We start from the raw sequence: 72089 nt of genomic DNA, 5'->3' as shown, positions 1-72089 counted from the left end.
TCAATAAAATCAATACATTATTGTAAAATATTTTTGGCTTAAGTATTTTTTGCCCTTGTAATATATCTATTTTTTTCTTTAATTCTTAAATTTTTTGCTTAAATTTTGGTCCTTGCAATTTTAATTTTTTTTACCTTTGTAGTTACTTTTTCACCATTTTTTTTATGAAATATATGTTAAATAAATATTATTTCAAGTGAATTTAAATCTCTTGATATTTGATATGTCATGCAAAAATAATGAAAAAGTAATGATAAAGACAAACAATATTTTATAAGGATCCAAAGTTAAACAAAAAAAATTTAGTGATCAAAAGTGGAAAACAAGTATACTACATGGACTAACAAGATATTTAAGTCAATATTTTTTTTATTTTAAAATTCTTAACATGTTCTAGTTATTAGAGACATTTAAAAAATAATAAATAAATAAATAAATAAAACCCAAAGGAATAATGGAACTCACTTGGATCTAGATCATCACTCACAAGCTCTAAAACAAGTGTTTTCCCTACCAACTCTTTGATCCCATCAACCGCTGGTTTAAGAAGATTCCCTACAAACCCACCATCACTTTGACCAATAGTCACAACAGCTTTCACATTCACATTCTGAGATTTTGTGTTGGTTTTGCCACTGCTTGTTCCCATAACAGCTTTCATTTACTGAGACACACACCATGCACATATAAAAACCTAGCTTGTCTCTTGAGTTTAGGATGCTACACTTAAACACACAAAAACCAAATATTACTATGGACATTATGAGTATCATCTTTCCTATGTATATATAGGGGGAAATATGCACTGTTAGAGATTCAAGATTGATAAACATGTGAGTTCTCCAACATTATGGTGTTCTTCATGCTAATCGCAATATTAGCTGCATTTTGCCGTAACTTGTTAATCTTTCTTTGGTACCATTTGAGGAAAAACCGTTAAATTGCTTCAAACGTTTTTGCCAAATCAGAGAAGGTCTTAAAATTTGTTTCGACTTTGGAGACCCCTTATAGGATAAAATGTTTCGCAAAGAATAGGGTCAATGTATAACTCAAACAAATTGACATTTCATGAAAAAAAATTCCCATACGCAGGGGTTTGTAGGGCCCCTGAACAATCAAAATGACTTTTAAACTTTATTATTAACGTATACATTTTTGTTTAAAATTAAAATGGTCTTTCCCGTTTTGAACTTCTAATAAATGGCTTCCGTCTTGGCTAAGCCATTTTTATAACTACCAGTCAATACACATGCTTTGAAAGGTATTTAATAATGAAAATATTAATTTACATGTCATTTAATATTTTTATAATATATATTAATCATTATATAAATGAGAATTTTGCTATAAAAAAAAAAGAGACTCTAATTAAGAAAATAAAGCCTTTTCAGAAGAAAAAGAAATGGAAGATATTAAATGTGATAAAAAAAATAATGAAAGAAAAGGAAACAAAATAGATATCAGTCTTCATTATTTAAATTATTTTATATAAGATAAAATAAAACAAAATATAATGGGATACATTTTAATTTGTTCAATTAAATATCTATTTTTTCTACCCAATTATAACAATATGAAATGAAATCAATTTATTATTAATTTATTTATTATTATGTTTCTTTTGTGATAATAATGAAAAGATTAGTTCTTTTCGTTATAAAATTTACATGAATTTTATCTTATTTAAATTTTTACTGTATAGAATTTTGTTAACGTGACAAATAATACCAGGTAGATTTTGATATTTACTTTGTTGCCGCTACAGTACACAAAGAAAAATATATTATACTTTTTTAATTACTTCTCACGAATAAACAAAATAGGCATTATTATAATAAAATTGATTTTATTTTTGAAGTAAATATATAGTGTATGCATAATGCATTGACAATGTAAAAGATTTTTACACTCTCATTCAATTACCTCAATAATCATACTAATAATGTTTTATGATAAGATGGTAGTGTAATTTCATTTACAGATAGAAATCAAACTCTTATTTTTGTTTCTTATTTAAGTTTTAGTTTTCAATCATGTATTACCCAATTATTTATTTATTTTCATCATCACAATACTATTTTTAATGATTTTTGTAATGTTGCGATTGTTGGATCCAAATATATGCGAGTCTTATATTTCATTAGGTTTTGATGAAAATGAACGTTTTTGATGAAAAACATCAAGGCGCTCAATAACGTTTTTCATAAACCGTCCAATGGCTTTTTACACACAAGCATCCGGGATTTCAGTTTCATTCAGTTTTCAATCATGTAATACACATTCTTTAAAGAAAAGAGTAATAATTTTTATTGTCTTATGAAAAGAATATGGATTAAGTGTTAGTCATACTTGTATAAGAAAGAACAAAAGGCATTTTGTAAATGCCTAACGATAAATGTTTTTGTGCACGCTTCTAACACCATATTTTTTAATTATATATATATATATATATATATATATATATATATATATTTAATATAAGTAATTAAGATTGATGTTTTATGTTGTATTAAGTTGTTTTGAGTTGTTTTTATGTTATTTTGTCAGTGTTGGAGTGAGAATTAGAGTCAAAATGATCCTAAGTTTAAATTATATAGGATATAACAAGTGTCTAAGAGTAGACTCGAGGAAAGTTGATGTATATAAGGAAGATTTTGAAAAATAAACTTCATACGTTTATAACTCAAGATGTGAAGCGATAAGTTAGATAGAAATTGGAAAGTCCTTGAGAACTCCGAGCTTTAGTTTGTAACACCCTAAAATTATTAAAATTATATTTTAATTAATTAAATAAAATTTAAAAAATAATTCAAAGACTTTTAAAATAATTATAAGTATTTTAAATTAATAAAATATTTTGAAATTCTTTTTGTTATAGTAATTACTTTGAGAAAATATGCGTTCTAATTAATTTTTTAATTAAGTGTATTTTGGAGAAAAAAAATGTGTTTTATGTTGTGGGTTATTTAGTTATATTTTTATTTATGTTGTGGGTTATTCATCTATGATTGCTCATCGAGCTAAGAGAGAAATGGGTAGTCTCGCTTTGGGATGTGGGTTATACGTTAAGTAATGAGATTGCTCCTTAATCTCTTTCCAATTCTTGTATGTGGTGAGGGAGGAATCTGAATTCTGCTATATAATTTGTGAATTTGTATTTCATACTCTTATATTATGTGCATTATTTGTGATGATTAAGATATATGTGTAATCAATTTCATGTGAATTGAAGTATGTGTGAATCTGTGAGTACTTGTAGTTTTTGTAGGAAACCCTTGATTTATAAAATAAAGTAAAGATCGATGTTAATTGCATGAATAGGTAAAATTGATGTTGAACATGAGTAATTAATGCTATAATAGAGTAGTTTTAGGTCTTAATCTATGTTTTTACTGATTTGATGGAGACTTTGTGTTTTGAGGCTTGACTTGTGTGATTTTCGCACATTCTACTAGGTTTTCACGAACTAGGGTCGTGTTTGACACAAATATATGGCACTGGGCATGATAATTCAGTGTTGTTTGTTCCTTTGGCATTGGGTGTCAAATACACCTCGTTAGATGTTGTTTGATCCTTTTTCTATTGAAGTTTCTCCTTAGGCACAACCTCAACCACACTAGGCGCAAGTGATGTAGAGAGGGTGTGTCCTCTATGCACCAAGCGCAAACAATGCCATGTCAAACATGATAATATTAGAATTAAGTTTTATGATCTTCAAAATAATTATAATATTGGATGTTAATTTTTTAATGTCCTTGGAATCATCCAAAATGGAGGTTTAGAATTCAAGTTATGATCAAATTAGTGAGTGAAGATCAAGTTGTTAGATTTAATTTAAAATATAGTGGTTTTGTAATTTTTAAAAATAGTAGGTGGCAAAATTAACTCTTGATGTAAATATAGAAGTTTTAGACAATTATCTTAGTTTTCTAACAAAATCAAGATCAACTTGATAAGATGAATATAGCTCTAGATATTATGTTTGGACCATGAAAGGTCATAGAAGATTAAGTTACAGAATGATAGATTGTGAGAGGTGATAGTGAATTGTTTTATCATTTATGTGTTTGATCTTAGTAGGCATGGCAATGGGGCAGGGCGAGGGCAGGTTTTACATTCCCCGCCCCCGCCCCTAATACCTACCGGGGGTAAAATCTAGGTCCCTATCCCCGCCCTCGGCGGGGTTCGGGTTTCCCCGCCCCGCCCCCGCCCCCGCTCCTATTTTTTTTTTCTTTTTTTCTTTTAAATAAATATGAACAATTTTAAAAAAATAAAAGAAAAGAAAAATAATATAAATTTTTACTTATAAATATTTCTAATTTTGGTTTATATATATATATAAATAATTTTTTAATTATATTATTAAGCAGGGCGGGGGCGGGGGCGGGGGGCGGGTATGGGGGTGGGGGCGGGGGTGGGGTGGGTATTAACATCCCTGTCCCCGACTCCGCCCCCGATTTTATCAATTGGAGAAAACTCGAACTCGAACCCGAACCCGAACCTGATAAACACGGGTTTTTCCCATCCAAATCGGGGAAGGTTACCCACGGGGACGGGTTAGATTGCCATGCCTATATCTTAGGAATGGTTTGAGGTACCTATATCAATGTTAGGAAAAATAAATTATGTGTGATAACAATTGTGAATAAGTTATGGTGTGAGTTGATTATGAGCGACTTGAGATATTTTGGTGATAGTGATGCCTAAAGAATTAATGTGTGATATCAATAACTTTGCGAGACTAGTTAAGTTATTAATTTAGATGCTTAGTTTGATGTTGATCTCATAGTGACTATGGTTGAGTTATTGACATGATTAGATGATTTCATAATGATTCTAATTGAGGTGTTTTCAGACGATATTTTGGACATTGTTGTGATTAAACTGTGAATATATCACTCTTGTGTGTTATACATGTTGCGTTTGTTTATGGATCATATGATGCTCATGCAACATGAAATCTAAGTTGAGGCTTAGCAAGGACAAAGTTTGGGCATGTTGGCCTTACAGTGATATGAGTAATGTGTATAATGTGTACTTGCGATATTGTCACTAGTGGAAAATTAGGATACTATGTCACCCATTTTACGTCAGACATACAAACACCTGACGTAATAAAAACACGGTGGCATGTGTTGAGCTTAGGGGAGCTGAAGACTTTAAGAGTTTTGATGATCACAACAACTTGGAGACAACAAGTGTACAACAACAACATTAAACACAAAAACAAAGTCAAGGAAGAGTCAAGAAAAATACCTTGAAGTATAGCTATGTAATAGAGCTTAGGAAGCAAATTGTTATAAATGAATTGTTATATTTGTGTCTGTGTGTGCTTTGTGCATTGAGCAAATCTTGTCTAGAATCAAGTAGGAAGTAGATGATGATGAGTTAAACATTGGAAAATTATTTTGAGACTTAAAATGAAGTTTTAAGAACTGACTCAAAATAATCGATTATTGTTAAATATAATCGATTATTTCAGCAAGTGGGCTAAGTGGAATGCCTTGCTGTAATAATCGATTATTTGCCAAAATAATCGATTATTTCAGGAACAACTCTCTGGAATAATCGATTATCCAGCTAAATAATCGATTAAATTGTTCTTGATTGATTTCTAGAAATCTGAAGAACAAAATAATCAATTATTCTTTAAAATAATCGATTATCTGGGTTTGAATTTTTATAAATAGTTTGAACTCTTTTGAAACTTCATAACATGGAGTAAGAACTGATAATCAACTGGTAAAAACGTTTTAGAGAGTCTGTGTGACATCTTGGAGAGTTTTCTTTGTGAAATCCAAGAAAAAAACGTTTGTGAAAAGCTTGTGAGGAAATCATCATCATCATCATACTCTTGAAAGAGGAAGACAAAGATTTGTTCAAGAATTCCAGGTGAATTCGTTTCATTTTATTCTTTGTGAATCTTTGTGAAAAATCTTGAGAAGGGTTTCTCAAGTGGTGAAGTTTCTTGTAGTGGGTTCTACAAGGGTTACTTTCTTGGGGTCAAGAAAGTGGTTATCTTTTTGTAGTGAAGTATATGCATGTGTGTGTGCTTGTAAACCTTCTTGCTAAAAGATAGTGGATCAAATCTTAATCAGGTGGTGATTAAGGACTGGATGTAGGTCACATGTGGAGTGGCTGAACCAGTATAAAAGACTTGTGCAATCTTCTTCAACCTTATCTCTTATTTTGTAATTTCTTGGTTGTGCTTTAAAGAAGATAAAACTTGATTAACATGTGTATGTGAATTTTGATGGTTTAAATCTATAATTGGATATTATATTTGAACCTCATTGTCTTGTAATCAAGTTGCACATTGCATTCATATCATTGTAACAAGTCTTTAAGAGTGCTTCATTTGAAAATTCTGTCATAGAAAAGTTTTGATTGAATTTAAGATCCAAAAACTCTGATAAATTTTTTAAGGGTCATTGAATCCAATTCACCCCCCCTCTTGGATTGGGCCATTCTTTTCTAACAGCATGTTTCATAATTTTAGTTAAACTATTTACGTCGGACCTCCTAGGGTCTGATGTAAATTTTAACATCTACGTCGGCTATGCATTGTGTCCGACGTGGATGTTAAAATTTACGTCGGACCCTACTAGGGCCGACGTAAATAATCCACGCCCATTAAAAGAAGGTTTATCCGGAATGGATATTTCAAAAACTTCCTTCTCCCACGCGTTGTGCAATAGAGGCCACACGCGAGAAATCCCTTCGCCTCCTCCTCAAATCGTGGCTGCCCTCGCAGTCGGAGCCACCATGTGCCGCGAGTGGTCCGGCATCAACGCCCTCCGCCTTGACAAGTTCTACCTCCTCTGGAGCTTAGGAAGGTTGGGGAAGAGGTTGATTCGCGTGATGATGTTCTTTTTCTTCGGACGGTTGCGTTGGTCATGGGTTTTTCTGGGAGGTTCTATGAGGTGGCATCTTATGCTGAGTGTGTTCACGGGAATAAGAAGGTAATGTTTGCATTGCATTCTGAGTTTTTGAAGCTAGAGAAGGAAGTGGCCAAGTCCGGGTTGCAGAACGGGCCGCTCTCCATTCATAACGGGTCGTTCTCCATGCAAAACGGCCCGTTCTGCTTGGACAACGGGCCATTCTCCAACTAGAACAACCCGTTTGCTTGCAATCATTTTTCTTTTTTTTTTTTTTTTAATTTTTTTACAACTTTTTACGTCGAACCTTGTAATGTCCAATGTAAATTTTCGTCAATTTTCACACCCGACGTAAATTTATGTCTCCCGCTTCGACGTTGGAGGTTTTTTCGACGTAAAACCCCTAAAATAACCGACGTAGAATGTATATTCTGTACTAGTGTGTGATAATGTGATAACGTTATATATTGCACCAGGTCTTGTGTGACATGCATCATAAGCCTAAAATATTTTGTGACGGTAGGATACAGACTATGTTGCCAAGGAAGATCCCTTTAGTGTAAAATGTAATGCCCTTCCTATGCTAAATAAAAACCATTAAATATTACAAAACATTTTTCTATACAAATATCATGACTTAATAAACTAAGTCCCCATCCTATGCTATGGATTTTTGCATTTAAACTTCTAATTGCACATCCAATTTTTCTCCATCATGAGATCTCTAGTATCTAAGTTTAAAAATATTTATGGGGTTAGACATTTAATTTCATCCACGTCTCTCACAAACTAATCATACAATCACATAAAAGTTTATAGAATTAATTATTAATACACATGCACCAACATAATTATATATTTCACCAATAACAATCCAAATAATGTAATGTGCTTATGATATGCAAATTTTGACTTAAATATGCTTTTTAAAATCATTTTGGCTCAATACTCCATGAAGATTTTCCCCCGAGTGTTTAATGAAGCTAGAGCTTAACATCAATCTATCCAGTGATTCGACAATGTCCTACTAAACACGAACAAGTAGACAATATTCAAAGTATTAGTGCACCTAACAAGCTATCACGACACAAAATCAAATAAAGATTGGTCATTTATGAGATTGCCAATGCCTAGACTCTCCATATACCAAAGGTTTATCCCCAAACCAGAGGTCCCATCTTACTCATTCTACTCAAACCCTATTTATTATCTTCTAACATAGGTAGCATAAAACAAATACTTCAATCAAACTTTCATAACCATATCAAGCTCTTTCTCTATATATTTTTTATTTCCATCTTGTACTGCCAACCGTCCTTAACAGTACCCACTATCAAAATCAAACTCTTGCCACCAATGTCTCGGATAGTAAATGTCAAGAAAAGAATTTCAGGAAAAAGCATCATTTTCAAAACTCATTCTTTTTCTATCAACTATCCTTGATATAAAGTTATTTCTCAAATATTTTCATAGACTTTTTTCTTTACCCCCTAAAACTTTTTTGACTTAAAAACCACTTTATGCAATATGCAACATGCATTCCTATTTATCTACCACTTCAAAAATCATTCTCAATCAAACTTTTTAAATACAATTTAAAAAATTTCAATAATAACATCAATTCATAAACAATAAACCACTTCAAAATTCAACCTTAAAACAACAAAATTATTTCGGCTCTTCTAGACATGATGTAATCAACAATGGAAGCATAAGTATTCTACAAGGAAATATGTACAAGATTTACAATAGAATGTTTCCTTGTAGTTTTTCAACTTTGTGTATTTCTATATGTATCTCTATACAAATTTCTTGATGTGTATTGCTTTTATTGCTTCTATTTTTTATATGTGTCACCCTTTTTTTTTTTTTTTAGTTTTCTGAAAGCTTGATTCTTTTATTGTAGCTACAAAGATGATGGTCATTACAACAACTTTGAGTCGAACTTACAATTTGCTTCACGAGCTGCTTCGTCTGGCTTCTTTGTTGATCCTAAAGATTAACCATGATGCATTTAATGCGAGCATTCAATGTCTTTCAACAAAATGTGTATCTCTTATATGACCTAATAGACTACTTATCATCATTTCCTTTTAAGTTGAGCATGGCAAAAGCTATGTCAGCACAAAGTAGTTGAAGTTAGTGTAGAACAGTCTTTTGTAGAGCCTTTTTTGTGATATTTAGGATTTTGTTTTTTGTTTTTGACAAATATTTTTTCTTTTTCTCTTATAACAGATTTTGAGAGTTCTAAAGCTTCTTTCTTGTTTGATTTGTTAAGGAATAAAATATTTAATGAAACTTAATGTTAATTTCATTTGGAAGTATACATTTAATGCATAGGGATGGACTGTATGTTTCATTTGATTTTCTTCATCTTACAAATAATATATATTTTTCACATTTTTTCTGACATAGTATATCTTTATAGATATTTGACTTTGCTTAAAAAGAAAATCTTTTGTTTATTATCATTAAAATTTGAGAGATTCAAGATCGTCTTTTGACTTAATATACCTCAATATAGTTTCTCATAAGTTAAAATTAAGAAAAGAAAGGAAGAACAACAAAACCCTCAAGGGTAACCTTCTTTCCTCATATCCTTGCTCCATAGTTGTTGGATTTGTTTCTAAGAGTCGACCTCAACTTGAAGAGAGAGTGAAGATGCTTCTAAAAGGATTCGATGTAGAAAAGGCTCAGTTCCTCAATCCAATTTCCCATTTGACTTCCTGACATTTTCAAGAGCTTGAATAAAAGAAAGGCCTGCTTACCCACTTCAACTTCAAAGAGGATTTCTCACGGGATTGGTGTAACTATCTTTCTCCCACTCGATGGATTGCTCCTACTGACCTAGCTATCTTACTCACTGTCTAGCCCGCTCTCCCTTACTTTTTTCTCCCTAGCTTGAGGAGGGAGAGGCTAGATGGAAGAAGAGAAGGCAATGCCTCATCGTTCTTCGTTTTTGATTTGCTTGTCCATGTTTTCATTTTCACGTGAAGGAAGCAAAACAACCTTAGTCTTAGTCTGCCCTATCTTTTTTTTCGAATATCCCTTTTTGAAGCTTCAAGCCAAGGCAATCCGAGACCAGTATGGAAAGCCCAAGCCTAGAGTTCAATAGTCAAGTTTGTAGCAACTCTAACTCTAGCTACATAACCTCGAAGCTAGACGCCCTATCTTCCTCGATCCCACTCATGTTCGGACTCACTAACCATTCCCTTTCTCTTTTTGCATGTATGATTTCTTGGTCGGTCATTTCCTTTCGCTTTCATGCAGAAGGCCGCCAAAAAGAATTGTTTTAGATAATATAGAGCGGTTATGGTGCCATTTGCGAAGAAATGAGTTCGCTTTCTTTACTACTATGCTCTTTCTCCCGTCTCGGACGTGATTTGTATTGGATGCTTGATTCCTTAGTAGAGCTATTAATTTTAGATGCGGAACCAGAGCAAAGCTAATGGCTTACTTCATTACCTTAAGCCCAAGCTGGGACATTCTCTTAAGCTTAAAAAGAGTATTTCTTTCCTGGGATAAGTGGAACTGTTTACTTATATTTGAACTACTCCGAATTCTTTTCACTCTTTATGACACTAGTTCAGGAGCATATATCTTGCTCAGTTGTCTATCTTTGATCTGTTGATACTATCTTTCTCCCTTGAAAAACCAGAACTTGTAAGTAGAGTTATTCCCCAACTAGGACTTGCGGGCGAGCTACCCTTGGTTTAAAGCCCTGGTTGAGAAAGACTTTTCTTTACTAGCCGTTCCCTCTACCTGTCTATCGAGCTTATTAGTTCCGTTCATTCCCTACTGTAACTATAAGAGCTCAGTCGACTACCTAGCTAAGCACCCTTCGTCCAAGTATTCTACCGGTATCCTCTTGGTCAAGAATGGCTAGTTGCATGGACTTTCATCTAACATAACATGTTCAAGCCTAGCATGGGTAATCTCTAATAGCTGGGAGCAGAACCTTCCCCCTGAAACTTGTTGGACTCGAACCAGCACCTCTGCGCAAAAGACAAACTAGATGAACTACCTTTACTCAACTCGTGGCTTTACCCGGTTCGTTGTGCGACCTAAATCCGGGGGGTCCTTTACTTAAATATGGGTGTGATTTTGACCCTGTTCCAACCTAGCTAAAAATCCAATTGGAAGCCCCAATTGTTCCAAATGACTAAGCACACAAGGAATGTGTGATAGGTAGTATAGAGCATCAGGAACACAAATACATATTTTTTGAGCACGCGCAAAAAGTCAAGGACAATTTTATTTGATTTTGCACCTTCTAACATCTCGAATTGAGAAAGTCTCGTCATGCTCTTCCATTCATGATTTTATGTTCTCGTGGCTTCTTCCCCTCGTTCCTTTTCTCTTGGACATCTCACTTGAAATGCATTCATTCTTTTTGAACTTGTACTCAGGTACACTAAACACCAAAAAAAAAACCTCAATGAAGACAAGGAACGCAACTAAACCTTTGAACTCGGGTATCCTTTTAGCATAGCTTTCATCAGAACTAGGCAACTTTCTTTTCTTCTCTATCTGTACACGGTTAGGAACCTTATTTATATTTTATAAGAACTGACTAAATAGAAAGATTAAAGTTAGCCCAAGCCCATAAGCAATCAAGCCTTGGAAACTAGTTAAAATAGAACTCAAAACTAGGCAATCCTATAACGTAGTTAGTAGACTAGAACGAGGCGATCCCAGATTGGAACGGGCCGTTCCAAACTACTAAAACAAGGGTGATTTAGTAGCCTAGAACGGGCGTTCCCAAACTGGAACTGATCGTTCCAAACTACTAAATAGGCCTATGAATCTTGGACTAGAACGGGCTGTTCCAAAGTGGTCATTGTGAGTTAAATTCAACTCCAGAATGAGCCGTTCTGGTTTTAGAACGGGCCGTTCTAGACGTACCAAAATGGGCCATTTCAGTTTCAGAACAAGTCTTTCTGCATGTGAATTTTACACATGATGAAGGAGCCCAAAACAAGCCGTTCTGGATTTGGAACGGGCCGTTCTGGCCAGTTTAGACTTCTATAAATAGAGGTTGTGCAGTTGAGGAGAAGGAAAGGTTTTTACAGAGAAGTTTTAGAGAGAAGGACTCTGGACTAGGAAGCTTGCTTTGGGTGGATTGAAGTCCCGGGTTTAGCTTCGGAAAGGAAATTCCACTTCTTCTCAGTTCTTGGCTATTCTGAGCCAATCTTCAGGTAAGGGAAGCTAGATTGTATGTTGTTTGGTTGTATGAGTTTAGGAACTCATATGGAGTTGTATAATTATATTGAGATGTATGATGAGTAGAAAGTGAAATGAAGAGATGCAAGTTGAGTATAGTGAAGTTGTTTACAAGTTGTGTGTTGATCTATGTTATTGTTGAAGCATGATGAAATTAATTTGATAAAGTTTCTATATGTTATGTTGTGAAACATGATGAGATGATATAGTTGAAAGTTGTGAAGTGCATGATGATAATATTGTGAGTTGTGAGAAGCATGATGTGAAGTGTGTAGATGTGTGTGATTTATATAGATGTTATTAGTAGACTATGTTGTTAAGTTGTTAGAGAAAAGTTGTATGTTGCTATAAAGTTGTATGTTGTGCCATGTGTTGAAAAGATATTATTTTATGATGACTGTGTTGTTTAAAGTTGAAATGAGACGTTGTGTTGTTAAAATGTGTTGTTAAACAATGTTGATGAGTTGTTGTGCTGATAAACTATGTTGTTCAAGTTGAATGTTGATTGAGATGATGAGTTGAAAAGTTGTATGTTGTTTAAGTTGTTAAGTTGATTAAGCTGTGATGATGAGTTGTTGATCACTAGGACTAGGGGAGTTGTTTTCGAAGTTGCTCATCCCATTGTGTGGATTGAGATAGTTGTGGTGCTCTGAGGGTCCAATTTGTTGAAAAACCCTCATTGGGAAGTTGTCCCTTGGAGTGGACGTTGTGTTGTTCTCCTCTAGGACTTAGTTGATCTCGTGTGTGGGCAAGGTCGAGGCACACATGTACAAAGCGACCACGGTATAGGGGTCAGGCCAAGCTATACCGATTACAAGCGACCAGATGTTTATTGTCGTAAAGTTGTTATGGTGTCTATTGTTGTAAAGTTGAAAAGTTGGGGACATATGGTGAAGATATATGTCCTATGTTGAGATACATAGTATTAAGGAGATAAGTTGAAAGTTATTTTAAAGTTGAATCCCTTAGTACTATGTGGGCGACATGGAAGTAGTTGATCCATGTCATGGTTGAATGACCAATTTGAGTAAGGTATCTAGTTAAAGATGTAGTCTTTGACTAGGTACTGGAGGGTGCGTGGTACTTGGGAGACAGTGGGCGGGCTAACTCCATATGTTGATTGGTGATGCTAGCCAAGGCCGTGGTAGGCTCATACCCAAACCCTTCTATCCTAACAGTAGTACTGGACCTCCGAGTCTAAGTGGAACACTTGAGCAATCACCTATTGTTATCTATACCTAGTTCTCTTTGGAGTTCCTAACGTTATTCTATACCTGACCTGGTTGAGATAGGTCAAACACTGGATTCGGTAGGGTTTATGCCACCTAGACTACTCAACCTCAGTTGTTGGAGATCTTTGAGTTGAAATGCGTGATGACGCATAAGTTGTTGATGAGTTGATTTGTTGTTGATAAGAGTTGTATTTATGTTGTTATGTTGTTAATCTGTGATTGTGTTGTATGTTGATCCTGTTGAGGATGATGATAGTGTTATTATGTTGTAAGTTGCGTTGAGGTGTTGATACAACGTTGATATGTGGAATCAAGTTGAAATGATGTTAATATGTATAATATATGTGTTGTTTATCTTTTGTGTCGGATGTGAAGATGATTATATAGTTGTGTTTCATATTTGATATTTATGAGTTGTTTATTGTCTCTAGCTTACCCTTGCATGTTTCCATGTGGTTTGGACTACGATGATCATACGTTATATGGGAGCAGGGCAGGGATAAGCTGGGAGATAGCTGCTAGAGGCCACAAGAGGTGCCTCGAGATGAATTTTTTTTTGTAGGCTACCTTATAGTAGCATACTTTGTTGTATATAATTGATTGTTGTTGGTTGCTTGATTAGCAACTTGTGTTGTAAATATTTTATTGTACTATTTTAGTATATATATTCCAGTAGTGTGTAGTGTTGTTTCGTAGTGTTAAGGTCACGGCGGGTCATTACACTTTTATGGTATCAGAGTAGTTCGAGTCTAGTGGACAATCTATGGGGGTGGTCCCTTTAGGATTTTGTTGTGTTGAACTCTGTGTTGTGTTAAATGTTGTGCTAATTTGTGTTGAGTAGTTGAGATGTGTTGTGTTGAATGAGTTGTTCATTTTGTAGAAGATGCTTAGAGCAAATGAGCAAATAACCCATGCCATGGAGATGATGGCTATGGCTATGCAACAACAGAATTCCTACTTTGCTAGGATCGATGTTGAGAGAGCTACAACTAGTGCCGCAAGACCAGTTGGGTCATAGGAGAGTCGGGTTTTGGCTGAGTTTAGGAAGTGTATCCCTTCTTAGTTCAGAGGTGATGCAGATCTGGAGGTGGCTAACCACTGGAATTGCGAGTTAGAGAAGATATTTTCAGTTCTAGGTTGTCTAGAGGAGCGAAAGCTAAACTATGCAATGTATATGTTGACAGGGGTGGCAGAGTATTTTTGGAGAGGTACTAGTCAGATGCTGAATTGACCGTGAAGTGGTTGTGGACTGGGTGTGCTTCAAGAGGGCCTTCCTTGAGAAATACTTCCCAAAGACTGTTAGGCATGCTCGGTAGGCAAAGTTTATGAGATTACAATAGGGGGGAATGTCGGTGACCGAGTACGCCATGAGATTCGAGCACTTGGCACACTTCTACACCCAAGCCACCTCTAAGGCTTGGAAGTGTAGGAAGTTTGCTGAAGGCTTGAAGTATGATTTGTGGAGAGTGGTGGTGCTTATGGCCATCACAGAGTTTCCAACCTTGGTAGAGAAGGCGACGGTTGTAGAGCGGCTAGAGAGCTTCGACAAGCTGGCGAAGACTGTTGGTGGGCCAGCTAGGTCCAAGAGTGGTGGTGGTTCTCATTGAAAGCCTTATGATAGGCCCCAATCACAACAAGGGGGTCCTATCACAAGGAAACCTATTGACACAGCTAGGAGTGGGGGTTAGAGTGGAGCTGCTACTCTCAGATGTTACAGATGTGGTGGACCTCACTTTATTCGTGATTTCCCTCATACCGAGAACAAGTGCTTTAGGTGTGGCTAGATGGGTCACATGTCGACTAGTTGTCCTGTAGGTGCCATATAGACTAGGAGAGCCCCAAGGGGTGATAGATCTACTGTAGCTGGGAGGGTGTTTGCGTTGAATGGAGTCGAAGCTTCCACTTTATCTAATCTAGTGAAGGGGAAGGGTAAAGCTACTGGTAAAGATGTGATGATATTATTTGACTCAGGGCCTCCCATTCATTTATTTTATATGCATGTGCTGAAAAGTTGGGTTTTCCTGTATGTAATTTGGGGTTGAGATTGCTTGTGTCTGTGCATGCTTCTGTTTCTATTGTTGCCTCTAAGATGTGTGTTTGTTGTCCCTTGGAGATGTGTGATAGGAAGTATAAGGTGAACTTGATCTGTTTGCCTTTAGTGGATATTGACATAATCTTAGGGATAGATTGGTTATCTATCAATCACATTCTTATAGATTGTCCCAATATGGAGTTGGTTTTTCCCTTAGAGGGAGGATGAATTGTTGATTTCAGCCAGCCAAGTTGAAGTGATGTTGAGAGATGGAGCAGAGTGTTGTATTCTATTTGCTGCTGTGAGTGTGGAAACTGAGAAGGTGATCAATAGGTAGGAGTTGTGAGATAATTTCTGAAGGTGTTTTTGGATGAGGTGTCTAGGTTATCTCCTACTAGTTTAGCATTGATCTGGTCCCTAGTGTAGCGCTAGTGTTGGTTGCTCCCTATATGATGGCTGCAACAGAGTTGGTTAAATTGAAGTGTCAGGTGGAAGAGTTGAAGAGAAAGATTGACTACTTCTCCTATGTTGGTGTTGCCTAATCCTAATGAGCCATTTGAGGTGTGTTGTGATGTTTCTCACCTAGGGTTGGGGTATGTGTTGATGTAGAATAGGAGACTAACTGCATATGCTTTAAGGCAATTGAAGAATCATGAGAGGAATTACCCTACTCATGACTTAGAGTTGGCAGCAGTTGTTTTTGCCTTAAAGGTATGGATGCACTATTTTTATAGTGTAGGATTTAACGTCTTTGATGATTACAAGAGTTGAAGTACTTGCTTGATCAGAAGGATTTGAACATGAGACAGAGACAGTGGATGGAATATTTTAAAAGATTATGAATTTTAGTTGATGTATCACCCTACGAAGGCCAATGTAGTGGCAGACGCTTTGAGTAGGAAGTCCATCCACATGTCTAGTTTGATGGTGAAAGAGTTGGAGCTGGTTGAGAAATTCAGAGATTTGAATCTGTATGTGGAGTTGGCTCAAGACCACATTAGCTGTGGCATGATTACCATTGCTAGTGAGTTCTTGTAGCAAGTTGGTATAAAGTAGTTATAAGATTCGAAAGTTGTGAAGGTTCTTAATTTGTTGGATACAGAGAAAGCAGTTGGCTTTGAGATGGGTGAAGATGGGATTTGAGGTTTAAGGGCAGAATTTTCCTACCTCAAGATTCTAAGTATAGAGAGACATTGTTGAATATATGACGGCCTGTCTGACCTGTCAGAAGGCTAAGGTTGGGAACCAGAAGTCTGGTAGTTTAATTGTAGATGATGGAGATCCTGTAGTGGAAGTTGGATAGTATCACTATGGATTTCATTGATGGATTGCCTAAGTCGACTAGGAATAGTGATGTTATTTGAGTTGTGGTTGACAGATTGACCAAGTGTGCACATTTCTTGCCTGTCAATATCAAGTGATCCTTGGAGAAGTTGACACAATTGTATGTGAAGGAAATAGTACGGTTGCACGGGGTGCCTTCCAGTATTATTTCAGATAGGGATCCGAGGTTCACTTCCAGATTTTTGGCAGAGTCTACACCAAGCCTTAAGCACGAGGTTGAGGTTGAGTTCTGCTTGTCATCCACAGACGGATGGTCAATCAGATAGGACAATTCAGTCCTTGGAGGATTTGTTGAGGGCTTGTGTGCTAGACTACTTGGGGAGTTGGGAGGAAGTCTTACTACTAGTAGAGTTCATTTATAACAATAGGTTTCATGCTAGTATCGGGATGGCACCGTTTGAAGCCCTATATGGTAAGAGGTGTAAGACTCCTCTGTATTGGTACCAAGATAGTGAATTAGTGGTTGTGGGGCCGGAGTTAGTCCTACAGACTAATGAGAAATTAAAGTTGATTCAAGAGAGTATGAAGACTGCCCAGAGTAGACTGAAGTCATATGCTGATAAAAGGTGAAAGCCTTTGGAGTTTGTTGAGGGGGAACATGTGTTTCACGTTTCATAGTTGAGGAAGTATGTCCATGACTCGAGTCATGTAGTTGAGATGGGTGAGATTCAGGTCAAGGAGAACCTAACTTATGAGAAGAGACCGGTAGTTGTAATTGATTACAAGTTGAAGGAGTTGAGGGGCAAGTCCACTGGATTGGTGAAGATCTTGTGGGATGCAACTACTGGTGAGACTACTTGAGAGATTGAGCAGTTGTGTAGAGAGTAGTATTCTTCTTTATTTCCAAGTAAGTTTATTTTCGGGGACAAAAATTCCTATTTGTTGCGAGGTATTATAACGTAGTTAGTAGACTGGAACGGAGCGTTCCCAGATTGGAACGGGCCGTTCCAAACTACTAAAATAAGGGTGATTTAGTAGCCTAGAACGTGTTGTTCCCAAACTGGAACGGGCCGTTCCAAACTACTAAATAGGCCTATGAATCTTGGACAAGAACAGGCAGTTTCAAAGTGATCATTGTGAGTTAAATTCAACTCCAGAACGGGCCGTTCCAATTTTAGAATGGGCCGTTCTAGACGTACCAGAACGGGCCATTTCGATTTTAGAACGGGTCGTTCTGCATATGAATTTTACACATGATGAAGGAGCCTAGAACGGGTCGTTCCGAATTTGGAACGGGCCGTTCTGGCCAGTTTAGACTTCTATAAATAGAGGTTGGGCAGTTGAGGAGAAGGAGAGGTTTTTAGAGAGAATTTTTAGAGAGAATGACTTTGGACTAGGAAGCTTGCTTTCGGTGGATTGAAGTCCCAGGTTGAGCCTCGGAAAGGAAATTCCACTTCTTTTCAGTTCTTGACTATTCTGAGCCAATCTTCAGGTAAGGGAAGCTAGATTGTATGTTGTTTGGTTGTATGAGTTTAGGAACTCATATGGAGTTGTATAATTATATTGAGATGTATGATGAGTAGAAAGTAAAATGAAGAGATGCAAGTTGAGTATATTGAAGTTGTTTTCAAGTTATGTGTTGATCAATGATATTGTTGAAGCATGTTGAAATTAATTTGATAAAGTTTCTATATGTTATGTTGTGAAACATGATGAGATGATATAGTTGAAAGTTGTGAAGTGCATGATGATAATATTGTGAGTTGTGAGAAGCATGATGTGAAGTGTGTAGATGTGTGTGATTTATATAGATGTTATTAGTAGATTATGTAGTTAAGTTGTTAGGGAAGAGTTGTATGTTGCTATAAAGTTGTATGTTGTGCCATGTGTTGAAAAGATATTATTTTATGATGATTGTGTTGTTTAAAGTTGAAATGAGACGTTGTGTTGTTAAAATGTGTTGTTAAACAATGTTGATGAGTTGTTGTGCTGATAAACTATGTTGTTCAAGTTGAATGTTGATTGAGATGATAAGTTGAAAAGTTGTATGTTGTTTAAGTTGTTAAGTTGATTAAGCTGTGATGATGAGTTGTTGATCACTAGGACTAGGGGAGATGTTTTTGAAGTTGCTCATCCCATTGTGTGGATTGAGATAGTTGTGGTGCTCTGAGGGCCCAATTTGTTGAAAAACCCTCCTTGGGAAGTTGTCCCTTGGAGTGGACGTTGTGTTGTTCTCCTCTAGGACTTAGTTGATCTCGTATGTGGGCAAGGTCGAAGCACACGTGTACAAAGCGACCAAGGTATAGGAGCCAGGCCCAGCTATACCGATTACAAGCGGCCAGATGTTTATTGTTGTAAAGTTGTTATGGTGTCTATTGTTGTAAAGTTAAAAGTTGGGGACATATGGTGAAGATATATGTCCTATGTTGAGATACATAGTATTAAGAAGATAAGTTGAAAGTTATTTTAAAGTTGAATCCCTTAGTACTGTGTGGGCGACATGGAAGTAGTCGATCCATGTCATGGTTGAATGACCAATTTGAGTAAGGTATCTAGTTAGAGATGTAGTCTTTGACTAGGTACTGGAGGGTGCGTGGTACTTGGAGGACAGTGGGCGGGTAACTCCATATGTGGATTGGTGATGCTAGCCAAGGCCGTGGTAGGCTCATACCCAAACCCTTCTATCCTGACAGTAGTACTGGACCTCCGAGTCTAAGTGGCACACCTGAGCAATCACCTATTGTTATCTATACTTGGTTCTCTTTGGAGTTCCTAACGCTGTTCTATACCTGACCTGGTTGAGATAGGTCAAACGCTGGATTCGGTAGGGTTTATGCCACCTAGACTGCTCAACCTCAATTGTTAGAGATCTCCGAGTTGAAATGCGTGACGACGCATAAGCTGTTGATGAGTTGATTTGTTGTTGATAAGAGTTATATTTATGTTGTTATGTTGTTAAGCTGTGATTGTGTTGTATGTTGATCCTGTTGAGGATGATGATAGTGCTGTTATGATGTAAGTTGCGTTGAGGTGTTGATACAGCGTTGATATGTGGAATCAAGTTGAAATGATGTTAAGATGTATAATATATGTGTTGTTTATCTTTTGTGTCGGATGTGAAAATGATTATATAGTTGTGTTTCATATTTGATATTTATGAGTTGTTTATTGTCTCTAGCTTACCCTTGCATGTTTCCATGTGGTTTGGACTGCGATGATCATACATTGTATGGGAGCAAGGCAGGGATAGGCTGGGAGATAGCTGCTAGAGGCCATAGGAGGTGCCTGGAGATGATTTTTTTTTTGTAGGCTACCTTATAGTAGCATACTTTGTTGTATATAATTGATTGTTGTTGGTTGCTTGATTAGCAACTTGTGTTGTAAATATTTTATTATACTATTTTAATATATATATTCCAATAGTGTGTGGTGTTGTTTCGTAGTGTGACGGCCACGGCGGGTCGTTACAAATCCAACTTCTATTGACTTCCTTGGAACTAGTTTCCATTTCATCAGTTTCCAGAAGAGTTGTAGGTCTTTGTGCTTTAGTCAGTCCATTGGAAGAAGGAAGAGATCTTAGTTAACCCCTTTCACTAAGTGATGGAAGAACTTTGGAGGAGGCCGGATTGATGTAGCTTCCTTCAAGTCTTTCCCTAGATCTTTGGCTCCTAGAATCCTTCCAATGCTTGTGTAAGGCTCCAATGGAGGGAGGAACCTCACGGCCACCTTAAGATGGTGGGGAAACCTCTCAAGAATGCGCCACTCTTGGTGAAGGGATAAGCATTCTTCAACCCGCCACACTTGTCTTTGGAAAAGTGATAAGAGATTGGTTTTGCACAAAGAGGTTTAGGACCTTTGGGAGGAGAGAAATCTGATCTCTAATCTGAATACTCAATTCTCATTAATGCCAAAAGTGTCATACAAGTGAAAATTTGAGGCTATATAGGCGTGGCCACCTAGGGGTTAAGCTAGACTAGATCATGGTTCACTAGGAACCATGGTTGGGTCCGTCCAACTTAGGGAGCAAGAAAAGGCTAGACCATGGTTCACTAAGAACCATGGTTGAGCCTTCCTAAACCGCCCTTGTGTAGGAGAGAAAAGAGGTCCAAGCATTTGGCCAAGTGTGCACCAATGTGAACACAAGGTGTGAACACAAAGGTGTGGACGGTTTTGATTGGTTTCATTTAACTCCACCCGGTTTAAAAATGGTTCATTTGGTTTAGTTAGGTTCATTCAATGTGAATGGAACCTAGCTAAAGCAAATCTATGAAAAATTAGGAGTTAAATGAGTCCAATATGTAAAACCTTTATCCTAAGACCACATTTGGCTAAAATGCTAGGAGCACACTTTAGTCTACTAATGCCACTCCTATGCCTACTTCTAAAAAGAAAAAGGTGCCTCCAAAATACAAAGGCAAAACAATCCTATACAAAGTCTACTATATACAATATATACAATGGGACTACTCAAGATACTACTAAGGAGAAAAGTACACAATGCTCATGGTGAGCAAGGGTCTAAGAAGCACCTCCTCCTTAGATGTCTCTTCTAGCTTCCTTACCATGGACCTTGTCAAAGGTCCAATGGCCTTCATGTATTCCTCTTCCTTGGATGGTCCTCCATCACTAAGGCTTAAGGCTAGCTCTTCCCGCTTAGCTAGTGTCATTTTCTTCTTTCTATTTACCAAAATGACCTCAAACTCGTGATCCCCTTAGCTTATTATCATGCTTTTGAAGGGCAGTTCATTGACCCCTTCTACGAAGAACCTATTGGCAAGGTTGATGGGTAAGTTGCGATACTGTATTCACCACGCTCGCCATATCGAGGGTCGGATAAGGCATTCGGGGCAAGCTATTGGAGATACTCCAGCTACTTTTATCTTTCACTTATCTTTTTTATCCACAAATGAGGAGTATCTTAGCGGAAGCCATTGCGTCAGCTTAACTAAGAGGCCTGATCCGTGCTAGTAGATTCATTTCATCCTAGGCGACCTACTCTCCTTAACAGTAGTTGCCGCTAGCGATAGTCCCTTATGCCTACAAAACTCTAAAAATCCAATCTATCCAGCTACAGCCCTACTGTTATGAGTTTCGTATCATCAATATAATCAGTTCATTTTAGAGGCTTGTGAGCAATCTCAGTCAGCATCTGCAAGCATGCAAACTTACTCAATTTTTTGGCATAGCAGGTAATGCGTAATCTTTTAGTGAGTCCAGCACATTTGGTATTTGGCTCGCCTATGCCAATCTTCATCAACAAGCTAGGTATTCAATCATTAGCTGTCGTTACGCCGATAAGTAAGGAATGATATAGTCAAAACGCTATGCCTAAGCTTGTTTACCCAACCAGACCTAGGACCTGCAATGCCTGTCAAAGAAAGAAGTACAAGCTTGCTTGACAGTCCACTCATTTTTATCTGATAGCCATTGGAAACCTTCTAACTATTATCATATATAAAGAAATTCGGGGAATCTTTCCAGCGTATCATTGGTGCACACTCTAGACTTGTCGATCGTTATTCTATATGATGAGTGATTGATTGGATTGCTAGTCTGTCAATGAGAGAAGCTGTGATTGATAAAGTCTCGCCCAAAGAGCTTAGCCAAGAGTGGACCAGGCCATATGGAGGTCCCGCAAAGCCGGTCACCGGGAGCTAAGATCCTTCTCAATTTTTTCACTACCATCCAAAACTCAGAAATAGTTTCATCAGTAAGTTCCTTCCCGCCGATAGAGAGGGAAGAAAGTTCAACTAGCGCTTAGAGTTCGGTGCGAGTATCAACTCCGTACCCTTCCTTCAAATAGTTACCACTTTGCACGAGTTGAGACAATCTATATAGATCTGGATAATCAAGCATTCGTTGTAATTAAGACTGGTAATTGCCTCAATGAGGTGGATAAGGCCCAACAACCTAAAAGGATCTTCCAGTCGTCAGTCAAAGCCCGATAGTCTATAACATGTCAGTTGAAAAAATAAAAGAAAGAATCAATCCCCATAGCTTAATATGAAGGTTTACGAAGCAATCAAACTCAATAGCTAACGAGCAAGCTTCCTACCTTGGACTATCTGTTCTGTCGAGTAACCACTTCCTCTCCTTATCAATATCATTTGAGCGACTTCGTACCTTGCTTGTTTCACTTTACTCTCCCTAGGTGAAATAAGAAGGAATTTTCTTCGCCTTTTGACCTAGCTTAAAGTAAAAACGTCATGGGAGGGATAGAAAAAGAAAGAAAGATAGGAAAGAATCTTCCCCCGTATATTAAGCCATCATTCAATAAAGCGTCGTGACATCAAAATGTGAGATTGAAGCCTTCTCCTTCGCATTTGCTTCTTAGCTTAAATAGCTTATAGGCTTCTTTCCTTCCTGCACTCATTCACTCCAGTGGTAAGGGCTTGGAAGCCTTTGATGGAATGGTATAGTTGAACTAGGCTTTTCACCAGCCATTCCTATAGTAGGTCTACCGTGAGTGGAAAGAAGGCAACGATTAATCTTTTATAAGCCCTCACTCTTATAAAAGCCCGAACTCATTGCCTACCACGAATTCAAGAGGGGACTCCTTGTCAAAGAAAGGAATGACAGTGGGTTCCATAGAGCTTCTCATAGAAATACAAAAAGAAAAGAAAGGACTGACTTAAAGCATTCCCCTTCACCCTTTCAATAAAATGCTTATGAAGTAGCTTAGCCGACTCAAGGGTACTGATTTATAGGCGAAGAAGGAGAAGGAAGGTAGTTAGCTTTAGCTTAAGATAAGAAAGAAAAAGCTAGTCAGCGAAGGGAAATGAGCAGAGAAGTCAATGCACCAGATCCCGATCCTTTAGCCACCTAAGAAAATGGAGTTGAAGGAAAGCAGAATCATACAGAACAGGTTGAAGAGAGCTCTAACAGGCCTTGGAGGACCGAACCCACATATGTGGCAAAATACGGGGATGACTTGTGGCTAGGGGTGAAAGGCCAACCAAGATCGAATATAGCTAGTTTTTCGTGAAATCTATTTCAGTAGAGCGTATGATGTCGATGGCCCAAGGTAGAGCACTCAATGGGCTAGGGTGGCCCCATTTCGCCTTACCAACCCCAGGGAAACTTTGAATACAAGCCTAGATCATTTGTACAGACAAACTTTAGGGTGCTAAGATCCAAAGTCGAGAGGAAAACAGCCCAGATCGTATGCTAAGGTCCCAAAGCAATCCCTTAGTGGAAAAGGAAGTGATCGAGCGATGACAACCAGGAGGTGGGCTTTGAAGCAGCCATCCTTTGAAGAAAGCGTAATAGCTCACTAGTCTAGCTCCATGGCACCGAAAATGTATCAGGGCTCAAGTGATTCACCGAAGCTACGACACCTTGAAAGTTGCTTTTTCAAGTGTCAGTAGCGAGACGTTCTACCAATCGGGGAAGGTTTTTAGTGACAAAACTTGGAGATATTAGAAGTGAGAATGCTGACATGAGTAATGAGAAATCCTGTGAAAAACATGATCACCTTCCAGTGGAAGGCTTTCTATGCTCAGTCAATCTATGTAGAGTGAATCGGTCCCTAAGGAAGCCCCAACCTCAAAAGGGATGTCGTCCGATGGGTACACGAAAGTGACGAAGTTTCTTTGACTATAGAACCATGCCTGTCTGTTGGAGTGAATTGGATGATTAGGCCGAGGGCTGCCCCCTTTCCCCTCACTCTCCTTTCCCTAATATGAACCTTGCTTGAGTCATCAAAGCCTTTCTGACTCGGCTTGGCTCGATCGTCCTACGCGACTAGCACTTCAAAAGGTAGTTGACTTGCTTACTCGTTAAAGTAGGGGTCGCGAGAGAGCAGAGCGTACCGCCCTGCCATAGTAGCGAGTCTGTTTATAGTCGCGACTGTTGTCATAGTCAACCAGGTTGAAACTTCCAGGAAAAAACTTTGAATTGGGAGGGCAATCCTCCCGGTGAACTGACCGTACCCCAATCCGACACAGGTGAACAAGTAGAGTATACTAGGGCGCTTGAGAGAACCATGTCGAAGGAACTCGACAAAATGACCCCGTAACTTCGGGAGAAGGGGTGCTCTCCTATCTTTTGATTAGGAAAGCGGCACATACTAGGGGTTAGCGACTGTTTATTAAAAACACAAGACTCTACTAAGTGGTAACACGATGTATAGAGTCTGACACCTGCCCGATGCTGGAAGGTCGAAAGGAGAAGTGTTATAAGCTTTGAGTGGAAGCCCTGATAAACAGTGACAGTAACTCTAACTATCCTAAGGTAGCGAAGTTCCTTGTTGCATAAGTAGCGACCTGCACGGATGGTGTAACAACTGTCCCCCTGTCTCTGACATGGACCCGGTGAAATTGAATTCTCCGTGAAGATGAAGAGTACCAACGGCTAGACGGTAATACCCCGTGCACCTTAACTATAGCTTCGCAGTGACAACCTTGATCGAATGTGTAGGATAGGTGGGAGGTGATGACACAGAACAACCAATCCTGAAAGACCAATCTTTCGTCTAAGGATGCCTAACCGCTGCACCCAAAATTTGGGGGGGGGGGGGGACACTGCGAGGTGGGTAGTTTATTTGGGGCGGATGCCTCCTAAAGAGTAACAGAGGTGTGCGAAGGTAGGCTCAAGCTAAGATTCTACTCGTGAGCGTAATGGTATAAGCCTGCCTGACTGTGAGACCGACTAGTTGAACAGAGATGAAAGTCAGCCATAGTGATCTGGGAGTCCCGTGTAGAAGGGCTCTTGCTCAATGGATCAAAGGTACGCCAGGGATAACAAGCTGATGACTCGCAAGAGCTCTTATCGACGGAGTCATTTGGCACCTCGATGTCAACTCATCACATCCTGGAGTTGAAGAAGGTCCCAAGGGTTCGGTTGTTCGTCGATTCAAGTGGTATGTGAGTTGGGTTTAGAACATCGTGAGACAGTTCGGTTCCTATCTACTGTTGGTGTTAAAGGGAGAACTGCGAGGAGCCAACCCTAGTACGAGAGGACTAGGTTGGGCCAACCTATGGTGTACTGGTTGTTTTGCCGGGCTGTTAAGTTGGTATGGAAGAACTATTGCACCGCGGGAAATCCTTACAAGTTCTCGGACGAGGTTTTTGAACATAACTTCAATAGGCGAGAGGTGTAAGCACCGAGAGGTGTGAAGCAATCTCGTACTAAATGAGACAACTTTCACTTTCCATAATAAATAAAAATGAAAGAAAGTCAACCCTTACTTTAACAAGTAAGTAAGTCAACTACCTTCAATTGCGGTCAATCTCGCTACCTCTTTGTTTGCCACCCCCTACTTGTCGCAATTACTACAAAGTCACCCCTCTCTCTAAGGGGTCTTATGAACTCATAAACTTTTCCTATGTTATGGGGTCGCGAAGAATTTCGCTGCCAACCCCAGTCAGCAAGCTGAAATGAAAAAGTCTTTTCTAATAAATAAGGTAAGCTTCATAGCTCCAACCTAGGGGGTCGTTAGACCACCGCTTACTTACTAAGCTTTGGTTCTATCCCGGCGGAATCGTGAAAGAAAAGAAAGAGAAGGGGACGAAGCGGTGTAGAGGAATTGGTCAACTCATCAGGCTCATGACCTGAAGATTGTAGGTTCGAATCCTGTCCACGCCTAATCATCTGAGGCCATAGTCAGCCTCAATTTTTTTGATTCGTAAGTAACTTAGTGAGTGCTTTCCTTTTCCCATGTCTTTTTTGGTCAACAACCAACCACATCTCTATATAGTCAAAACACTAGTCCTATTGGCTTGATGGAATTCAGTCTGTCTGAAGGGAGTCATTCATTCGAAAACCTTCCATGATGAACTTCAACTTCACTGATAAACAAATTGACAAAATTGGATGCCTTTTCCTATACTTTCTTGGATTCATTGTATTTTATTTACTAAAAAATGACTTGCTGATATACTTCTTAACATGTAACGCAAAAGTACAAAAACTCTCGATCGGGATGCAGGGGGTTGAAATTTGTAAAACCCCGCAAAAAGACAAAGATGATGATGGAGGTGAAGGAGGTAAGAATACGAGATCAAAGCCGGATAAAGGCTAGCAAAGGGAAGACACCCCTGACCTCGACAGATAGGGAAAGGGTAAGCACCTGGATGGTGAGATCGAAGATCACCAGGGTCAGCACCCGGATGGTCTTAAAAGTACCGCACCTAGGGACTCCTTATCAAGCCCTCTTGATCAATTTGAGATAATCCCATTGATTGATATGCAGATAGGTGACTTGTATTTCTCATTCAAAAATCCCTCATTATTTATGCTGCTAACTCTCAGCTTGGTCTTACTACTGGTTTATTTTGTTACTAAAAAAGGAGAAGGAAAACCTTCAAATCAAGAAGCGGGGAAGACCCGTGAATAGAAAGAAAGATAAGAAAAGAGTACTCAACGGGGATAAGGGATCCCTCAGGTAGAGAGACTAGGTAGGTTGAATGACGATATGGCTTTCTTTTGGTAGGTAGACTTGGGCAGCAAGCTATCTGTTCTCGGGAGAAAAAATAGCTCGAGTCAAAGGCGACAGCGAGGCCCGTCCCAGAAATGGGGTGGGGAAGGAGAAGTGGGCATGTGGGTCTCCTTCACTTGACTATTTAGGTTAGTTTATCCCACTACGAACGAAAGACCAATGACACGTCGATCTATATTTTTCATCATCTTAGTGTTAATTTCCCTCAAAATGATGTCTATAAAGGATGGAAAGGCTACTTTCACTTTCAAAGGGTGATGGTGATAGAAGAGAAGGAAGGGGAGGTTATAGGTCCATTCCGGCTATAGGCATTGTAACAGTAGTGGATAGTTACATGGATTGCTTGTTGGGTCTAATTATAGGGCAAAAGCTAAGAAATTCGAAAGCCTTAACAAAAAATCAAGGGTTGTTGTATTCCCCCTATTTAATTAAAGGGGAGGAGTAGTTCCTAGTCGTATTCCGTATAGCGATAGTGGGATTGCCTGTAGTACCAACCTTAGAAGCAGGCTCAAGAGCAAGGAAAACTAGCCTTCCTTCAGTAAGGGAGGATAAGTCAAAGTATTTGGCAGTCCCTCGTGAGTTCGGCACACACTTCTTGTTTCGTCCTGCCCCCGCACAGTATACAAGCCAAAGTCATCTCTAGAACAACTGATCTAGCCCTATAGGATAGGACTGACTAACAAGCCATCGCAGCATCCGTTGGATCAGTTCTTCAGCCGCGCAGAACGCAGTAGGTTCCTTTAGTTATGAAGTGTTTTGAAGTAATCAATAGCTACCAAAAGAAGGGCATTATCAGTAATAAGGGAGCCGACGCATTCCAAGCTTGTGATGATTCCTCATCTTACGTGGCATCCGTTCTTGCCTACCGTGTCATCATATCCGACAGGTTACTGTATCACACTATGTTCTATTTTATACGCTACGATCTTAAAATTCCTTCTACTACTGACTTGTTATATATATATATATATATATATATATATATATATATATATATATATATATAGAACGTATCATTTTACTCCAGGAATAAGTCTACCTAGACTTACTCCGTTCAATAACTCATGTTCTATATCAAATTTTAACAATCCTACCGTTTAATTTAAAGTTCTTAATGCATAGATCAAATCTGCAAATTTTTAGAAAATTTAAAAATTATTTGATACTTCGTTTCATTAATTCGAATCAATGTATAAAATGATTTTTTAATTATCTGTCAATTTGAATTAATAAAATGAAGTATAAAATGATTTTCAAATTTTCTAAAAATTTGCATATTTGATCTATGCATTAAGAACTTTAAATTAAACGGAGTAAGTTTAGCTAAACTTACTCCTGGAATAAAAGGATTCTTCCTCTATATATATATATATATATATATATAAGAAACCCAATAGGTCACAGCAAAAGAAAAATGAAAGTCAACAGAACGTGGGAGAGAATGGTACAATTATGGTAATTTAAGTTCCCAAGGGGGGTGTTGTTTCCAAAGACGGTTGTGGTTGGATTTGTGGAAATGTCTATGGACGTTTCAATTTCATAATCTGCATGTAAATTTAATGCAACTAAAATTATAAATATTCCCTATTTTAGCCAAGGAAAAAATTCTCCCGATCTAACTTTAAGTCATAAAAGATTAATAATTAACTTAAATATATTTTTAATCTATATAAAATGATGCATATTGGTCTTTAAATTTTATTTTATTTTTATCACTTTAATATTAAAATTATTTTTTTTGGTCTTGCCATCATGTGACATTTGTTAACTACTTATATATTGACAAAATATCAAAATGACCATCTTAGGTAACACTTATTAGTGTCTTTAAATTTATATTGGTATGTACCACCTCTAGAAAACTTTCAATATATTTAAATTAAATGTTATTTATTTATCTTAAAATAATCATTAAATGACTAAAATTAATTATTTTAAATTTTGAAAGGATAAAAAGAAAATTATGAGCATCGAAACCAAAATTTCATTATTTTACATGGAATAAAAGCAACAATTGTGGAAGAATGAAAGATAAAGAAAAATTTTACAGGGACAAATCAAAATTATTTCATTTTATAAGGACTAAAAACATAATTAAATCCTATTTTATTATTAAAAATGTTTCATGATTAAATATTTTTAAAAAATATTGTTAATATTATTGTATTTTTTAAAATGACAAAGCCCTTCCATAAACATCACTTGTTTAAGTATTTATAAGACAAATTTAAATCCCGTTAGAATTCTTCCAAATGCCCCTTGCTCATTTTACCCAACATTTGACACTGTTTTTCTTTCTTAGATCAAATTTTGTTAAAGCCATTATTATTTGTTATTTGTGGTTGTTTGATGGAGGGTAGATAATACTTTAACTGCTTTGCACGAAAAAAAGCTGCTACCTACGATATGATACATGTACATCAATAAGTTAATACAGACTTGGAAAAAACCAAGTTAAAACAAATTTGGAAAAAGCTACACACTAAAAGATACATCAGATACACTATAATTTCTAAGCCTTTTCATTTGTTGAGCAGTCATCACGCTTCCATCAAGATATGAAATGAAAATTTGATGCTTTACTTCCTATGCTTTTTCGATACAGGTTCTACCTGTGCATCGTCCTGCCAAAATTTTAACGTTTAAACGAACATTAATATTAAACCAATGCAAAATTACCTAGTAATGACACAGATTTTCGGATAAACCAATGCAAAATTGTACCACAAAAATGAATAGAATACATACTAATAATTTTGATAATAAATTACAGCGCATATTCGTAACATACTGAACACTTTTAGCCCTCTTTTGATATAATCATATAGGTGGATGATGGTTAATTATGTTAATAACTTTATTGCTTTGTCGCTGTTAACAAAATTCTTCTCTGGACACTTTATATTTCTAAAGATAATATGACCATCTATGATTTCATTTGGGAGCCCAAACAACCTCAACAAACTTAAGTTCAGGGTAAAAAGTGCAATGCTTATGGATTTGTAGAGATTCAAGTACCCAATGGGTGTAGCTTAGTTAGCAAAAGACTAAGTTTGGGAGGAAGGACTTCTGTTTGATTCGCGCAAAACGTATCCTTGGGAAGGGGCAAGGAGGTTTTAGCGTGAGTGTGACTCAGCTGTGGACCTAGAATTAATCTCGTAATCAGTCCAAAGGATAAAAAATTATGAAGATACCTAAGAGTCCCACCAAGGAGCCCAAAGCCCTAATTACTGGGTTAGAAAAAGAGAAGAAGTTCAAGTAATCACATACTCATTTAGGTTACTTAGAAAGTCACGTTACAAGCTAAATGCTGCAATGTAAAACATGGTTCTAAGGATCAATAGTAGGATTAAACATAAAAATAGTATTTTGTTATGTAATATCGTTGAACCAAAGGGTCATGATATCAAATTATCAATATGAGATTTGTGATACATATTTCTGTGATATTAGCCATCGTGCCATGTTTCTTTAATGATAGATACTCTCATTCTTGTAGTCTATGATAGGAAAAATAAAGGGAAAGGCAGTTAGTTGTGAGTCACACAAGAAAGATGAGATCGAAGGGAATATGCACGGAAAATAACAAAATATTCTCTATTTCTTTAAATATTCTCTATCCGAACAAAATATTTCATCCCGAAACATTTTTATTTCACAAAAAAAAAAAAGAATAACTCTTAAAATTCTCCATCTAAACACAAGGTTAATGGATTGTGTAAATTTGGGCCAGTTAATTTCTGTTTTCATTTTTTGTTTCCACTTGTCACCTTATGTTATTTTTCTCATGTTTCAAAGGTTTGTAGATGAAACAATAAAAAGAGTTTTATATTTCTCTGGTTTTATGCACAAATCTTAGAAAGCAAATTGAGAACAAGGTGACAGATATGTAAAAAAAAAAGTGAAAACAGATCAAAAACAAGATGACAATTTTCTGAACAGAAGGAAAATAGGAAATGAAAATAGAAGTAAACACTAGCATTGGATGAGGTAATTGACAACAAATTATTAGCATGGCACAACATATAAGAAAAAAGAAATAAATAATAAAAAAAAAAAACTCGGATAAATTATAATATTTTTATAACAAGTATCTTGTATATAGAAATAACAGGAATGGAAAACTTACAGCATGAGAAAGCTGCTCACGGATATAAGCCATTGATCTTAGCATAGCACCCAATGTATCCCTGGACACCTGAAACTTTACTTCTGACTCACCAGAGGTTGTCTCAGTATCTTGAAGCTGAAACATTTTCAACAATTTCATTAAATAATCCAAATGTTGGTCAAAGTAAAAGGCATCAAAGGAAACCTTTTCAGTTAGTGAGATTGACATAAGAGAATATCATACAACAGGAGACATGGTATGTATAGTTAATGACAAGTTCCCTGCATTTATTTTTATCAATATCTTTGTCTCTATTCTTAAAAGGAGTGAGGGGTGTAAAGGTCAGTGAGAATTAACAATACTCTTATTTATAATTGCCAAATAGGGTATGTATCAGGATTCAACGAGACCTTTTTCCAAACTGGGAATCATGAACTGTGACAATCAGTTCAATACCGTAAGACAGTATCAAATAGATAAATAACTTGAAGAAAAAAATATATATAGAAAGTTATATGTGCATATAATTGAAGAAAATGCCCAAGGTGACCACCAGAAGTTAAGAGAAACCCCATTAATAATTAAATAAATAAAAAATCATGATTCACAAGTACTCAAGTCTTTATGTAATGCATAAAATATAATAATGAAGCAAAACTCGAAAATGTTCAAACTAAGTAAAAGAGAAGGGCCTGTACATTCTATAAAAGAAACATCCCGATGATAGTGCACAACAAATTGTTATCTTCCTTCAATAAACTTAAATACAAATTCGGGTAGTCTTTTGAAAAAGAAAAACAAAAATCCAAAATCCAAGGGATTTTATTGGAAAGGTAACACCAATCTAGGTCAGATCCAATCCACCGCAAGAACAAAAGTATTAGGCTCTTGAGAATTGTGTGAAGCTTTTTAGCCTCTTGAGGATCCTGAAATAAATGTAATAAAGCCTATTAATAGGAGTGATTTCCTTCATTTTGTAATCATTCCATTAGAAATCTTTCAAGTCAGTATCAAAGCACCCAGTCATTGGGAGAGTTTTGTATCTGAAGTCCTCCCACCTCACTGTTGAGAAGTTAGCATCACCTTCACTACACCAGCTAATTTATTGACCCATTCATACCTATTGCAAGAATCATTTCTCTCAACATTCACTGTTAATCGTCACTATTCATCATCACTTCATCGCTTGTCCTTACTTGCTGCGAAAAGCAATTTCTCCATAGCTGAAGACAAATAAGTTGCAGTTCAACCTTTGACCCACATTGATGATTGAACTGCTCATTTTGCAAGGCAATTATCACCTTGATGAGAGGAACTATCTCCAGCAATGGGTCACAAACCTCTGTTATTGATTGTGATAACTAATAACATTCAACCTCAGTTGCCCCCTAATTTTTAAAATGTGCTTCATATTCCTAATACTTCCAAATATCCAACCTGTTGCATCGACCACTTCAATCACCCAAACCAGAGGTAACCAATGTTAGAAATGGCAGATTGTGAAACATGGCAGAACACCAAACTTCCGCCATATAAACACACCATTGCAGCCTATGGAGCCACCATAGAAGGCATCCCTTCACAAATTGCCTATGGCGAATGGAAAAAAATCTGCCATGCCATTCCACCATGGTGGCACTATTTAATACTCATGAAGAATCTATAAATACTCCATGAGATCCTAACCTTGATCATTTACTCATTAACTTGAGCTATGGAGTCCAGATACTTAGAACAACACGGGCACAACATGGTACAAGTACTGAGATATGACAATTTTTTGAAATTTAAGATACAATACAACTTTAGATACGTTACTAAAAAATTATAGGACAATTTATTTAGATGTAGAATACTGGTAAAGAAATGCACATTTATCATTTCTCGTTAATTCATAATTATGATCACAATTCACAAAAAAATTATTTGTGATCATAACAAAAAAACGTGCAGAATATAGTTTCTGCTCATACCATAACCAATTTTAGTTCATTATATCAATAAAAGAATCTTTGGTAGAACTTAAAACAAATGAGCTCTATACAATAGCCTAGGACTCAAAAGCATCATTACTAAATTATTGTCTAATGCTATTTGTATCAATCTCCTCTCCCCCTTACCATAAATTAGAACCATTTCTTCTAAGTCTGGTTTTTCCAGGGACAATTATGTCAATTCAAGAAGTCTAGCACCATTAGCAAGTGGATGATGTATATTTCTACTAATGTGCTACAACCTAGCCTCTCCTTTTTATACCCTTCATCATAGACAAAAGTCAAAGGTTCAAACACACAGAGATCAAATATTCTACCCATTTTGGATCTATTTAGTTTTTCTTCAAAGAATGAATAGAGGAGTGCGTACTCTAATTCCTCTCAAGCATGAGAAAGAATATGGTTGCACAAGAAGCTTAAGGCAAGCTTGTTGGATACTTCTTGGATACGTATCCAAGACGTATACTAGAAAAAAAGTTTTAAAAAATTGATGAAAAAAGATTGGATACTTTTGGATACATATGCAGAAGTATATGAGGAGTATTAGTATCTGACACGGGTACAATATTGATACTTTTCCATTTTTTAAGTATTTGGGCTTCATAAAAGGAAAAAGATTTTGCAACATGTATCCTATATCTCAATATGTATCTACTACGCAACTTTTTGCGCAATAACAAAGTTTCATTTCAGCTATTGATTCTATTAGAATTCCTACAATTACATCAGTACAGGAAGCCTTAGAGGATGAGAATTGTGTTGAAGTCATAAATGAAGAGATAAGTGCATTGAAAAAGAATGAGACTTGGAATTGATTATGAAGAGACATTTGATCCCATAGCAAAAGTGAATACAATATGGCCTTGACAGCGCATTTTGATTGGAAAATGCATCAATTTGATGTTAAAAATGTTTTCTTGCATGGAAATTTGGAAGAGGAAATCTATATGAAGATCCACCTGGATATGATACAACTAATAAAGGAAATAAGGTTTGCAGATTAAAAAAGTATTTTATGGCCTCAAGGTTCACTCAGGTTATGGTATCCTTAGTACAAGCAAAGTCAAGGTGATCATACCCTTCTTAAATAACATTTCATCTTTTGAGGAAGGCAAACTTACAGTGCTTTGGCCTATGAAGATGATATGATTATTGCAAGTGATGATGAACTCAAAAATTTTAAGGGAGAAGTTAGCTACTCTGTTTTAGATTAAGGACATCAAGAACTGAAGCACTTCCTCAATTTCTTGAAATACATGTTGTCTACTCTATGCAGGGCATTTTTATTCTTCAAAGAAACTGTGTTGGATCTTCTTAAAGAGACTGCTAAGTTGGGTTGTAAGACTATGAGTACCCATAGACAAAAATCACAGGATTGGGAATGTTGGAAGAAAACAAGGGTGGAGAAACCAAGTATCAAAAACTTGTGAGAAAGCTCATCTATCCATCGCACACCAGGCCTGATATAGCTTATTTAGATAGTATGGTTAGTCAATTCATGCATAATCCAACAAATAAGCACTTTCAAGTTGTAAATAGAATTATTCAATATTTAAAGGTCTCTCTCGGAAGAGGATTTCTACTAAAAAAAAGAGGGGAGACTATCTACATTGACTATGCAAGGCTGATTGTGACAAGAGTTCCACCACAGGATATTTAGGTGACAAGAGTTCCACCACAAGATCAAGTGTAGAGGCAAAATTTAGAGTCACAGCTCAAGGGGTGAATGAGTTGTTATAAATGAGACTCTCAATAACCTCAGAATAAAAGCTCTTATGTAATTATTTTGTAAGTTTTTCATCATCACTGCACACAACCCAATTTATTATGAAGGGATAAAGCATATAGAAATGCATTGACATTAGGGATGGCAACGGGGCGGGGCGGGTACGGGTTTCATGATACCCGTCCCCGTCCCCGCAAGTAAAACTCATCCCCATCCCCGTCCCCATACCCGTCGGGTATGGATTTTCATCCCCATCCCTATCCCCGTCGGGTATCGGGTATACCCGTACCCGTACCCGTACACGTCAATTTTTTTATTTTTTATTTTTTTTTTTAAAAAATAATATTTTTAAATTATTTTTTTATTATATTATAATTATAATTAGGTTATTTTTTTATCTCACATTATAATAAATAATCATACATAAAAAAATATTAAAAATTTTTAATATAATTAAATTAAAAGTGAATATTAAATTAAAAATGAGAACGGGGACGGGTACGGGTACGGGTACGGGGCGGGTAAGTACATACCCGTACCCGTACCCGTACCCGATTCAATATATCGGGTTTTACCCGTACCCGTACCCGTACCCGGTCAAACCGGGTATTCCCTGTCAAAGTCGGGACGGGTTCGGGTATTACCCACGGGTACGGGTATATTTGCCATCCCTGACATGTCTTTAAAGAAAAATTAGACAATGGTGTTATAGGTATATTGTACACAATGTTGTCAGTATAACCGCGGATGGCGGCAAGGACCTTTAAGTGCCATACTGCCATGGCGGTCTATGGCAGACATCATGGCAGGAAAAAGAATATATATATATATATATATATATATATATATATAAATATGATGCAAAAATAGAAAAATAACAAACACATATTAAAACCAACAATATAACAATCTAAAATTCATGGCATTCATAATCTAGTGATAGTCATCATAAAAAAACAAATTCCTAACCAACAAAAGGATTAAATAGCCATCAAAACAAAGAAACGATGTTAAAAAACAGCAAAACACAATGACAATTCCTAAAACTATTTTGTTTAATCCTCCTCATCCACATCAATGTCTGCATAATTAATTTCCACATGATGATGTTGCTCATTCAAAAATCCTTCAGCTTCTTCTCCATTTGAATGTATGAAATTAGCATTTGGCACTAATTCCTCCTCCTCAGTGCTAGAATCTTCTGATGCCTCAACTTCTTCAACTCTTTTCCCCTTGTTCTTTGAAGCTACTCCTTTGGCTCTTTAAGTAGATGTTCCTACTTGTCCCTCTTCTTTTGTAACGCCTAGTGTATTGTCTAGGCTCATCAAGTCCCGAAGCTTGATAAACTTGTCTCCAAGTAAGGTCATCATCTCTTTCATGAACCCTCTCATCTTCACCTTCTTCCTCATCCATCTCTCCAATTAGCCATTCATTGCAATCATCAATCCCATTGAGACTAATTGGATCAATTTCATCCTTAAGGTTATACCTTTGATGGAGTGTTTGATTATACTTGACAAATACCAAGTCATGTAGTCTTTTATGCTCGAGTCTATTCCTTCTCTTAGTATGAACCTAAAACATTTAAATAAAAACTTATTACTTAAGGAATAATAAGCAAGACATTGATTGTTGACTTTAAATACGAAATTAATTACTTGCTCAAAGACACTCCAATTACGTTCACAACCCAAAGCACTACATGCCAAGCTAAGGATCCTTATTGGAAGTTGTTGCAAATAGGGAGTATCTAAACCATACATCTGCCACCATTGAGCTACAAATGCAAACAAAATATGTTAAACACAAACACTTAAGCAAATGACTTAAAGAATAAAAGTTCAGAAGTTACAATGTTATGTCTCTTACCCAGTGCAACTTCACTCCTCATTGCTATAGTAGTTGTGGACCCAAACATACCACTCGCAACTTTATAGTAAGCCAACTCTTTATGAACAATCTTCTTCATCTCCAAATCTCCCAGCAACTTATTGATACAATCATACAAACCCCTAATAATCTCACCATTAAACTCCATCTGTGGGTTGGCATAAAAGAACTTCAGGTTCAAAAAGTGACTGGTAGTATGTAAAGGGCGATGAAGCTAAATATCCCATCTTTTATTAATGATTGCAAACACATCCTTGTATTTGCTTTCATTTTTAAAAGATTTCATAATGGTTTCCTTCGCCTTGTCCATTGCCTCATATATGTAGCCCATGGTTGGTTTTTTCTCACCATCCACAAGCCTAAGCACTTTCACAAGAAGAGCCATCACTTTCAAAATGAAAACTACATTCTTCCAGAAACTAGGCATCAAGACAGTTTTAGTGGCTTCCTTTCCCTTGGCCTCCTTTGCTAGCTTGTTTTCATTCCACTCTTCTGACACAAACATCTTTCGAAAATTAGTTTTCTCTTGATGAATCCTCCCCAAGGAAAGATAAGATGTTGCAAATCAATTGACATGCCTCACTAACTCCCTCCCACCGATAAAGAACCTCAACATGCTCAAAGTGCTTGAATGGCTATAAATGAAGCCAACAAGAGAGATAGCTCGCTGAATGATCTTCTTTATATTGGGCAGCTTACCAATGTCCTCTAACATCAAGTCTATACAATGTGCAACACAAGAGGTCCAATAAATTTTTGGTCTTTTTTCCTCTAGCAACCTACCGATAAGAACATAGTTACTTTTGTTGTCCATTATAACTTGAACAACCTTTTCCTCTTCAATCTCCTCCACAATAGAATCCAACAACTCAAATATATTCTCACCGGTCTTTACATAGTCAGATGCATCAATCGACCTTAAGAACATTGTCCCAAAAGAGGAGTTCACCAAAAAGTTGATTATGCTTTTTTGTTTCCTATCAATCCAAGCATCTGACATTAAGAAACACCCAAAACTTGCCCACTAATCCTTTAGTGGCTTCATTAATTCATTAGTGTACTCCACCTCTTTTTGAAGGAGAGGTGCTCTATTATCATGATAGGAAGGAGCTTTCAAATGCTTCCCAAAATGCCCAACTTCAAGAAGCATATCTTGAAAACTTTCGAACTTTATCATGTTGAAAGGTATGCCAGCTTGGTACCAAAAGCGGACTATATATTGGTACACCCTTTCTGTAGCTTTTTTATCACAAAGCTCTCTTATGCTCACTTGCACCACCTTGTCTTTCCTATTTTTAGTAGCTGTAGATTGAGATTGACTGTAAAGGTCCATAGGTCCCTTCCTAGTATCCTTCAATCTGAAATCACCAACAGGAGGTAGCCGAGCATCAAAACTTCCAATTTCCATAAATCCTTATTCACATTGTGCTTCAATCTCTTGCATTGCCTTCTTGAATGATTCATTTTGCTTCTGCTTCTTACCATCCATAGTTGTCCTTATCTCAACCTTGACAGCTTCAAGAGCCATCAAAAAGGTTGTAACATTGTTTGCCTTTCCAATCAAATGTTGTTTCACCCTTGTGATACCTCCTTTCATAACCTTCCGGCAATAGTTACAAAAAATCTCATTTGTATCATCCTGTCTCATCGGTGTACAATGCTTCCAAACAACATCAGTCCTCTTAAAATAAATGGAATTGGAAGATGACCCTGTTAGTGGCTGGTTGTTTGATTCTACCTCCCTTGACATTGTTGTAGACTGTGGTGGTCGCATCGGAGGAGGCAACAGCGGCAACAAAACTCAAAGGACGAGGTGCACAGAGGGAGAAGGTGCAGAATCGCGCGCGAAGGGAGAAGGAGAGAATCGCGTGTAGAGGGAAAAGAAGTTGTCGTGCGTAGAGGGAGAAGCGGTTGCGCGCGGTGGTGGCCGCGTCGGAGGCGACAACGGCGGCAGAACTTGTCAGAGGAGGTGCATTGTTGACCTTGCATAGAGGAGACAATGTTTCAGAGCTTTAGGGTTAGGGTTGTCTGTTGCGAACCAATTCAAGAAAATGGAATGCCCAAACCCGGAAAAAATGGGAAAAAAAAAGCCCAAAATGGGCGCCATGACCGCCACGCCATTACCGCCATACAAAGGCCAAACAACCATAATAGAACGCCGCCGCCGCCACCATATCCTTATGGCGCCGCCATAACCACCATTTAACAACACTGATTGTACATCCCTTTAAGACACCAGTTGGCAAATATATTCACCAAAGGATTTCCTATTGACCAATTTCAAGATCTAATTTACAAGCTAGCAATGATTAATACTCTCACCGGTCCATTTTATAAGATTCAATTAACTGAAACACAAAAATTATGGAAATTTGTTAATTTAGTAAATAGCATTTTATTTGTTCTAAATTTAAATGCTTGGGCCAAAATAATACCCAACATTAATGAGACATACTTTGATTTGTTTTACAAATACTTTATAAAGGAATTATATGTGAGAGATAAAAGGAGTAAGAGAGTGAGAGAGAGAGATGAGAGAAGATTTGCAATAGGCAAAGAATGTAACTTATTAACTGCTGAAAAACAGAGTACAAGACAGGTTTTATAGAGCCAATTAAGATTGGTCTATAATAACCTAATTATCTATAATAACCGAAAGATAACCTGATTATCTATAATAACAGAAAGATAACCTAATTATCTATAATAACCGAAAGTAACAATAAAGGAGTAAAACTGTACTCCAATAGCCCCCCGCAAGCTCAAGTAGGATGAGGAGACTCAACTACTTGAAGCTTGGACCGAAGTTCACAAAACCGCGCAGGTGAGAGAGCTTTGGTGAGCACATCAGCACACTGATCAATAGCTGGAACATGAACAACTTGAAGACACTTGGCAGCCACTTTCTCGCGAACAAAGAAAAGGTCTAATTCCATATGTTTGGTGCGTGCATGAAGTAACAATAAAGGAGTAAAACTGTACTCCAATACTTTATGAGTTAATCACCTATACACTGTGGGTGTAAAGTTTTTTTACACTGGCAACCAACTATATATTTTAATTATGTCATGTTACTATTAAAAGTAAATGTATTTATAGTGCCATGGCACAACTAAAAAATATAATTGGTTGCCAGTGTAAAAAAACTTTACACTAACAGTGTATAGGTGACTAACTCATACTTTATTATCTTTAATTCTTTTAATCTATCTCCTCAATAATGTATTTATTAATCTAATTTTTATTGGCTATACATACGAAGAGATGAAGTAAGGATGTCAAGATGCTATAGCTATATATATGAGGTAAAGTTAGACTCTCAAAGAGCATAAGGCGTTAATATATTTCACCTACTATTTATTGAACTTAGAGAAATGACTCATAATTATGGGTACTTTTGTATTAAAACAAATAATGCATGAGACAATATTAGATTGTTTCTTATAAAAAGGATCAAGCAACATCTCTAATTTGGTTCATATAAAAAAGACAGGAGAGTATAATTTAATTTTTTTTTTTTATCTTTAACAAGCATGTACATGTTCTTAGGCTAATAGCTTCTTGAGAATGCCTAAAAACATGTTCATATGTTCTTATTACTCCACATAACTGCCAGTTTTCTCGCTATGGCTCTGAAGTCAGAATGCCATCTCTCTCTTGAACATGAGATGCTGAGGATTCACACTCTATTTTGCCAATTATACATTCATTATATTTAAATATATTTGATGAAAACAATTTATAGGATGTTAGTGTCAAAACAAATACAGTTTTATGACTTAACAAAGATGTCAGAATTTATCTGCCTAAATTAGCATATCTTATCTTATAATACTACATTCTTAATGAAACCAAAAAAATTAAATAAGTTTGTCACTTTTCTAACTAGATAATAAAAACAAACTCTCATAACAACTTTTTTAATAATCAATCCCAATGCCCCATACCACCAAAGCCTCCTGAAATACAATTAACTAGTTTTGTTCCCTTGTCAAATATTGAAATTTATGCATTAAATTATCTTCCAGAATAACATATCAATAGCGGAAATTCTCACTTTATAAATCATAAATATACATGTATATATTTCTTAATCCCTGCAGTAACTTGTCATGAAGAAAATTGTTGAGGAAATTTATCAGAGATGTTTAAAGATGCATTATCTATGGTTTTCTTGTACTGAAGTTTAGAAAGATAATTCAACATAACTCAATCAGCGAATATATGAAAAGAATAAGTTTTGAAAATAAAATGAGATACCTTGAGATTTATTACAGCAACCTTATTTGCTGGCGTTGACAGCTGTTCGCTGATGTAAGCCATAGACTTCAACATTGGTTCCAAAGTAACTCTGGAGAGATGAAACTTAACCTCAGATTCTGTGGATGGAGCCTTGGTATAATCTTGCAACTGCAATATGATTCTTGAAGATGTCAAACTCAAAGGACTAAATCTCCACACTGAATACCACAAAATTGTGAGACTACAGAAAATATTTCTACCCATGCAAATCAAGGATTGACAACCCAATCAATTTTGCAGTTAAACTAAATGAAGGATACTGCAAGTCTTTTCTTGTTTGTGATTAATATGAGCATACCTTCAGATTGATAACGGCTACTTTATTCCCAGGAGTTGTGTTCTTGTTCTCCATTACCCATGTCATTGATTTTAGGCATGGAAGAACTACCTATATGAAAGAACCCCAAGGACCACATCAATGTTCTGGATTCCTAATCTATTAAACCATAGAAACAAAAAAACAATAGTGAGTTGTATTTTCAGGTACCATGTTTTCAGATTGACCATCATCACGATGAAGAGAGACTGGGGCCATCCGAGGCAAGTTTAGATCAGCAACTGATTGAACAGGACCACCAGCATCATTAAGATTAAACCGCCTTGTTATTTCATCTTGTCGCGGCCATAAAAGAGGAGTTGTTGTATCCAAAGTCGGAGTAGGAATTTTCCTGTCATCATAAGCAGAACTACTGACCTGACTATTAGGAAGTGTCACTTTAGCAACACTTCTTTTCACAGTAGCAACCTTCTTTCCACCTTCTCTAAGACCACTTATTGCAGCATTATAAGTTTCCACAGTTACAGCTCCTTCCTCAGCATATCTGATAGCTTCCTTACATAGATTGCTGTACCTTGCTGTCAAAGACTCCTGTGCATGTGATTCACTGGTATGTTCATCTGATCCTGCACTGCTTTTTGCATTCCTTGTCCATCGTTTTAAGATGTAATGGGGTGGTAAGGTAAGTACATTTGTCACGGTGAAAACAGTTAAAACATGCCTGCAAAGAATGCCTGAATACTCAAACATTTGGCAACTACAGTTAGCTTTCAACTCAGAATGGTTTAATGTGACCATATATGCCTTTTGGTCATCCTCAAATTTAGCAACTCTGAATGTGCTATTTGGCCCATCTCCTTCAATTCTATTTGCAGTATAAACAAAAGTTTCAACAAGCTCTTCTTGAAACTTTGCAAATATTTTTCTCGTATAAAGATCAGCAGCCTGTTTCTCCATTGGTGAAGGCGTCTTCAAAACTGCTGTTGTGCTAACTGTCTCAAAATCTGCTTCCATTTCATTTTCAATCCAGCTCTCTAAAGCTCTTTCATACTGCCTGAAGAACAATGGCAATGTTGTTTGTTGGTTGACATAACCATCAAAAAAAGAACCATCAAATCCTTGAGTAGGAGATATTGCTGCAAAAAATGAATCACGGAAGTATGCGGGAACCCATTGAGCACGAGCATTATACAATGACTGAAGCCAATCGTTTCTTCTAAGTTCATATTTATCAAGGATAATATTCCAAGATGATTCAAACTCCTCAATGGTTTCTGTCAAGTTAATACAATTATAAAGTTCAACTTGAAAATTTGGATGCGCAAGACATACATGGGCCAACTTCTCTTGGCCTTCTCTCAAGATATGCCACTTGCTAATACAGTGGCGAGCTTGTGGGAAAACTTGAGAAACTGCTGTCTGCATGGCTCTGTCTTGATCAGTAGTTATAGAGACAGGTTGACGATCATTCATTGCTGTCAGAAATGTCTTCAAGAGCCATAAAAAAGATGCCTCAGAATCATCCAAAAGGAGTGCACAACCAAACAAAACCATTTGACCATGATGGTTTACCCCGGTAAAAGGAGCAAATGGGACTCTATATTGGTTTACTTTGTATGCTGTGTCCAGATGAACTGTGTCACCATAATAACTGTATGCAGTCCTTGATCTTGCATCTGCCCAAAAGACATTAGACATACGATTGTCTTCATCAAGTTGTATAGCATAGAAGAAACCAGGGTTCTCAGCTTGCATCTTCTTAAAATACTCCAGCAGATTATGAGCATCCTTCCCCAATGTCCTGTTTTGAAAATAAGGCCTAACAGCATAATTCATCGATGTGGAATTTTTAACTGGGTGACTGCGTTCAGAAGCAGCAGCATGAATATTCCTCATCCCATGACTATTCTGATTTGAAACACGATTCCCATCCATGGATACATACATGACACCACTGGGAACAAGACCCACTCCTTGATAAGTTTCAGGCATTGTCCTTCCGACACTAGAAAAATGCTTACTTGGGCGATTATTGTGCGCCTTACTGGAACTCACCATGGAATGACTATGCTCCTTCACAAATTTTGTTACGACCCATTTATTTGGACTTTTTAACTCGATCCTAATCATTGCATTGCAACTTTCATTTGGCCTTTTTTTCAAACCTTCCCTTCCACACACAAACTCCCGATACATACTGTCCCCATCAGCTTTAGAGCGACCATATGGGCCAACTTTAGAGCTAAAACCCATATGTCTGGCATACTCATTATATAAAGTCTTAGCAACATCTACAGAGTCAAATTCCATACCCAAGTATGGCTCAGAAATCCCATCCTCAGCCTGAGATCCATAGTTTTCAGCATTATTAACTTCACCATCACTTGGTTCTGCATCCCCATCATCTGCCTTGGTTTGATGACCACCTCCTTCCACGTTTATCACTTGAACATCCATTCAAACAATTTATACCACTATCTTAATGTGTGCCTATTTCATGGGTAAATGGACTGACCATGGAATGAATGCTTTAACCCTATCAAATAGAAAGTAGGTGCAATCTAAGTTGCCTGTGCTCCAAGTAAATACAAAATTGAGAAAAGACAGTTCCAGAAAAGAAAAAATGATGATATCCTAAGACTGCACAAAGTTGATTCCGTAAACAACACAATCACTTCCTCTGCGCATGCATTAAAAGCAAGTGACATCAACAATGAAAGGGAACTTAACATAGAAAATGAACTGCTAAGCTACCCAAAAAGTAAGTTTGTTCAAATAATTTTTTTACCGAATTGAGCTTTTATGAAGTGACATCATCATCTGTGGTTTCTGCCTGGTTTTTAAGTTGGAATTCAAAACATACCGGCTTCAGAAAGCAGGCACAGGTCTGCAAGGAATCTTAAGGATCTGTTTGGTTGGGTGGATGAAAAACAAAGAAGGAGAAAAAATATCGAAATTTGAATTGAAATGAACGTTAAAGGAGGGAAAAATTCGATGTTTTGCTCCTAAAAGTCAACTTCTTTTCTCCTTTTTTTCTTTCATGTCTTCAACCAAAAAAAAGAAAAAACCTCATTATTCACGTTTTTGGTCCTCTCTATTTTCTCTCCACCCAACCAAACATATCATTATATATACTCAAATTATGCCAATAACATGAGACTTCAATGTCGTCAAATATGTGTAAGCTATCTACGATATACTATAATATATATAATACATAATATAATAACTACAATTCACAAATTTATTAATAAATTAATCATCACAATTAAAAAGTTGTAGAAACTACAAAAACCAAAAATTATCATTTGAATTAAATTTTTATGCAGTGTACTCTTATCATGTGGCAAGATTACTTTTGTAATAATTATTTGAAAGTCATATCTAGGAAAAACATTAATAGAAAAGAAAATGCTATGAAGATTAATAAAGCCTCTAATACATAAGACTTTGAGTTCTACAACGACGAAAAAAACTAAAAGCTTGAAAATTAACCTAGAATTGGGGACATTTACAAATTTACTGACTAAACGATTATGTGCATATTGATATGAAAAATTGAAGCCCCAACTTACAGGAACGGCTATAAATTATTAGGAGCCGACGATAAATTGATTCACAAATCTCCCAATTTTGGGGGTTGAAGAAGAATCCCAGAAACTCGAATACGGGGAAACGGATTCTGTTCCGAGTGGTGGTGGAAACGCGCGTGACTAGTGTGGTTCGGGAACGAAACGACCGCGTATTGACGGTGGTTAGGGTTTCTCCACCACCGGGAGTTGCAGAGAGGAGAGAGGAGGGAGAAAGAGAGAGAGGAGAGAGAGTGAGTGCGTGTCGCACAGATTCGATGAGACATAAGTAGACACGCGTGATGTGCGCCGTTTGATTTAAATCGTACGGTCATTGTTGGTTCAAACCGAACTGCTTTCACTTTTATCAAAGTGGGATCTGAGTTCAACTTGTGCTATTTGTGGTTGGATTTGCCAAGTGCATTACCCATGTCAGTGGGCTCCTTAACACGCTTTGCATCAGCCTTCTTTTTTTTTTTTTTTAATAAACCTTTTATTAGTTTTTTTTTATATAAGAAAAGAGTTCATGTTTAAATTTTTATATGTACGATCGATTTAAATATTTTTATATTATATAAAAAAGAAACATATTTTTATATTATAGATTAATCATAAATCAATTGAATTATAATTTTCAAATTCATTTTTACTTTAGAACCAATGTATAAGATTTTCAAACATATTATTGTCATTGTAATTTTTATGGGTAAAAAAATAATTTATTCCATGCAAGAATACTTTTTTTAAATAGGTATTTGTTATGCAAAATATTTTTATTTTTTTGAAATTTTAAATTGAAAATTTTGATTTTTCATATTTAATAATTATTTAAAAATAAAAGTTCTCTAGGAAATATAGCTTTCGATAAATTATTTTTATCCCATTTTGGTACAAAAATATTATCATGGAAGTATGAATCCAACTTTTTTAAATTTAGAAAAAAAAATTTATGTATATAAAAGAATCACAATATCTCTTTTTATAATAAAAATTTAATTAATATTTTTTTTCATTATCACTTGAACAACAAATACGAAAATACATGAATTTTATTAAATAATTAAAATATTAATTAAATTAAATAAGCAATTAGACATTTTTTCACTTTTAATTAGATAATTTTTAGAAGAAAAAAAATCAATGCAACATTTCATATATGAACTTTAATAAGTTATTTTTTTATTTTTTTTATTACAAAATATTTAATTGTTATTAGATAGAAATTACTATTTTTTATCACTTTTCTCGTTAATCTAATAAAAAAATTAAATAATTATATAATTTTCATTAAATGCAGTAGTTTATAATTATTTAAAATTTATAAATCATAAAATTATATTATTAATTTTTTATTATGATTTTTAGCTTCTAAATTTAACAAATTATTTAAGCAAAATAACATTATATATATATATATATATACTATTTTCTAGCTTACTTTTTTATTTTAATTATTATTTTGATGGTTAATTTGACTTATTTTCTTATTATGATAAATTGGGAAAACTGTATTTTATACTTTGATTTTCTATGATTTTGTGTATAATTTAATTATATGGAAATTTTTTATTTGTTATTTTAAGCTAAATATTTTTCTTTTATGTTAGATTATGATACGAGTATATCCTTCAAGAAAAAAGAAACTCAATTTTTTATAAAAGATATTTTGTAAAAATATATTTATATAGTCACCAAAGTAATATTGTTACCAAATGTGAGAATCTTTATTTGTCAGGAATCCTATATTAATATTTCAAGAATTTTTATGAGTAACAAAACAGATTTTAGTCATTTTCAGGAATTATAATTCTCGAGGTTTGTAATTTCCAAGAATTATGATTCCTATGTGTGAAAAAATTATCCCTTACTTTAGAAGAAGATTCTTAGACATTTTTAGTCGGCCAATCAATCAATAAATAATAATAATAATAATTATTATTATTATTATTATCTTTAATTTGTTAAATTTTTTTCTTTAATGAGAGAATTTTAAGTGTTTTCAATTTCTAATTTATTTCAATTTGTATTTATATATTTATAAATTAAATTTAATAAAAGAATATAAATGACTAAATGCTCTTTGAAAGCAAACACTGGTGTGAGCTTGGGCTCTCTACCTTTACAACCATTAGACAAAGAGAGAGAGAAAAAAAGATATTATTAATAGAAGAATGAATAGAGAAATGTTTACAAAGAGAGTTTTAGTATTTATATTATTCTGCATAATAAACTTATAATAGAATAAAAGTAGTCGCATAATTGCATTCTATATACATTACTCACACACCTCCACAAACTCAAGGTGGTGAGATTAAGAAGGAAGCTCAATCACTTTGAATTTGTCTCATCAAAATAAAAATCAAGTGGGAGACAAAGGTTTGGTAAAAATATCAGCCCATTGTTCTTGAGCTAGTTGTGACATCCTCTACCCCGCATACCATAACACATAAATAATAAAATTTTGAATAACACAATCTTTCATAATTGAAATACCAAAGTGTTTAGATAGAGAGTACCACATCCATGACTTAAACAAATAACTTAATCAGCGAAAATTACAAAGAAATAATACTAAGGTTTTCAAAATAATAAGAACAACATCATAATCTAATCCTATCTATGCCCTAGTGTCACATGTCCTATCAAAACAAAACCCAACATTGAAGTCTAAGCTTCGTCACCAACATCCTCAGCCTCATGTTGATGATCACCTGTATAACAATCAAAGGAAAATAACACAAAAGAAAAGGGAGTGAGAAACATCTCACTCTGGCTCACGGTGTAGGAATACACAATGGATAGTCAAACACAAACAAGACATGTATATGTACATGGCATAAATAGATTAACAACAATATCACATTCCACTCATCAAAGGCATAAAAATCACTTTAGCATATAACATTAAAATGCACATGTGATGGACACAGACTACATATTATCGTGCATGTGACGCTAGTAACACTTATCACATGGCGTATTGCCGCTAGCAATACACGAGAGTAGTCTAGGAGTACATGCCGGGTCACACCCTCTATGCACTCTCACTAGAAGGATATACTACCAGGGTCTCGTCGGGATAGCTAAGCCGCACAAGGTATATCCCATGCACAAAATGGGCGAGACTAGAACTTCCAAACCGAGCTATCCTCAAGGACTAATCCCCAAGATTTTACACAAGGGGGCCTTCCCTGACAGTGTATTTCATATCGTACCCTTAAAAACATTTATGCAAATGATGCATGTCAATCAAGACTGTATGCATTCTCATATCACATTATCATGTCTCATTATCATATAACATTATCATGTCTCATTGTCATATAACATTATCACATATCCTCATATCTCATGTCTCATATTCACATTTCACATTATCACATCATATTCACATAGTCTCCACATAGCACTTTAATTTATATCAAAACTTGTGTATTTGCAAAATTAAACACATATTCGTACATCTCATCCAACAAGAAATACAACAGAACAATAAGAAAGTAAAACATAAAACATTCATGTTTTGTCTGTTTCTCATATGGTTCTCTCAGGAACCCACATAACACTCTAATTCATACAATAACCATTTAACACTATAATTTACTCATATAATTGCCTCTTCAAACAATCTCCTCTTACAATCACCAATGCATTCCCTTAGGATTTCACATAGGAACCCATAGGAACACCAAAGTCTGCAATTATAATCCAAACACCAACACTACTCATACATACATACTAATTACATCAATTAGAACATTTAGGGAGAAACAGGGATGAAACATATACAATTGGGAAAAACCCCCTCATACATGAGCACACGACAAACATAGGATTGGGGGTCAATCCCACTACCCAACATACATTCCCACATCCAGAGTGAGGTTTCTCACTCCCCTTTACTTGGATAAGCAGAAGGCGAAGCTAGAGTGGAATCTGGTTGATCTCCTTCTTTTGGTTCTCCTTGGTCTTCAGAGAGTGCGTCTAGAAGCAGTGCTAGAGTATGCTATTTATAGATGTCAAAAGTGGCCAGAACAGCCCGTTTCGGATCCAGAACAGCCCGTTCTAGACTCATTCATCATGTGTAAAATTCACATCTAGAATGACCCGTTCTTAAACCAGAACGGCCCGTTATGGGGTTGCATTTTAACACATAACAGTCATGTTTGGAACGGCCCGTTCTTAAACCAGAATGGCTCGTTCCCAACTAGGGTTATAGGCCTTTTTAGTAGTTTAGAACAACATGTTCTAGGCTACTAAATCACCCTTATTAGGCTTTGAGCTTTCGTATAATCTTCAAAAATTGAGGTGTTACACTAGTACATGTAGAATTATGAGTTGTTTTACTATCACTTTCTCTCTTACAAAAAAAAGAGAGAACAATTTTCATGTGTTTAGTATGAGCATGAAGCACTAAATTATGAGCTAAGGCAGTTGCACTCTAATTATCATAGTATATTCTCAAAGTTAAATGGGAAATACCAAGTTCCTTAAAAAGAGTTTCAATCCATAAAACTTTAGTAGTAACTTGAGTCGAGCTTTTATATTCAACTTCAATACTAGATTAAGCTACAAGAGGTTGTTTGCAAGACCATTAAGAGACCAGATTGGGACCAAGATAAAATTGCAACCTTAGAAGTGGACCTATGATCATCAGGATCTACAGCCCAATCATCATCACAAAAAAGCCTATAAAGAAAGTGGTTGAGAGGATATTGTAGTTTGAAGATGAAGGCCACAACATAGAGTGCCTTTTAGATGTCGAAGAATACATTTTTACTACCATTCAATGTGATTCCAAAGGTTGAGCCATAAATTGACAAACTTTATTGATTGCAAAGTTGATTTCAGGTCTAATAATAATTCCATATTGAAAAACTCCAACAACTAACCTATAGATGGTAGCAATAGAAAGAATATTTGTTCCAACAAATAAGGATGGATCACACCTGCTAGACACAAAACTAAACTACACGTGTTGTCTTTAATTTGTCAAACCATTGCTAGGTGCTTGTTTAAGACCAAAGATAACCTTATTCAATTTGTAGACCAAGGAAGAATCTAGAACCTCAAAACTTGGGAGTTGCTCCATATACACAATTTCATGAAGTAATCCATTAAGAAAAACATTATTAACATCAAGTTGATGTAAAACCTAGTGATTAGTTAGAGCCAAAGTAAGAATGAGTCAAATTGTAACTAGTTTGATAACTAGAGAAAATGTTTCATTAAAGTCAAATTCAAGAACTTGGTGGAATCCCTTAACTACGAACCAAGCTTTGTATTTATTCAAAGTACCATCAACATTTTTTTTTATGTGAAACACCCTCTTACAACCAATATTAGCTTTCCTAGTGGGAAGTGGAGAAACCAAAGTCCATGTATTATTTTTTATTAATGCATCAAATTCCTATTGCATAGCTGCCATCCATTTAGGTTCCTTTAAAGCTTGTTTTACACTCATAGGTTCAAAATAATTAAGAAGAAGATCAGTAGTGACACGACTAGGCAAGAGACCAAACTTTGATCTTTTTTTCTTGGGATGGATATTTATAGGTGATAAAGACAATGATGAAAAACTAGCGGAAATAGAAACAAACTAGTTAGGAGAGATGAAGCTTGATGAAACCTAGGATTAACTACTAGAAGAAAAACTAGTTGACTCAAGAGAGGCAATATTGTGATTAGAATTGGGTATAGTGACATGAGGACAAACAATAGGAATGAAGGTAGGGATTGATGAAGTATAAGGAACAAAAATTTCAAGTGCGGGCATAGGAAAAAAATTTGGGTAAGGAAACCTTGACTCATTGAAGATAACATATTTTGATATAACAAAAGTTTGCATGTAGGTGAGAGACATCTATGACCTTTGTGAGTAGCGAAATAGCCTAAGAACTACACATTCATGGGAAATATGTATGTATTTTTTATTTTTATTTTATATATTTAAATTAATGGTTAAAATATGTATGTATTTTCTATTTTTATTTTATATATTTTTCTTGATTTATTCATTTTTCTTTTTTCTCTTTTCTTCATTTCTTATTTCCCCTCTCATTTATTGTTCATCGAGACTCTTCCCCTTCTTTTGTAACCACCAAACCCAATCACCAAGACTATTCCCCTTCTTTTGTAACCATTGCACCCAATAATTGATGGAGGCCCATGGGCCAAAGGTCCAGTCACTAGGGCCATGGTCAGAAGATTAAAGGAGGATTGAGCTAACTCCAAGAAAAAGTCCATAGTACTCTTTAGTTGGGTCGTGCACTAAAACCCATGTGGATTAGGGTTGGCGCACTTGGGCTTGTATATTTGTTTGTGGGCCTTGTATTTTGGCCAAGTAGCTTAGGTTCATTTTTAGCCTTGCATTTCGGCCACCTAGTGTCTAAAAAATACTTTTACATGAGAGATTGCATTTAGTGTAATTTGAAACACATTTGAGATGTATTTGGAGTCACATGACCGACAATGTGGGTGGTGCACATGGTGTGACTCAAATTCACCTCAAATGTGAATCAAATCACATTAAGATGTAAACTTCACATGTGGCACATGGGAGAATCCAAGAATCTAGGGAGAATATCCAAAATTTGAATTTTCAAATTCAAATTTTGGCTCCTAGAGTTTAAAATTAACCATGTAATGGTTATTTTTAAACTAAAGTTAACCTAGCTTCCTTGGTACTTTTCCCTGGTTTATATATAGACTAGATCTGTGTAGCTTATCTCACTTTTGAGCATTATATAAGAGATTCTTCTGCATCTTTCTCTCTAGTCGAAAGTCATTGAGTGAGAATCCTTCTCCAATTTGCCTTGAGCCTTCCTCTTTGTAGCTCTAAGCTTAGGTTCCTTCTAATTGAGGAGCTTAGTTCAAGGTTGATCAACATTGCTCTGTCTTCTTTTTTGGTTCTTCTCCTTAAATTGTTCTTAAGGATTACAAGTAGTTGAGTGAAGGATCCATGGATTTTACACAGTCTGAGACTCCATCAACAATTATTAAAATTTAATCTCTCTATTTTACAACCATTCATTTTAGTACCAAGTATTTATACACTTTTAACTCTTTAGGTTTACTCATTTCATTTTAGTTTCTACAATTTTAAACTATAAAGACTAAAAATTGAATAATATATATATATATATACATATATATATATAAATAGATACACTACAAGGAAAATGCTGAATTGCGATGGATAAATTACAACGGTTATCCTAAAACCGTCGTCGCTTTGATATTGCGATCCTTCATATGACGGTTTCTCCCAACCGTCGCAAAATTTTTCATTGCGACGGTTTCTCCCAAAACCGTCGCAAAATTTTCCAACATTGTGACGGTTTCTCCCAACCGTCGCAAAATTTTTCAACATTGCGAAGATTTCTCTCAAAACCGTCGCAAAATTTTCAAACATTGCGACGGTTTCTCCCAACCGTCGCAAAATTTTCCAATATTGCGACGGTTCCTCCCAACCGTCGCAATTTACTGGACAAAAATTAAAATAAAAATTCACACAAAGTCATGCACACTCCAAAATTATATAATTTTACTTTCACTAAAAAATAGAAAAATAAAATAATAATGACATGTAATTACATTTAAAGTGATATGAAATTTCAATCCAACGGTTAGATTTACAAAATTCAAATTTAATATAATATTATTAAGATTAGTAAAAGTTATACCAGTATTATTATAACCTTTCTCATTTTAAAATATATAAATTATTATTTAAACTTTTAAATTTATAATAAATACTTTAATTTATATCATAATATTAATTTTAAATAGAAATAAGTAGATTGTTCATTATAAAAGTAAATATATATATATATAAATAAAGATTAATTAAATATAATATAATTATTATTAGTAATATAATTATTATATATTTATAATGGTTTGGACACACCGGAATGAGAGGGATCCAAAGATAGTATAAGTATGAGATTGTATAGTTGAGAATGACTTAAATGAATTAATTTGTATTACTTATACTGATAACATGTATCTGCTTTTCTGTAGCTTATCTCATTAGAACTCCACAGTTAAGTATCCTTGACTTGGAGTAATACAGGGATGGGTGACCTTCTGGGAAGTTTCCCAGAAACTGTGTAAGTAAGGACAGAACATGTTAAAAAGTGAAGTATTGTGAAATAAAATCCTTGAGAAGAATAACAACCGAATTTGAGACGTCTAAAAAATTTAATAAAATAAAAAATAAATATTTAGTGACTGATTTAGAGGTAGTTAGTGGAAGGGTGCTGTAAGGGTCGCAATTTCAATTTTGCGACGATTTGTGCAACGGTTCCAGTAACCGTCGCAAAATTCACTCGTGGCGGATATTTCTACGACGGTTGGTGAACTGTCGCAATGGTGTCTTTGTGGCAGTTCTAACCGTCGCAATGTAGGTCATATAACTATCGCAAAATCGTCATTTTCTTGTAGTGATAGATACTAAAATGAGTAATGCTTATACAGAAAGACTAAAATATAAAAATAATACGCTTAAAGAAATCACTAGAAAATAACTATACTGAATATATTACTAAATGTATGAATTAATAAATAAGATTGTTTCAGCTTAATTAGTAATCTTGAATTTGAGTCTGAAAATGTTATTGTGTTAAAAATTTGAAGAGTTTTATTATTCTTAATGATCTTATATAGCTCCAACTAGAGATTAAAAAAAATCCATACCTACAAGTATTCGCCAACAAAATCTATAATAGGTAGATAATAGAAATTGTAAATGGGTAGGTCCAAGAAACGAGTTTAGGTATTTTAATTTTATGCTCGCATGTTAAAGAGGTGGGTACAAGTATTGTAATATCCGTGCCCGCGAATACTTGTACCTGTTAATGTTCAATTTAGACAAATACCCTCATATATATATATATATATTGACTTTATTGTATTGAACCCACTAATATTCTAACTCTTAAGATGTTTTCAAGATTGTGTTGAATGTGATTTTATTAACTTTTGTAATTTTATTTGGACTTGCCAATATGAATTTGATTTTATTTAGACTTTATTTGAACTTATAATGACTAAGTATTATACTTATTATCTTTTAACCCCAAGCGCGTGGTTCAATAGTAGGGGTTGATCCATGCTTAAGCAAGGTCAGGGGTTCGAATCCTGCCTTGTGTATGCAGTCGCATTAAATCTTGGGGCCAGCTATCCCACCCTTTGGGATGGAGGACCATCCTTGAGACATCATATAGGGCCTATCACAAGGTCCATGGCTAGGAGAGTAGAGGAAGATGAAGAACACACCACACCAAAAGCCATGATCATCATGTGTGTGGATTTTGGGTCCTCTCCTTAGCTTGTGGCTTTCCTTTCCTATTTTGCCCTTGTATATTTGGGTACATTAGCTATTAGGATTTTATTGTGTATTTTTATTTAGCCTTTGTATTATGGGGCAAAATTAGGCTTAAGATTTATTTATGGACTTAACGTTGACTAGTAAGGTCAAAAGTCCATTTCTTTCATTTTCTAGGACTAAGGGTGTTTTAGTCTTTTTGGAGAGATGAGAGCCATTTCATTTGGGCTGCATCTAGGGTTCATTTAGGGTGCATTTGGGCGTGAAATTTTTGGCCAAATGCTCCTAAGAAACCCTAGGATGCTCTCCTCTCTCTATAAGTACTCTAGTCCCTCCACCTTGTACCCACTTTGGATTATATGCATTTTGAGTGAACCTTTGTGCCTCAAAATCCTTCCTTAGTCTCCTAGGGTCCTCATGCCCAACCTCCTCTCCTCTCTACCCTAAAGAGAGTTTGTGTTTCCCTTGAGTGGCCTCCACCAACCCTTGGTGGAGAGAGCTAGCCAAGAGCACCATAAACACCTTCCACCTTCTCTTTTCCATTTTTGCCCACGTTGACCCCTACCTCTTCAATATTGTTTTTCCACCACCCTTCAGGAACATCCAACCATCATCCTTCTTCCTAGTTTGTGGAGAAAAAGGGAGCTCCTCCTTGGAATCCAAAGAACACACCATGGAAGGAAGGAGCCCATCATGTGGTATCAAGAGCCATGGTTGTCTTCAAGGGTGACTTTTTTCCTTCTCTTGTGTCTTTAAAATTTTTCCTTGTCATGTCTATATCTTCTTACATGTCTTGATGTTATCTTTGATGTTGTCTTCTCAAATATTGCTAGAAATATTGTGTTCTTGTTGAGTGGTTCATTACTTGTTCATGAGTCTCCTTGTTCTCCTTTAGGTTTCTCTTAAAATAGGTTCTTTTGTGCTTTTCTCTATTTTGTCTTGGTTGGAAATTTTTGTTTCAAGAACATGATGAAAATATTGAACACTACATGAACTCTATTTTGATCTTTTCTAATCCAAGTTTTGTCAAAGTTATGTTTCACTCTCTTTTTTCTTTCTCCTTAAAATTCAAAATCTATGCATGACACATCTTGGTTTGCATGAAACATGACAAATAATGCATGACACCTCTTTCTTTGTGGTTGGCCGAACCATATATGTCCATCTTAGAAGTCAATCTTGCATGATAATTAGTCCTTAACACGCTCCAAGATTTGTTGAGTTTCTATGTGTAACTTGTATCTTGCACATTTATGGTTAGCCACTCTTGCATGCCACCATCACCCCTTGTCTTGTTGTCCATTTTGTGAGTCAACCAAGTGATTTGTAAGTCTGAAAAATTGCTGAACACACTGCAAAAATCTGCACCTAACAAGAGGACAAAGAACCAAATACACTTCACCCAAAACATGCCATTTTCATGCTACTAGTACTTTTTGTCTCTTTCCTTTTTTGTGCAACCTTGTAAACCACCACAAGTGTAAAAATCATGCAACATAACAAGTAAAAAGAGAGTCAAAATCTGACCCTATGTGCTGCCCAAAAATCTGACGTGAAATTTGAAAACAAAAGAGAAAAGAAAAGAAAAAAAAAATTAAAAGGAATTGTTGCTAGACTTGTGGACTTGGACCATTATACCCTTGCACATTTGGACTTGAACTTGGACTAATTTTGGACCCTATTTGAGACCAAAACCTTGGCTGGACTTGGACGAATACCTTGGCTGGACTTGGGAGGATGGACATGAAATTATAAAGACAAGAAACACTAAACACTTAATTCTACTCTAGAGCCATTCTAGGATTTCCTTTGAGTGCTTGCCTTTTAAATGTGCCTTAATTTTTGCTTGTCATTCTTGGAATTCTTTGTGTTTTGTCTCATCAATATTCCCTTTGAGTTTAGCCTTTCTAATTGAACATTTTTAGTTTTCATTTCCTTGGCCTCCTTCTTGCTCTTGGTTGGTTTACTTGGTGTACATAAAGTACACTTCAATTTTCCCTTACAACTTTGGGGAGATTAAGGGGGAGGAGTTGTTCGTGTAGTCCAAAGTACTTTGGAAGGATTACTAAAAGTCTTGGAGTGTAGACACCTTGGGAGAGGACTAACCAAATTGTGAAGGAACCACCATTGGAGGCTTGAAGACTTTAATTTCTTGTTTTCTCTTTTGTGCCTTTTTCTTTCCCTTTCTTGTTGTTTTTGTTAGGCCACTTGTGTATTGGTCCCTATTCATTTGTTGGGTTGTAATTGGCCTTTTAACTAATTAATTTTTGTAATAATTTTGTTTAGTACTTGTGGAAGTGTCTTGAATACCCCCAAGGTCACTTCAAGCTTCCACCCTAGGGCCTCTGACTAGCTTATGTTTTATTGCTTTCATTTACTCTTTGTTATTGTTAGTATGCATGCTTTAGGTTCTCTTGTGCGTTTAGAAGGCTCTAAATTTGCCTACTAAGGGTCCGTGCATGTCGCAACCCAAAAATTTCTGATCTCACGACATATGGTTTAGACATCCTTTTAAAAGTCTCATTAATAAAGGAATGTCCGGAGACCAAACTAATTCTTAATAAATGGTTTTGAAAATAGGGTCATGGAGTCGTCACCAATATTTTACTCAAAACATTGGAAAAAGAAAAGGTTTTTAAAGATCCAACAATGGCCTTGATAACTAGAATTGGGTTCGGGGGTCGGTTACGTGTAGGGAAGGTATTAAGCACCACTACAGCGCCCTCAATCAGTACCCTATGATGAAATTAATGATAAGAATTAATAAATTAAATATTGAATCCCCTTTATTAATATTTATTTACATGCTTAAAATATAAATTAAGCGATTAACCCTAAAATATCTACATTATGACGTTTATTATAACAAAAAAAGAGATAAAAATGAGAAATAAAAGGAAGAAAAGAAGATTGACTGAAATACCTCTTGAACGAGCTTTATTGAATTTTCAAATATGGAGAAGGTGCTTTGTGGCGACCTTTCACACTACAATATGCCTCACAGATCTCAAGAAATACAATAGGAGGGAGAGAGAATATAGAGATGCGACACAAATCTCAAGAAATATAATAGAAGGGAGAGAGATAGAGAATTTTCGTACTCAAAGGAGTCTTATTCAAAATTTCTCTAGCCGCCATGAGAACTGTGCCCGAGGCTTCTATTTATAGGAATCAGAAGGGGACCAGAACGACCTGTTCCGGATTCGGAACGGCCCATTCTTCGCCAATCATTATGTGCAAATTACGTACCCTGGAACGGCCCGTTCTGAAAAATGGAACGGCTTGTTCCAGTGTGGAAATTAACACAAATTTTCCCTTTCCAGAACGGCCCGTTCCAAATTTGGCTTGTTTGGAACATCCTGTTCTGGAATTGGAACGACCCATTCTGGTATTGGAACGGCCCGTTCCAGCCAAGCCTCTTTAGGTGTTTTAATCACGTTGGAACGGCTTGTTCTGATATTGGAACGGCCCGTTCCGGGGTTCATAACGGCCCATTCCAATTTTGGGACAGCTTGTTCCGGGCTACTTAAACCACCTTTTTTAGCCTTTAGGCCTTCTAATGTCCTGTCTTGTTGTTTGCCTGCTTCGAAAGCTCCTTCCCTTCATAATGGAGGTCTATTTCCTTGTTTGTGTGCCCCCGGACGAAATTGGGTGTCTACAGCTGCCCCTCTTTACTTGTCCTTTGGAGTAGCTATGTGTTGCTTTTCCAAAGGCAAGTAAAGACGTAGACATTTCGTCCGGGTCTCCTCCTCGTCTCTTTGGTGTTGGAGCTTCTACGTTCCTTCTCTTGGATAGGTGTATTTGCTCGTGTCCTCGCCCTTTAGAGCATTTGAGTGTTGGTTGTATACTTTGTTGGGTAACAAGGCTGACGAACTGTACACCTGATCTTCGATCTTCAAGTAGATGCTCCATTGTTTCTCTTATGATAGTGCGTTCTTTTATTTGTAGCTTGTTGAAGAGGGAGTGGAGTATTTTCATAGCTCAGCTTCCTTCACGGCTTTTTCGTATACCGGATTGGGAGATGACTACAGTCTCTCCAGACCTTTCCCTCACGGCTTTGTTGTATACCAGATTGGGAGGTGAGTACAATCTCTCCAGACCTCTCCCTCACGACTTTGTCGTATACCAGATTGAGATGCGAGTACAGTCTCTCTAGACCTTTCCCTCACGGCTTTGTCGTATACCGGATTGGGATGCGAGTACAATCTCTCCAGACCTTTCCCTCACGACTTTGTCGTATACCAGATTGGGATGCGAGTACAGTCTCTGCAGACCTTTCCTTCACGGCTTTGTCGTATACCGGATTGGGATTTGAGTGCAGTCTCTCCAGTCCTTTCCCTCACGACTTTGTCGTATACCGGATTGGGATGCGAGTACAGTTTCTCCAGACCTTTCCCTCATGGCTTTGTCGTATACCGGATTGGGATGCGAGTACAGTCTCTCTAGACCTTTGTTGTATTTTGAGGAAGCTGTCGGTGCCCTCATTGGTTTGCTTGACTTATGGTAGATATTGCCCCAAGGATGTTGGGCAGGAGGTGTGTCGTGATGCCTTTAATTTCCTTTTTGGCTTTTCTTGTTGGTGTTGTGGGATGAAAGACTGCCCCTAGATGGATGGGCAGGAGATGTTTGATGTGCCCCTATGTTGGTGGGTAGAGAAGTGGATGGCTAGCAGGGATCCTAGTATTGCCCCTACCACGTGAGTATTGTGATGCCTCTCCAGGCGCTTGTTGCGGAGTCCTTTTGATTCATTGATGATTGATTGTTTGATTGTTGATGGATGGTTGTGGATGCCCCATGGTGAGTATAGATGCATGGATGCACATGAAAATGCAAGACAGGAATGGATTGGATTTATTTTATTATATTTATTTTATTATTATTTTTTTTATAAAGTGAAGTTATACCCTATTGTGCACACTTGTGCCCTATGCATGCTATGCAATGATGCCTCTATGCTAATGCTTAAATGCGGATTGGTTTTACTTTCAAGAAATTAATCTATCCGCATTGATCAATGACATGGATTGTTAGCCTTTTAGCCATGTCGAATTTAGTGTTGCTTTTTTGAACCTGAGGTTTGTGTAGTTCGGCCCTCTCTTGTACCGAATATGATATATTAGCCCTTAGATCAGGTGTACCTAGACTCTGTTCTAGGACACCTCCATCTTTTCCTTGTGAGTGTTCATTGTGCATATTCCGTGTATCTCTCAAATTTATCTTAATGCCATGTAGGTCAAGAGGAATGAGAGGAAGGGGATATATACATATATTTTTTTTGTAAAAGTTTTGTTAGAAAGGATTTTTTTCAAAAATGGTTTATAGAAGAATGGCTGGCCGAGGTAGGCAAGTGGTTTAGGCTGATGAACAAGCACATTCAAAGTGAGGAAATCATTTTCCGCATTAGCTTATTATTTCCTTCAAAGTTAAGCGATGACTTGGGATTGCATATTGATTAAATGATCTTCTTGAGCCGCCTTTCGGTTTTCAGCTCGGGATGCTGCTTTGTCCTAACTTTTGCCTAGGTTACTTGAGATGTGTTCCATAGCGGACATTTTCTTTTTTTCTTTGATCCTCAGTTTTTCCTAGGCTACCATTTTTGTTTGTGGGTCTCCTAGCAGATCTTTCCCTAATTTTTGCGCAGCCCCCTTAGTGGGTTTCCTGCCAGGCTTTTGTCTTTGTAGCATTTGTGATCATCTTTCATTCCTTCATTAAAGGGGGATGCCCCTTGCACTGATTTCATTTGGACTTTTATCCACAAGTCATGCCCAATTTGATTGATCTTTATGTGTTTTTTTATTGCATATTAAGCCATTGTTTTTTAATGACATCCCTTTTTTAAATGTGCTTGTTCATTTAAGGTTTGTTGACAAGGCTCAGAATGTTAAAAGAGGAAAAGAATTGAAGTAGAAAGATACATGGCATTAAAGAGAATATTTTTTTGATTTAAACGTGACCTTTTAATGTAGCTCAAAGGCCCGGGCATGCCCTGAGTTCGTGATTCACACACAGAGAAGTAGAAGGAGGTTTCCCCTTAGAGAGGCCTAGGTGATTTGACTATAGAGTTAGTCCTCCACTTGCTTGATATATTTATGGCCTTTCATAGGAGGTGGATGTAGGTAGGAGCGACAGTAGAGTTTTGGCATAGAATTTTCATGGACTCCTGTTTCTCTTTATTTTTTTTTGAAAGTAATACTAACTTTCGATTTTCAACTCTAGAAGACATTACCTTTTTTGTATCCCTAACTTTTGCATAGGACGTATCCTATTGGGACTTTTGATTTTCTTTATTTTTTTATTTTTTCTTTAAACCCTAGTTTTTGCCTAGGATGCCCTTTGCGGGTTTTCGTCCTATCGAGCTTTCGACAAACAATGTCTCCAAACATGATACTCCTTTTCCATATTGAAATTATCTTGATAAGAAAATTCTATCCACTTGCCCTACACGTTTGAGATTTGTCTCCTCCGTAGTAATGTTGAATGGGTCCTTTGATAATGATGCTTGGAGTCTCGCGGACCCTCGACACGGCTTCATCCTTGTTGTTTGGGGAAAGGCCCGATGTCTTGATAGTTAATTTTGACATTCCTTTCCCTTTGCCCTCTTGGATAATAACTAGTTTCACCATTGAGCGTGCCCCGTTCCATCATATGGGCTTGGCTACTAGCGACTTACTTTCCATTACTTCCGACTAGCGCACATAGGTTGATTTTTCTTTTTATTCTCATTTATTCTTTTACAAGGAGAGATTTGTTCTAAATGAATGTAATGCAGAATGTAGAGAAAGTTGAGAAAAATAAATATCAGTCTCATTGATTTGTTTATCTGTGAATGCTCAAATAGATTTTGACAGTATTAAACGAGAATCTATATTAGGTTCTAATAAGACTTACTTTAACAAACATATCAAAGCAAGGGCCCAACCATAATATTTTTTTTTAAATTGATTTGGGTTTTTCTTTATAGCGCAGATATTGTCGTATATTAAAGCATTCACTTTTCTTAACTTTCTATACGTACTGCAACCTAATCCTCCTTAGCTAAAAAAATGAAATGAATGAATTTAATGAGCTAATCTAGAATGGATATCATTTTTTTGCCTAATCTTTATCATGTTTCTATTATCTAAAGGGGAATGATGCATGATGGAGATGAGATTTCCTTTATTCATTTTTTTAAAAAAAAGAAACTACCTATATGATATTAATGAGATGCTGACCTAAGAATGTACAAAGGGGTATAAATTTATTATTATTTTTTATTATCTGTTTGCTTATTTTAAAATTCCAATCCATCTTATTAGAACAAAACAATACAAACAAATGCACACACACATGCTCAATCAACGTACAACCACGAATGATCATGTTCAAATCTTTGGACTGTGGTCCCTGTAAGAAAAGTGCATTGTATAGGATGGTTCTAATCTCACTGGTCTTAAGGTCCCCAAGGTGCCCCCATTATAGGGACCCAGTATCTCTGTCGCCGTCACCTGGCGAACTCTAAGGTCTGTTGCAGTATTTCAAGCTAGAGTAACCGGTTATCACCTTCAGTGTGATTTCTGACAAGGCTCACAGGCTCCAAGGCCAAACTTGGGCCGGTCGTACGTCAACCACTCCCTATGTTTAATACTCTCATGCCCCCTGGTGTAGGGGGAACTGTTGTGTGCAAAGGTTTGTGTACAATTTTTTATTCCAAATAGATGCGGAATTTAAATAAACAAACAAATATCAAAGCCAAACAAAGAAAACAAACAAGATAAAGGGGAAAGATATTTAAATTATTATTCTTATTTTATTAATTTCATCATTTATTTAGGCCTGACCCTCTTAAAACTTCCCCAGTGGAGTCGCCATTTGTCGCAACCCGAAAATTTCTGATCTCGCGACATATGGTTCAGACATCCTTTTAAAAGTCTCATTAATTAAGGAATGCCCGGAGACTAGACTAATTCTTAATTAATGGTTTTGAAAATAGGGTCATGGAGTCGCCACCAATATTTTACTCAAAACATTGGAAAAAGAAAAGGTTTTTAAAGATCCAATAATGGCCTTGATAACCAGAATTGGGTTCGGGGGTCGGTTACGTGTAGGGAAGGTATTAAGCACCACTCTAGTGCCCTTAATCGGTACCCTATGATGAAATTAATGATAAGAATTAATAAATTAAATATTGAATCCCCTTTATTAATATTTATTTACATGCTTAAAATATAAATTAAGCGATTAACCCTAAAATATCTACATTATGACGTTTATTATAACAAAAAAAGAGATAAAGATGAGAAATAAAACAAAGAAAAGAAGATTGACTGAAATACCTCTTGAACGAGCTTTATTGAATCTTCAAATATGGAGAAGGTGCTTTGTGGCGACCTTTCACACTACAGTATGCCTCACAGATCTCAAGAAATACAATAGGAGGGAGAGAGAATATAGAGATGCAACATAAATCTCAAGAAATATAATAGAAGGGAGATAGATAGATAATTTTCGTACTCAAAGGAGTCTTATTCAAAATTTCTCTGGCTGCCATGAGAACTATGCCCGAGGCGTCTATTTATAGGAATCAGAAGGGGGCCAGAACGACCTGTTACGGATTCGGAACGACCCGTTCTTGGCCAATCATTATGTTCAAATTACGTACCCTGGAACGGCCCATTCTGAAAATGGAACGGCCCGTTCTAGCGTGGAAATTAACACAAATTTTCCCTTTCCAGAACGACCCGTTCCAAATTTGGCTTGTTTGGAACGACCCGTTCTAGAATTGAAACGACCCGTTCTGGTATTGGAACGGCCCGTTCTAGCCAAGCCTCTTTAGGTGTTTTAATCATGTTGGAACGGCCCGTTCTGATATTAGAACGGCCCATTCTGGGGTTCGGAACAGCCCGTTCCAATTTTGGAACAGCCGGTTCCGGGCTACTTAAACCACCTTATTTGGCCTTTAGGCCTTCTGATGTCCTGTCTTGTTATTTGCCTGCTTCGGAAGCTCCTTCCTTTCATAACGGAGGTTTATTTCCTTGTTTGTGTGCCCCCAGACGAAATTGGGTGTCTATAGTGCACACACTCACACTTTTGTGACAAATTTGATTTTTGTGAGAAAAGTGAAAAGGGGCTTAGTGATTTCTAATTGAAAAGACTTGGTTTTTAAGAGACCCCTAGTGGTCCACCTCCCTTGATAGTTCACTTTGTACACTTAGGCCTCCTATCACTATTCTTGCCCTCAAAATTCTTTTGTGAAAACCTTTTATCACTCGCTCTTTGTGAAAAAATTTCCAAGAACTTCTTTGTGAAAACCTTTATTGATCAAACATGAGTGATCATTAAAGTGTGAGGGGTCAAAATACTCATAGTAGTAGACATAGTCTTAGGGATGAGCTTACAGAACTTAGGGAGTATATAAAAAGAAAAGAAGAAGAAAATGCAAAAAGAGAGGAAGAATATAAGAGAAAAGATAGAGAAAATGAGAAAAACAATAAGAAAATAAAAGAGATGTTAGCAAAACTAGTCATGGGAGGGGGAGTTGGGGGATCCAACCCAAGGGTAAGCATCCCTAGAAGTGAAAGTGAGGGTAGTCAACACCTTACAAACCCCCCAAGTGATAGCCATTATAGTAGTCATCACGATGATGATTACTATCAAAGGCCACCAAGAACACAAAGACCAAGACCAAGACCAAGGGAGTCTTCCAATAAGGAACCCAACATTACTCTTCCCTCATTTCATGGCAAAGATAATGTTGAAACATATTTAGATTGGGAAATGAAAGTTGAACAACTTTTTTCTTGCCATGGAATAAGTCACTACAAGAAAAATGCCGATTTTCGACGAAAATTTTCAATGGAATAAGTGGCATCAAAAAAGAAATCCGTCAAAAATAATTAAATCCGTCAGAAATTTCTGACAGAAAATTTTGTCAAAAATTTCTGGCGGAATTATCCGTCGAAAAAATTTGTTAGAAATTTCTGACGAAAAAATCCGTCATAAATTTCTGACGAAAAAATTCATCAGAAAATTTCGTCAGAAATTTCCAATAGAAATTTTTGATGAAATTTTCCGTCGAAAATCATAATTTTTTTTAATTTTAATAAATTTATTAATGTAACAACTCTCATATTTGGCCTCTCAAGGGTTCTATTTCACGATATTTCACTGTTTAGCGTGTTTTATCCTTACTTGTGCAATTTCTGGAAAACTTACCAGAAGGGAACCCATTCCTGTACTACTCTAGGTCAAGCACGCTTAACTGTGAAGTTCTAATGAATAAGCTACTAAAATGTATATGTATGTTGTCAATATAACTTGTATAAATTAATTCATTTAAGTCATCCTCAAATATACAATCTCATATTTGTACTATAATAATAATATATAATAATTTTATATTATGAATAATAATAATAATAATAATAATAATAATAATAATAATAATAATATATTTAATTATTCTTTATTTATATTTACTTACTTTTATAATTAACATCTACTTATTTTTATTTAAAATTATAATTTAAATTATTTAATTTTATAATTTATAATGATAATATAATTTATAAAATTATAAATATTTATTTATTACATACTTATAAATTAAATTTTAATATTTTAAATAAATTATTAATTAATTTAATATATTTATTTACCTTAAATCAAACATATAAAATTCAAAAAATTTATTTATCCTTGTTTTATTTTCTAATTATCAACTATTAATAAAATATTTACTTAAAATCTTATCTAATTATATATAATATTCTCATATCAAATTTAAAACCAGATATTAGTTATAAAAAATATTAAGATCATATAGTAAATTGTCGATAAGATTTTAGTTAAATAACTTCCTTCATATATATATATATATATATATATATATATGTATTAAATGTGACTTTTACTAAGTATTACACCGCTCAATAACTATATATTAAATATGAATTAGGTAAATTCAACTGTTAGATTGAAAGTTCATATCTCTTATAGATTATATATACAAAACTTTATATTAATCCAAGATGATTTGATACTTCATTTTTATAAACAAAATTGAGATAATATATTCATTTCAAAATACACTAAAATATGAACACTTTGATTACCTTCCGGTTGTTATTTAATTTTAACAAAATTTGATATACACGTATAAAGTAATATGAACTTTCGATTTAACGGTTGGATTTACAAAATTCACATTTAATATAAAGTTAATAAGCGACATAATACTTAGTAAAACTTACACCAGTATAATTATAACTCCCTATATTATATATATGTATATATATATATATGTACATTACATATATATACAGGGACGGATGCACATTTAGAATAGTGGGACACTTGCCCTCACTACTATTTGACATATACATAATTTTTTATCTAAAAAAATAATATATTTTAAAAAATAAAAATTATATTCTAATAAAATAAATATATAGATTCAGAAAAAATGTTTATTTATTTGATATCTGTCAAATTGTTATTATAAGATATATTTTAAAATAAATTAGCATCTAAAAATATATATTAGATATTAAAAACATATTTATATTATAAATAAATTAAACTTGATTTTTATAAAATTTAACATATTTATTTTTATATTTTTAATAGTGTTAAATTATTATAAAATAAGTCTTTATGATTGTAGTTCTACCCAAACATTTAGAAAATATCTATGATAGATAAATAAGTCATACTTAAAATATATATTTTTAAAGAAAGTTGGGTTCAAACCAACTAAATTATAATAAAATATAGTGTAAAATGAGTAAAATATTTTTCTTTGATTTTCATCCCTCTAAAATATAAATTCACTAGTTTGATTATTTTAAGGTAGATAAATAATATTTATTTTGAAAAACTAAAAAAAAAATTTAGAGGTGTTAAATATCAATACGATAATAGCACGTAATTGTTGTAGGTGATACCTAAGATAATTATTTATCCTTTTTAAAAAAATAAAAGTAGTTAAAAATGATTACATAAAGAATAAGAATTAAAAATAAAAATTCAAATTTTAGAAAATGAAAATAAGAAATTAAAAATGAAATTAAAATAAGAAATTAAAAATAAGAATTAAAAATAATAAATTTCTGTCGAAATATTTCGTAGGAAATTTTTCGTCAAAAATTTTTGGCGGATTTATTTTCTGTAAGAATTTTCTGTCAAAAAGTTTCCGTCAAAAATATAAATTTGTCGAAAATTTCTGTCAAAAAATATAAATCCGACGGAAAATTTCTGACAAAAAATTCTGTCAAAAATTTCTGACAAAAATATAAATCCGTCAGAAATTTTCGACGAAAATATCTGTCAGAAATTTGTGACGAATCTATATCTATCAGAAATTTTCTGTCAAAAATTTACATTTTTCTTGTAGTGAGTGAAGAGAAAAAGGTTTCTTTAGCAACCTTTAGCTTCCTAGGGCATGCTATGTATTGGTGGACCTCTTTAGAAAAAGAAAGAAGAATGCATCATGAATCCCCAATTCAATATTGGAATGAAATCCGTAGTGCCTTAAGGAGGAGGCATATTCCCCCATACTATGACCGTGAGCTTATGGATAAGCTTCAAAGGTTGAAACAAGGGTCATCTAGTGTGGAGGAGTATAGGCAACAAATAGAGTTACTTATGATGAGGGCAGGTATAAGGGAAGAAGAAAGGACTACCATTTCTAGATTTCAAAGTGGCCTAAATCTTGAAATAAGAGACAAAGTTGAACTTTTACTTTATAGAGATTTCAATGAGCTTGTTCAACTTTGTTTAAGAGTGGAGCATCGACTCAAAAGAAATTTTTTTAGAAAAGACTTCGCTCCCTCTTATTCCAAGAACTTCGAGAAGGAGGGCCCCTCTTCCAAACCTTATTCCAAAGAAAAAGAGCAAGAAAAAGAAAAATCTTCTTTTAAAGCACCTTCCAAAGATGCTAAAAAAAAGTGACATCAAGTGTTTTAAGTGTCTTGGCCGTGGGCACATTGCTTCTCAATGCCCAACAAAGAAAACCATGATTTTAAGGGTCCAAGATCACTATAGTAGCCTTGATGAAGCTACTTCCTCATCGTCGAGTGATGAAGAAGAAGTTTTAGAGTCCGAGGAAGAAACTTACCCATGTGAAAGAAACTTATTAATGGTAAGAAGGCTTCTTGGGAACCAATCTAGTAATTTAGACCAATCCCAAAGTGAGAACTTGTTTCATACAAGATGCAAGGTTTTAGAAAATACTTGTTCTCTCATTGTGGATAGTGGATCTAGTTGTAATTGTTGTAGTACTAGATTGGTTAACAAGTTAGCCTTGACTACTCTACCTCACCCTAAACCTTACAAGTTACAATGGATAAATGAGGAGGGAGGTATTGTGGTCAACCAACAAGTAGATGTACCTATCTCCATTGGCAAGTATAAAGATGAAATTTTATGTGATATAGTGCCATTGGATGCTAGTCACATTTTACTTGGAAAGCCTTGACAATTTGACAAGAAAACTATTCATGAAGGCCTTTCTAATAAAATAAGTTTCCACCACTTGGGCAAGAAAATTGTGTTGTGTCCTCTATCACCTTCCCAAGTGAGTGAGGACCAACTAAAAATGAAAGCCAAAAGAGAAGAGGATAAAAAAAAAGAAGAAAACAAAAGAAAGAAAAAAATGGTCTCCCCTTAAAAGCTAAAGAATGGGAAGAGAAGGTATCAAGTTTAGAGGAAAGTGTCCCCTCTAAAGAAGTTGCTCACAAAAGTCACTTATCCACTAAAAATGACATAAAAAAAATACTTTTGCTTGAGCAACCTTTATACCTCCTCTATTTCAAAGAGACACTAGCTGCCACTAGTCATGAACTTGAGTCTCTACCTCAAGAGGTTCAAAAAATTTTGAAAGAATTTGATGACCTATTCCCTCAAGAAGTTCCAAGTGGGCTTCCACCTTTAAGAGGAATAAAATATCAAATAGACCTCATATCGGGGGCTAGTCTTCCTAATAGGCCCGCCTATAGGACTAACCCTCAAGAGACCAAAGAGATAGAATCTCAAGTTGAGGACTTGTTGAAGAAGGGTCGGGTTCAAAAGAGCCTTAGCCCTTGTGCCGTTCCCGTTCTTTTGGTGCCTAAGAAAGATGGCAAGTGGAGGATGTGCATGGATTGTAGAGCCATCAATAACATCACCATAAAATATAGACACCCAATTCCTAGGCTAGATGATATGTTGGATGAACTACATGGGGCAATCATATTCTCCAAAATTGATCTTAAGAGTGGTTATCATCAAATTAGAATCAAAGAGGGTGATGAATGGAAAACCGCTTTTAAAACCAAGTTTGGTTTGTATGAATGGTTAGTGATGCCTTTTGGTCTCACCAATGCCCCTAGCAGTTTCATGCGTCTCATGAATCATGTACTTAGGGATTGCATAGGAAAATTTGTAGTTGTATATTTTGATGACATTTTAATTTTTAGCAAATCCTTAGGTGAGCATCTTAGGCATCTAAGGGAAGTGTTAATAATTCTTAGGGACAACCACCTCTATGCCAACTTAGAGAAATGCACCTTTTGTAAAGAAAATGTGAACTTTTTGGGCTTTATAGTTGGCAAAGAGGGAGTGCAAGTTGATCCCGAGAAAATAAAAGCCATCCAAGATTGGCCCACCCCAAAAACTGTGGGAGATGTGAGGAGCTTCCATGGTTTAGCAAGCTTCTATAGAAGATTTTTCAAAGACTTCTCGACACTTGCATCCCCTCTTAATGAGCTTGGTAAGAAGAATGTCCCTTTCATTTGGGGTGAAGCCCAAGAAAAAGCTTTCAATGCTCTTAAGGAAAAGCTCACCAATGCACCCATTCTATCCCTCCCAAACTTTGCTCAAACCTTTGAGCTAGAATGTGATGCATCCGGTTTTGGCATAGGTGTCATGTTACTTCAAGGAGGCCACCCACCTATGACAAGGAGCTTTATGCCCTTATTAGAGCCCTCCAAGTATGGGAGCATTACTTAGTGACTAGAGAATTTATCATACACACCGATCATGAGTCACTTTAGTACATTAGAGGGCAAGGGAAGTTGAACAAGAGACATGCCAAGTGGGTAGAATATCTTGAGCAATTTTCTTACATTATCAAATACAAGAAGGGAAAGAATAATGTAGTGACGGATGCTTTATCTAGAAGACACTCATTACTCTTTTCCTTGGGCTCTCAAATTCTTGGATTTGATAATATAAAGGAGTTGTATGAGAAGGATAAAGATTTCAAATCCACCTTCACCAAATGCCTCGAAAAGCCTTTTGATGGGTTCTATCTTCTTGAGGGGTATCTTTTTAAAATGGGAAGACTTTGCATACCCCAAGGATCCATTAGAAAGCTTTTGATTAAAAAAAGTCATGAGGGAGGTCTCATGGGCCATTTTGGGGTTGATAAAACCCTAAGTCTTTTAAAATGTAAATTTTATTGGCCACACATGAGAGTGGATGTTCAAAGGCATTGCTCCAAGTGTATCACTTGTCTTTAAGAAAAATCAAGAGTGATGCCTCATGGACTCTACACCCCTCTCCTTATAGCTAGCTCCCCTTGGGTTGATATTAGTATGGATTTTGTACTTGGTCTCCCAAGGACCCAAAGGGGATTCGATTCTATCTTTGTGGTAGTAGATCGTTTTAGCAAAATGGCTCATTTTATACCATGCCACAAAGTAGATGATGCTAGCTATATTGCTAAACTTTTCTTCAAAGAGGTGGTCCGTTTGCATGGGTTACCCAAGTCTATTGTGTTCGATAGGGATGTTAAGTTCCTTAGTCATCTTTGAAAAATTCTTTGGGAAAAACTAGGAACAAAACTTGTCTATTCCACTACTTGCCACCCACAAACTGATGGGCAAATCGAAGTAGTGAATAGATCCCTATCCACATTGTTAAAGGTCATTCTCAAAAGGAACAAGAAGACTTGGGATGAATGCCTCCCCCATATAGAGTTTGCCTGCAATAGAGTAGTCCATAAGACTACTAACTTATCTCCCTTTGAGGTTGTATATGGCTTTAATCCTCTTACCCCTCTTGACTTTCTCCTACTCCCTAATACTACTTCCTTGTATCACAAAGAAGGAGTATCAATGGTTGACTTTATAAAAAAATATCATGAGAAAGTCAAGAGCCAAATTGAAAAACAAACTGAAAAATATGCCAAATACAACAACAAAGAGAGGAAAAAGGTGACTTTTGAAGTTGGGGATTGGGTTTGGCTTCACTTGAGAAAGGATAGATTTCCTACTCAAAGGAAGTCCAAACTAAGCCCTAGGGGAGACGGTCCTTTCCAAGTCCTTAAAAAGATTAATGACAATGCATACATCCTAGACCTTCCCTCCGAATATGGAGTTAGTTCCTCTTTTAATGTTTGTGATCTTACACCTTTTGTAGGGACTAATGACATGGATGAGGTTGAAGATTTGAGGTCAAATCCTTCTCAAGAAGGAGGGGATGATGGAGGACCATCCTTGAGACATCATATAGGGTCTATCACAAGGTCCATGGCTAGGAGAGTAAAGGAAGATGAAGAACACACCACACCAAAAGCCATGAGCATCATGTGTGTGGATTTTGGGTCCTCTCCTTAGCTTGTTACTTTCCTTTCCTATTTTGCCCTTGTATTTTGGGGTACATTAGCTATTAGGATTTTATTGTGTATTTTTATTTAGCCTTTGTATTATGGGGAAAAATTAGGCTTAGGATTTATTTAGGGACTTAACCTTGACTAGTAAGGTCAAAAGTCCATTTCTTTCATTTTCTAGGACTAAGGGTGCTTTAGTCTTTTTTGGAGAGATGAGAGCCATTTCATTTGGGCTGCATCTAGGGTTCATTTAGGGTGCATTTGGGCTTGAAATTTTCGGCCAAATGCTCCCAAGAAACCCTAGGATGCTCTCCTCTATCTATAAGTACTCTAGTCCCTCCACCTTGTACCCACTTTGAAATATATGCATTTTGAGTGAGCCTTTGTGCCTCAAAATCCTTCCTTAGTCTCCTAGGGTCCTCATGCCCAACCTCCTCTCCTCTCTACCCTAAAGAGAGTTTGAGTTTTCCTTGAGTGGCCTCCACCAACCCTTGGTGGAGAGAGCTAGTCAAGAGCACCATAAACACCTTCTACCTTCTCTTCTCCATTTTTGCCCACCTTGACCCCCATCTCTTCAATATTGTTTTTTCACCACCCTTGAGGAACATCCAGCCATCATCCTTCTTCCTAGCCTGTGGAGAAAGAGGGAGCTCCTCCTTGGAAGCCAAAGAACACACCATGGAAGGAAGGTGCCCATCACTTTGAGGTGCCTCCAACGTAGCGAGGAGATTAGTCATTGTTATCAGCCTTGGATACTCTAGGGACGAACCTAAAAAAAAAAAATACTTATTATCTTTTATTTCAATTTATGGGTAATCAAAATATTTTATTCTAACAATTATTGTTTGTATTTTAAACTTATCTAATTAAATTTTTAAAATTCATTTTTTTAATTTCACTTATTGTTAATTAGTTTAATTTTGAAGAATATTTCAATGTTAATTTTATAATCTTAAAAATGCTGATTTTATTTGAATTTTAATTATAAACTTCAAACTCTTTTTAAGCATATTTTATCTTGCAGATTTTTATAACTTTTAAAAGAAAAAACTATTACAAATAACTAAAATGTATGGTTAAAATATTTTATTGAATATTTTTAAGATATATTTTTCTAATAAATATCCATAAGTATCTATAGATATTTATAAATATTAAAAAAATATGCAAGTAAATACTTAATAGATACTTTCACGCTTATAAATACAAGTACGAGACAAGTATTTATCTGA

The 72089-nt window shown here is 35.9% G+C and overlaps 3 protein-coding genes across 3 annotated transcripts in view; all 3 read right to left on the bottom strand.

Annotated features, from left to right (window-relative positions):
* LOC109801182 (linoleate 13S-lipoxygenase 2-1, chloroplastic) overlaps window positions 1–770 on the bottom strand; it is a 7783-nt gene extending 7013 nt beyond the window's left edge. Inside the window, exon 1 of the mRNA XM_020362228.2 lies at window positions 466–770. Within this exon, the coding sequence (XP_020217817.1) occupies window positions 466–661 (196 nt within the window). The 5' untranslated portion in view covers window positions 662–770. The remainder of the gene's footprint in view (window positions 1–465) is intronic.
* A 28693-nt stretch (window positions 771–29463) lies between these two features.
* LOC109810766 (protein FAR1-RELATED SEQUENCE 3) lies at window positions 29464–45319 on the bottom strand. Its single transcript, XM_020374358.3, has 6 exons — window positions 44963–45319; window positions 41598–43923; window positions 41409–41498; window positions 41069–41218; window positions 31217–31333; window positions 29464–29711 (listed from the first exon to the last, which is right to left on the bottom strand). Exons 2-6 carry the CDS (start codon window positions 43842–43844, stop codon window positions 29667–29669), a joined length of 2649 nt encoding a protein of 882 aa, XP_020229947.1. The 5' UTR covers window positions 43845–43923; window positions 44963–45319; the 3' UTR covers window positions 29464–29666.
* On the bottom strand, window positions 31257–41062 carry LOC145949737 (uncharacterized). Its single transcript, XM_083060582.1, has 3 exons — window positions 36788–41062; window positions 36577–36695; window positions 31257–36493 (listed from the first exon to the last, which is right to left on the bottom strand). Exons 1-3 carry the CDS (start codon window positions 36954–36956, stop codon window positions 36137–36139), a joined length of 645 nt encoding a protein of 214 aa, XP_082916708.1. The 5' UTR covers window positions 36957–41062; the 3' UTR covers window positions 31257–36136.
* Window positions 45320–72089: the final 26770 nt, after the last annotated feature.

The sequence above is a fragment of the Cajanus cajan genome, chromosome 1, assembly GCF_000230855.2.
Source record: "Cajanus cajan strain Asha chromosome 1, NIPB_CcT2T_4, whole genome shotgun sequence".
In the NCBI taxonomy this organism is placed as follows: Eukaryota; Viridiplantae; Streptophyta; class Magnoliopsida; order Fabales; family Fabaceae; genus Cajanus; species Cajanus cajan.
The sequence above is the reverse complement of the archived record's forward strand: the minus strand, read 5'-3'. Positions and strand labels throughout refer to the sequence as shown.

Bases quoted from the DNA above. Each gene is read 5' to 3' on its own strand.
- LOC145949737 (XM_083060582.1), bottom strand. From the start codon at position 36,956: ATGGAGTTTAATGGTGAGATTATTAGGGGTTTGTATGATTGTATCAAT. The intron at 36,696-36,787 runs GTAAGAGACATA...TTGCATTTGTAG, and splicing joins GAGGAGTGAAGTTGCACTGG to CTCAATGGTGGCAGATGTAT. The intron at 36,494-36,576 runs GTAATTAATTTC...TAAATGTTTTAG, and splicing joins ATTGGAGTGTCTTTGAGCAA to GTTCATACTAAGAGAAGGAA.
- LOC109810766 (XM_020374358.3), bottom strand. From the start codon at position 43,844: ATGGATGTTCAAGTGATAAACGTGGAAGGAGGTGGTCATCAAACCAAG. The intron at 41,499-41,597 runs GTACCTGAAAAT...TCTTTCATATAG, and splicing joins ATGGTCAATCTGAAAACATG to GTAGTTCTTCCATGCCTAAA. The intron at 29,712-31,216 runs GTAAGTTTTCCA...AAATTTTGGCAG, and splicing joins GTGAGCAGCTTTCTCATGCT to GACGATGCACAGGTAGAACC.